The following is a 72,089-nucleotide window of genomic DNA, read 5'->3' as shown; positions in this document are numbered from 1 at the left end:
TTTCGCCATATAATAGCGGTTTTTTCGATGATTGTCTATGCTCAAAAAATCTCGCGTAGATGCTTTCAAGTATTGAAAAAAAAAATCTGACGTTTATCCAGGGTGTACGGTCGTAACATAGTCTACTAATTTATTTTACTTTTTCTTGTCGTTGACATCCCTTTCACCAATTGGGTCGCCGAACGCCTACGAAAGAATGGCTGAGAATATTCACTTACCAGACGACTTCTTAGTAGCTAACCAATCCGAGAAACAGTCTCGGTTCAGGTGGAATACAGGATAACCTTCCTACAGTCTTTAGGGTGGTTAATAAATATTAAAAGATCCTGTCTGAACCCAAGCCAACAATGAGGGTTCCTGGACATCATGTGGGACACACACAACAAGCGGAGGTTTCTGTCGCCGGAGAAGTGTGTAGCACTCCGTCACCATCTGCTAATGCAGGTACAAAAAGGCAGTTGGTCCCTCAGACAGGCACATATCCAATCCCTTCTGGGGCGACTCAACTTCACATCCTACCTCTACGAGGAAGGTTGCATTGCCGACGGCTACAACGCTCCAGTCATCAATATGGCCGAGGTCCCATCCTCGCCAATTGATGACAATCCCACCACAGGCCCAACAGGACATCATGTGGTGGCTGTAGGCGATAGGATCCTCAGAGTTGACACAACGCAGGTACAAAAAGGCAGTTGGTCCCTCAGACAGGCACATATGTGACGCTAAAAAACAAACGTAGCCATCTCCATCACAAGTGAAACTGAGTAAATCAACTTTTTTGTTTTTGTGGTTAATTTGAACCCGTAAGTTAATAATTTCCTAATTTATGATTATATTTTATTTAAAAGATACGATTTAAACAATGCTCAATAATCGCGAATCTTTAACAAACAAGATATTTACGATTTTATGTTGGAGATGGCTATGTTTGTTTTGTATCATCTGGATTTGACCAGGAGATGGACAGTTTTGTTTTGTATTCGATTGGTTTGTTTTGTATTCTAACCAACAGGGTTGTGTTAAAATGGGTGCCGGACGAAATCCCGAATGCTGAAATCCCGAATGCCGACATCCCGAAAGCCAAAATCCCGAATGGCCGCAATCCCGAAGGCCGAAATCCCGAAAAATAAAAAAATATAAACAGTATTAATTTTCAACCAGCGGTTCCCCAATAGGCGGCGCTTTTTCTTGGGTGTGTAATTTAACAAGATAATTAAAATAGTTATATAAAAACTGTTATTAATTATGGAATGAAGCAACAAAATAATTTTCAACCAGCGGCACCCCAAAAGGCGGCGCTTTTTCTCGATTGTATAATTTATCTAGATAATTAAAATAGTAGTATTAAAACTATTATTAATTATGGAATGAAGCAAAAAAATAATTTTCAACCAGCGGTACCCCAATAGGCGGCGCTTTTTCTTGAATGTGTAATTTAACAAGATAATTAAAATAGTTAAGTATATTAAAATCTATTCATAATTATGGAATCAAGCAACAAAATAATTTTCAACCAGCGGCACCCCAAAAGGCGGCGCTTTTTCTCGATTGTATAATTTATCTTGATAATTAAAATAGTAGTATTAAAAACTATTATTAATTATGGAATGAAGCAAAAAAATAATTTTCGGTACCCCAATAGGCGGCGCTTTTTCTTGAATGTGTAATTTAACAAGATAATTAAAATAGTTATAAAAAAACTATTCATGATTATGGAATCAAGCAACAAAATAATTTTCAACCAGCGGCACCCCAAAAGGGGACGCTTTTTCTCGATTGTATAATTTAACAAGATAATCAAAATAGTTATATAAAAACTATTATTAATTATGAAATAATGCAAAAAAATAATTTTCAACCAGCGATACCCCAATAGGCGGTTCTTTTTCTAGAGCGTGTAATTAAACAAGATAATTATTTTCTTACTTCATTCCATAATTAATAATTGTTCTTATATAACTATTTTAATTATCTTGTTAAATTACTTACTCAAGAAAAAGCGCCGCCTATTGGGGTACCGCTGGTTGAAAATTATTTTCTTGCTTCATTTCATAATTAATAATAGTTTTTAATACTACTATTTTAATTATCTAGTTAAAATATACAATCGAGAAAAAGCGCCGCCTTTTGGGGTGCCGCTGGTTGAAAATTATTTTGTTACTTTATTCCATAATTAATAATAGTTTTAAATACTACTATTTTAATTATCTAGTTAAAATATACAATCGAGAAAAAGCGCCGCCTTTTGGGGTGCCGCTGGTTGAAAATTATTTTGTTGCATCATTCCATAATTAATAATAGTTTTTATATAACTATTCTAATTATCTTGTTAAATTACACACTCTAGAAAACGCGCCGCCTATTGGGGTGCCGCTGGTTGAAAATTATTTTCTTGCTTCATTTTATAATTAATAATAGTTTTTATATAACTATTTTAATTATCTTGTTAAATTATACAATCGAGGAAAAGCGCCGCCTATTGGGGTGCCGTTGGTTGAAAATTATTACTGTTTATATTTTTTTTATTTTTCGGGATTTCGGCCTTCGGGATTTCGTCCGGCACCCGAAAAAAACAACAATATAAATGTATAACTTATTTCATATTTTTTACAACTACCACTTAATAATTTGAAAATTATAATTGGGTTTATGAATTTATTTTGAGTTTTATGATATTAGAATTAAATAGGTAACTAAGCAAACATAACAATATTTTTGAATAAAAATATATAAAAAAATATAGATGACTGAACCAGTTTACACGATATTATGCAGCTTTAAAACTGAACTTAAAATATGAACAGCCAAGGCACAGCCCTGAGGTTCTAAGATGCTTACTGTCGTAAAACGTTTGAAAATCAAAATTTACTTACCGTTTTTCAGTCTTCTTTGAACGTTTAATGGTATAATTTGATCTGGTAAACTTTCGTGCATTCTCTGGAGACACTATTTCAAACTTTATTTGGATTATTTTCCATTCTTTGACAATTATTTCGCTTAAAAACTTGAAGAGCACATCTTAATACAGAGAAAACTTTTTGCTGATGGGAACCATATTGATAAAATGCCACGACATGATTGGCCATTCTGAAAAAGTGCTACGTCGTGATTGGCTAAGACGAATGTGACCACGTTTGATATAAAAAGTCAATGGAGATGACTAAGTTTGAAAAAAATCACAACTTTTATTTTGATTTTTTAAGCAGAAAATAAGGAGATAGACATGTCTGAAGTGAATATTATTATATATAAAACAACACAAGCAGTCATACCAACCAAAAATCTCAAAAAAGTCAGTGACTGGAGATGGCCACGTTTGTTTTTTAACGTCACATATCCAATCCCTTCTGGGGCGACTCAACTTCACCTCCTACCTCCACTAGGAACGTTGTATTGCCGATGGCTACAACGCTCCAGTCATCAATACGGCCGAGGTCCCATCCTCGCCAATTGATGATAATCCCACCACAGGCCCAACAGGACATCATGTGGTGGCCCTAGGCCAGGGGCCGGCAAACTCTTCAACCAAAGGAGCCAAATATGAGTGGCACAACGGTTAAAAAATTTTTCGAGAGCCATATCTATATTTAAATGAATTAATTACATTTTATAATTGTTTAGTTATTAAGTGAAGCAGATTTCCTGAATAAAACTAACATAAATATATGTTTTTATTGTTGAAATTAGAAATATATTTTTTACAGAATATGAATAACATACAATTTTCACGCATTCATTAAAACTAATGTGAACAATGACCTTCCTTGTATTTCATTGAAGAGTTTCTATATGTTTGGTATGTAACTTGTAGTTTGTAATTTCAGGCGCGACTCCAAATTCTCATCGGTTATTTGACTTCTCTAAATGCTATTTATATTGTTCATGTTTGAAAATGATTGTTCACATACATATTATGTAGACTCGATTACGAGTTAGGAAAGCTATTATATATATTAAAAATCGTAGTATCTACCATTCTACCTTATGTAGTTTAAAGCACTCCACTTGTGTTGTGAAATTAAATTGCATTTTTCTGTCTCCAAATCCACAATTTTGGTGGCAAGACCTACGAATTTGGAGCTCCATAACTCTTTGTTTGTTAAATACATCAATAAAATTGTATTTCAAAAGTGCTCGCGTCAATATCAAATGGAGAAAAATTTGTCGACTTTTGCAATGGACGGATTTAAAACAACAACAATCATACCTTTTTGCATCAACCATCACGGAGGAAAAATTAGTCTCGCGATAATGTCATTATATAATATTATAATAAGTGTACAATCAATGACAAAAAATAAAAATTGTGAATTTTGCAAAAGTTTTTGTAAAAATTGTGAATTGGAAATTTGGCAAAGAGCCGCACGCCAATAGCCAAAGAGCCGCATATGGCTCGCGAGCCGTGGTTTGCCGACCCCTGCCCTAGGCGATAGGATCCTCAGATTTGACACAACGCAGGTACAAAAAGGCAGTTGGTCCCTCAGGCAGGCACATGTTCAATCCCTTCTGGGGTGATTTAACTTCGCATCTTACCTCCACGAGGAAAGTTGCATTACCGACGGCTACAAAGCTCCAGTCATCAATATTGTCGAGGTCCCATTCTCGCCAATAGGCGACAATCCCACCACAGGCCTAACAGGACATCATGTGGTGGCTCCAGGTGATAGGCTCCTCAGAGTTCAATCACTTTCTGACGACAGACGCAGCCGACACAGGCTAGGGAGCCCAACTGAATGAACACCACCTATCAGGTACGTGGGAACAAGACCAGTTAGCATGGCATGGCATTCCAACAGGAAGGAAATGTTTACAATTCAATCAATCATAGGATCAGATCTGCTTCTGCAGACAGACACCAAAACAGTGGTGGCATACATCAACAACGAGGGCGGCACAAAATCTGTCACCCTCCTAAACCTATGCCTAGAGATACTAGTATTTACCAGTCGAGCCAACATCACGTTTACTGCACAATACTTCCGCAGAAATTACAACTGCGTGGCAGATCATCTCTCCCGCAGATAACTCATTCCCGAATGGCACCCCATCAACACCGCAACCACCCCCCTCTGTTTCAAATATGGGGTGTTCCCGAGGTGGATTTATTCGCAAGCGAAACAGCAAATGTCGTTGCAACGTATGTGTCACGAGACGTTAGAGACATTGGCGCGCTGTTTCACGACGCCTTCAGCCGAGTATGGAACTTCAGACTGGCGTGGATATTTACCCCACCAAACTTACTTTCACGAGTCCTAGCGCACCTGAACTCAGCAAAAGGGAAGTACTTACTAGTGGCACCGAGCTGGAAACAATGCTTTTGGGGAGTGGACTTACGGAAAAGGGTGATAGTACCTCCTTATACAATGCCTCACCTACATAAGACACTAGTAAGTATGGAGGCCAACCGTCCACCTCCAAGGACCCAGGATCTGTCCCTTTAACTATGGATAATTTCGGGTGGGGTGAAATAACATCAAATTGAATGGTGGAAAAAAGGGCACTCCTTACTTCCAGATGGCGGCTTTTGACTCTAAAAACTTATAAACCAGCTTGGAACAAATGGAAGTCAATGACATGGTGTAACATGAACCTTATGGATCATAATAGCCCTCAACCAATGGAATTGGCCAGATATCTAGTCTACTTGCACAACATGGAGGGTTTGTCGTACAACACCATCCTGGTGCATAGGTCAGCCATAGCCACATTTTGCAAACCGATTATCATTGTAGATATCAACATCAACGTGGTATTACAACACAATATGTTACAGGCAATTTCGGTACATAAAACGAAACCTGTCAAACCACCGGTTTGGGATCCAGGACGAGTGGTAGATCATCTTAGGAAAACAACACCGGTGGAGTACAACCTATTCGAAACGTCTCGCAGGACAGCTACCTACTCGGCTGCTTCTCGCATCGGGACGAAGGGTTCATGACCTCACACTACTCAGTAATAGTAGACAATGGATTAGTGGATAAAGGTGACCACATAATTGTATGGCCAATGTTTGGCGCAAAGACAGATACCGCCAAACATCGTCAATCGGAATGGAAGCTAAGCGCTTCCGCGTGTCAAAACATCGACCCAGTATTCTGGTTACGGAAACTCGTCTGCATGTCAAACCCAAGGAGAGAGGAAGGTGGGGATATTTCGGAATTATTTATATCTTCAAGAGGACCACCAAAACCAGCCACTAGGACAGTTATAGGGAATTGGATAAGGTCAGTACTGTTGGAAGCAGGGGTACAAGAACTTCCAGGCAGTGTCCGCTCAGTGGTGGCTTCCTTAAACTGTAAATATACCCAATATATGATATATTAAAGAGAGGTAACTGGCATAGTGAGTCGACATTTCACGACAACTACCAGAGAACGATGGATACACCACCATCAGAAGGAATGACCAACGACAAGAAAAAGGAAAATAAATTAGTAGAATATAACCTCACGCGAAGAAGAAAGAGCAAACCCTATCTCAAGGACTTCAAAGTCAACATGAATAATAAAAGTTTTATTGGTAGGTAAAACTCCTTTCATTATTTTTCAAAGATGATTAACTTGTAAATTATTTTGAAACTTATAGCATATTATTATTGTACCTACTCATAACGTCAATAAAGACCGAACATCGTTCAAAATCAGTGAAGCAATAATAATTATTAACTAGTAGAGCCAGCTGGCGGTCGCCAGTCTGTCTCGCTAGGTCTTGCAGACGGCTTGGATATTAATATAATTGTGAAAGATGCATACACGGAGCCATAGTTTTCCCTTCGGGATCGATTTTCGTTCACCTCAGACAGTTTGACATTTCGCCGATTTGCAAGTCGCCACTGCCAATATAAATTTGGGGTTATATGCGTAGTCTATTCTGGAGTCTAGCCTTCACAATATCGTCTGATACCACTTCAGACTGATAGGCCTAGCAGAACAACTGGCAATCGCCGATTGCTACCACTGATATTTTAATAGAATATATCTAATGTGTTTATATATTGCACTTTTTCATTCATACTTATTTGTTTTCGTTGAACCAAGAAAACATAATACACATATTGGTTAGATTTTTTATAACTCACTAAACCCTGCCTCAACCAAACAATAGTAGTAAACAATGTTATTCTATCTATTCAATATCCAAAATGATGTCTGATTTAATGGCATAATTTTAAATATTTTATAGACAGATGCTTATTATGGCTTGGTTTTCCCAGGGTTTAATTGAATTTTAAAAACTACATTACCCACCTCCACCCATCGCCACTGCAGGATAGTCTTATTTTTCATACATTTAGATTATTGCTTTATAATACGTTTTATTTATTCAATGGGGGAAAATTCCATTAGATTGAAAAAATGGAATTCTCATAATGTCTTTTAAGATACTCGTAATTACCCACCCTGAAGGGGTGAGTCCATATTATGCTTTGCTTTGGAGGAAAAATGGTATTTTATTTTAAAATTCGTAAGTACTTAATAGGTATATACTATTGAATAAATTCCAACATGTAAAATGTATTATTTAACAAATTATCTGGGTAAGGAAATAAAAAAATTTTATTTTTATCATGTAAGTATAAAAATGGAAAAAAGTAGTAGGTACTTAGTTATTGTACCTAATTGTGTCGTAAAAAGGTCATAATTGACTATATTTGACTATAGGTATATTATATTTCACTTAGAAGTGACCAAAGATAAAATTGCAAACCACATGCATAATGTCGTTATGAAAAGAAACATTATTGCAATTTAATTTTTATTGAGTATTAATAGTTACTAATGATGTAAAAGAAGAAGAAAGGAAAGGTTACTGTAATTTTATATACAACTATTATTATAAAATATATAAACATCATTCATTTTTAATTACTTGTATTAAACGTCACTTCAATTTCATTTACCTACCTAAATGTAAAAATAATACACTTATTACTGAATCAGGATAGTATGTGATACTTAGTATAATATTAAGAAGAACGTAATATATATAATATAATGTAGTTTTTTATATATTATTCGTAAGTCTGAAATTATTCAATTTATTGATAGCAGTATTAAAATTGTCTTCATCTTACAATAAATGTCTTGATTGAAATTGATTATTTATGGGTGCTATGAGGCTAGGCACGCGACGCCGACTATCCGCCGAATGTGTGAAGAAACGTACAATGCAACGTTTCCGATCTGACGCTGACGGAAGATCGGTTCGCGGAGGACGGAGCAAACGCCGATGTTGAGAGGCCCGCTGACGAACAACCGATCTTCCGCGTAATGTGCCCGATGACGGCAAATTATATGCAATAAAATGTATTGGCGTTCCGTCGTGTATCCTCCGCGACGGAATTTCCGCGTAGTGTAGCGCTGGCGTAAGATAAAACATGGTTTAGTGAAAACAATACTAAATTTCCATTGTAGATCTCATATCAAGCCGTTAGAATATTTTACAGTAGGTACCTACTTAATATTATTATTATGCTTGATAAATCCGAGACAATAATAATTGATAATACGGTGTTAATTTAGGTTTTTTTTATTTTATCTAATTTAGGTAAGTAGGTAGGTAGGTAGGTATCTATTTATTTTACATTAAAAAAATGTTTCCGCAAGTGGACTTATTTCAAATTATTACCAACATTGTTACTTAGTTTGTGTGTTTTTTTTTTAAACATTTTTATAATCTTTGGTAAGTACGATTACTTTCCTTTTCATTCATAATGTAGTATTCCGGATGTGAAAGAATTTCGTACTATTCCAAGAGATTTGATGAATATTTCTTTTTCGCTAGCAAAACTATCGAAGAAAGCTTCATTCAGGGCTCGGAATGAACCGGAGCGCACTGGAGCGCCGTTCCGGTTCATGAAATGGGCAGAATTATCGCTGTCTCGTGGAAAAAATTACATAATTAAGTATTTGCAATTTTAGCGCGCAAGAGAGATACATATTTGAATAATTCAGTTTTAATTTATTTTTTAAAAAATATCATTTTAGACAATAAAAATGTGTTTGTACTTGTATAACTTTAAATCCTGTTTATTTATGTAGATATGACCAACGACGAAGAAGTTTTTTATTGAACATCTTTGAATTGAACATATTATTAATAAAAAAACCAATAAAATTTTGTCATAGAAGATTTTTATTGAAAAATATATGTTATAATAAAATATACTACAATATTAGAATGATAACATTTATTAAAAACTAATGCATAATAAATTGACCAGAAACTCTAAGCACCTGCAATAGCACAACTAAAATTTACAATAATATATTATAATGATTTTTTTAAAAATATAAGATTGGTAAAAAAACACCGAAATAATTAAAATATATCATTAAACATAACTATATATTTAGAAGAAAAACACCCTATTATTATTATAATGAGAATTATGAATATTTCGAAGATATTTAGCCAAAAACGCGTGAGGGGCCGTTCATATTTTAACGTCACGCTCTAGGGGGGTCTGTCATGATTTTGTGACGAAGGGAAGAGGGAGGGGGGGTTAGAGAAAATGTGACGTCACAGAGTAAACAAAAAAGATAAGGATCTGAAAACACAATATTGGGGATCGGAGATTTAAGGATAAATACTATATATTTTTTTTCTGATTTTTAATGTTTAGATGTAAAAAATATGACTAATATAGACAAGGGAGAAAAAAATTATATGAATAAATATGACGATTAGGGGAGCGGGGGGGGGGGGGGTTAAAAATTGCCAAAATCATGTGACCTCATATGTAAACAGTCCCTTAGAGAAAATTGAATAAGTAACTTTACAAGAGAGAAAAATGGAATAATATTTTATTTTTGCTAACGACATAAAAAGTTGACGTCGAAAATTAAATAAATCCCACAAAGAATTCATCATGTCAAAATGCCCTTTACGTCGTTTGGCTTACAAACCTCGAGGACGACAAAGAAATCCGAAAACTAAGAAGAGTGCAACGTGGATGGAGAATTGCATGTAATTGCATGCCGGAAATTTATTGGGAAGCAAGAATGTCTCTTGTCTCGAGTCGACAAAATCGACAATACGGCTTGACTCATTAAATCTCGATAAAAGCAATAAAAATGAAGCTGTTTACAAAAACGACAAATTGGCTTAACAACCAATAATAACAATAGTTTATATTTGATTATAAAATATTTTATTGGCTAGAAATCTTTTCCCTCAATACGTCCAAGACTACAAGTCCCTATGTTTTCAATGAAAATGAATACGGACGAGTATAATAGAGAATAGACAACTTTTAAAAGAAAAGGCGAAAGATTACTAAAATTGCAATAATGCACACGATTAATTACTTCTAAGGTATCAGTTAGGATCATAATATTTTTATTTGTCACGCCACGTCACGACAACACGCAATATTTATACGGCTTTTTTTTTGATGATGCACCAAAAATTTTTAATGTTAAGTATTGTATCATGAAAATATTTAGCAACTTTTGTACACTGTATCGGTATTTTTCTTTTTATATTATAATCATTTGAAAATCACTGGCAAAAAGCATAATAGATGGGTCTAGGACGATTTGGCGCCGGGACAACTGAACGCCACGCAATTCGAAAATAAATAGACGTTAGGTACTTATAGGTACTTTCAGAATAAAAAAATGATTATATTATGATTTAATAGTTGGTGAAAATTTAAATATGCAGACGTAAATAATGATTTAATCGTGCATATGTGTAAGTTCCAACGAAAATAGAGTTTATTTTATTTTATATAAAGCCTGCATGTTAATTCTCAATCAACAATAAAAAAAAAACATTATGTTAAGAGTAAAATGAATTAAAACTACCAAGTAGTAGATAGAAACTGATTGAAATTCCTCATCTATGTTCTGTATACGTGTCTACGACAGTGCGGCGTCCAATTGTCCTGACGCCCAGTTGTCCTATTACCCAATAGATCAGTGGCGAAGGGTGGAGGTAGGCTGTTAAGATCCGCCATAAATAGTGCACATTAAACTTTTTCAGACATACATATTTGTTTTCATTGAAATAAGACTACAATTTACAGATAATGTTGGTTAGATTTTAAAATTCAATTAAACCCCGAGAAACCAAGCCATAATAGATAATAGCCAAAAAATACATGTATATCTATAAAATATCTTAAATTATGCAATTAAATCATACATAACTTTGAGTATTTTATAGATACAATAATATTTTTTATTTATTATAGTTTGGTTTACGCAGGGCTTAATGAATTAAAAAAATGACCCAACAATATGTGTAACATGTAGTTTTAATCCAACGAAAACAAATAACTAAGATTGAAAAATTGTGCACAATTATGTCGTATTGCCCAAATTAGACCAAATCTATTATGGTTTCGTTTAGGCAGGGCTTGATTGATTTTTAAAAATTAACTAACACCATCTGTAAATTGTAGTCTTAATTCAATAAAAACAAATACATATGACTAACATAGCTTAGTGTGCACCATTTATAGCGAATCTTAACAGCCTACCTCCACCCTTCGCCACTGCAATAGATTAATGAGTCATAATTTTGTCATTTTGAAAATATCCAAATTTTAAATTTTAATTTCTTCAAAAGGCAAAATATGGTAAGTATGTGACTTTCCTCGTTGAAGACATTATTTTGTAGGAAGCATCATTCTTTATAATATTTCCAATATGTCATAAGAATGACCAATATACATAGGTAAGAATAAGGTATGAATGAAGAATGACTGTTGATGAGAGAAATAATTAGGTAATGTTTCAATAAATAATTTTAACTATTAATGACGCTTCAAACAAACAATGATGTGGCTAAGGTACTATGCTATTTGCTTGTGGTTTTCATTTATTTTAATGGCAGTGCATGACATCTTTAATGTTTATACCCTACTTAGAGACACCCTATTATAATGTGGATTTATAAGGTTCATAAAATATTAAGAAATTAGTGAATTGCATTTTCATTTTACACAAGAAAACATCCATTTGAAAAATACAGAACAAAAATATTAAAAAAAAAGAAGATATATATATATATATATATGAATACCGAAACCTTTTGTGTAATTAACATATTTTAACTAATATCATTAAGAGTTCATATACTCTAGTGGAGTCTAATTATTGGTATATATTATAATAATTTTGATAGCATGTAAACATTTTTCAGCCTTCGATACAAATCGGAGCTGGAAATTGAACCGACATATAATCCTGTGAGCCCCATAATTAAAACCATAACGGTGGTATTTGTACCTAATATTTTTATTACCTAGAGCTCGAGAAACAAAAATGGCAGTTTCCAATTTCGTAAATTGTCAATAATAATGTGTTTTTTATTTCTTACATGTAGGTATATCTAAAAAAGGTATTCTTAAATCTTTTTAATATACTAATAAAAAATAACATTATAACTGTGCCGCTTTTGCTTCCAGACAACTTATATTATTCTTAGCTATCGTTCACACAAGCTGCAGCCAGTTATAGACGCATACTTTTTGAGTTATGAATTTAAAATAAAATACGCATTATATACCTACCTACATGTAACTAGTCGGTAGGTAGGAATACTTAGGTCAGTGGTGAAGGGTGGAGGTAGGCTTGGAAATTCGACATAATTAGAGCATACTACACTTTGTCAGTCATACGTATTTGATTGCATTGAACTAAGAATACAAATTGTCGATGGAATTGGTCAGTTTTTTTAATATTCAATTAAAACTCGCTTGGACCAAACCATAATAGTAGAAGTAGGCTATAAAGATCCGACAAAAATAATATACTTACTTACACTTTTTTAGTAATACTTATTCGTTTTAATTAAACTAACAATAGAGATTGCAGATGGTTTTTAAAATTTGATTAATCCTTGCCTAAATTAAAATTCTATAAAATATCTAAAGTTATGTATGATTTAATGGCATAATTTTAGTTATTTTTATATAAGTAAAGTATGTAATCTAATATCTATAATAGTTTGCTTTAGGCAGGGTTTAATTAAAATTTTATTATTAACCAACACCATCTGCCATTTGTGTTCTTAGTTCAATGAAAACAAATAAATATGTCTGAAAAAGTTCAATGTGCACTATTTATGTCGAATCTAAACAGCCTACCTCACCCTTCGCCATTGATAAGTAAATATGTTGGTTTGTTTATTAAGATCTTTGATTTGATGAAACATTATTAAACGCTATTTGATGTTTACATTGGAACCAAACTTTTGGAAAACATACGGGTTATAACAGCTCTGATATAAGCCCCATAAAATTATAATTTGTTCATTTTTATGTTAATCACATTATATTATAATAGTAGAGATGACGTTCAAAATTTGTGAAATCCAGTTTTATTCTAACAATAGCATTGTATTATCCTAGATGCGGATTTGTCCAATTTTGAAAATTACACTTGAATAATGGATTAATAATACTTATATATTAATATAATCAATGTATACTCGCTCTAGTGCGCCTTGCAGGCATTTTATCTTAATATTTAAATATAATCTATTCAGTGTATAATGAATCAAGGCTATCTTCAAAATTTAATTATTATATAATAAGTAATTAAATATTAATAAAATCCTCCACAAATTTGAAGTTACATTAATAGACTATTAAAGTACAAAAATTGTTAGCCATTCGCCCAAACTATTGAGCTGTTGATAAAAAAAAACGTGTCAATTATTCTAGATATAGAATTATATGCGAAGACTCTCACAACTACTCCACTATTAGTGATAGAAATGTCAATTCATATTAAATTATATTTACATGTCGTTTTATGAATATAACCCTAGCCTGAAATATATTTATGTACGCACATGATTCATTATTATTCTGATCTTCCCATTATACTTACGTACTATTATTATGTATTGTAATATCTGTACATCAGAACCAGAGAAGATTGAGTCAGATGTTACCAACAGTACAGATTTTGTACCTTAATTATGATATTTGCCAGACCTAATTCACATTTTGAGTTTATTCATAATAAAAAACTCGAAATTATTAATAGAACAATGAAGGCATTAATTATCATTAATGGTAGTACAAGTTTTTAATTGTATTTTACCGAAAGTGTCAGTTTGACTCTCAGGTAGGTACATAATAATATAATATAGCTAATATTACAATAATATATTGAGCATGCCACACCAGACAAAAAATGTTCTTTCATTCTGTTGCTGTTTCATTAAACATTTGGTACTAAATGATTCAGTATTGGAATTGGCCTCACAATGTCTCTTAAAGTTTCGGAGTAGTGGAGAATTGTCCATATCATATAGACATAAAAGAGTATTGTTACCAGACGATCCACGTAGTAGAGACTGAAAAAATAATAAAGAATTGATCAAAATTTTGTCAAAAAAATATAGGTGGCTGAAATAGTATGTTGCACGAGTTTTCCTAATGGCAAGGTTTCTGAGATTTTTCAAGTTATATATTTTAATGAAAATGTCTTGCATTATAAAATATTGTGTTCAATCGTGAATAAAACTAATACATTGGTTAGTAAACTAATTCTTTGTATTATTAGTGTGTCACGTACGTAAGGACTTGGAATGTCCTAGTTATATCTATCCAGCGATTCCCGCATTCCACCGCCGGCATAAGTGAAGGTACTGAGAAATCGACCAGCAATATTTCTGCTGAAGTATGCTTTTCCAAATAATCATTTCCCATTCTGACTATGTGACCAAAGAAGTAAGTGCCTACCTACAGATCTCTCAGGAAATGTATTTTAGTCATTTCTACGTATATTTCATCCATAATGGTGTTATTCGTTATATTTGTCTTGACGATAATGGAATCCTTGGTATTCACTTTCTACACTACATCTCAATGGCAGTTCTAAATCTTTAATAGTATCGTACCTAAGTCATTTATTGCCCAGGCCAAAAAAAAAATCCCCCATTACGTATATTTTGTTGTATAATCGCTCTTAATACACTGGCGATCGAAGGTGCACATTTATTAATTATTTTTAATTTGCCTAACTAACGTCTAACCAAAACTACTGAAACAGTTTTATAAAATGGTGGTTATGAACACTAAATTGACGTGTTCTCTACGTTGGACAATAATTGTTAGTATTTATTAATTATACTAGATTTAACGAATCTCCAGCTTTGTGTCCTAACCAGGATTACGTCAGGGTAGATGCAGCTCTCGCATACCCATTGTTTTACTACTGACGTCTAGTCTAGAGTCTCAATCGCTAATTTTAATATATAAAACCATAATCTTACATGTTGTTTATTACTCGAGCCTTCGGAAGGGAAGTTAGTGGTTCCTTGAGGCAGTACACTCTTCCGCCCAGTATGCACCGATCAATATATTCTGCTTCGTGGACAGTGGAGAAGTTCATGGCAAACATTTCCTTTTCTTCCGGACGAAGGGATCCATATAAGTCTTGAAAATTATTATTCTCGAAATTCCATTCTCTTGTTGTGAAAAATTGCAACACTTCGAGGCCATCCGATATTCTACTCTGGATACGAACCATGCTGAAAGTAAAAAAAAAATATTTTAATATCAAATAATTTGGACCAAAGCAGCGTGGTTGAATCGGATGCTATTTACAAATAATAATGCTTCACGGATTGAAATATGGCGGCATTGTGTACAGCCGTAGCTATTTTGACGAGATGCCAAGTTGTTGTAGGTGTTGATGTGACTGATTAATCCTTAAAGTGTCCCTAGATTAATTATATATCTGCGGCCCAAGCCAAATTAATTTCATGTTTTTTTTTGTTTAAAACAATGCTTGATATCACTATATACTATAGACTATGCATAGAGTATAGAGTAATGCTGTTGTTTTTAATTTATGACATTCTAGAAAAGAATATATACCGTGACGGTTAAATTTCGATTGTTGGTATGTATGCAGTTCGCCCTATCATATTTATTCTTGAGCTAGTGTACCGGAAATAGATGGCCGTATAGCAGTAAGATCGCGTTATAATTTATACTAACAAATTTACAGATTAAAATCATTCAAAACACATCTAATATAAAAGTAAATAATATTAACTATACCTGCTCGTCATTATTATACCGTGTGGAATAAACACTACATAATTATTATTATTGTGTTTAATTTTAATTTATATAATATTTTTTCTCGAACAGCCTGACCACTGCCAAAGCCGTGTTTACTCGTCAAAACATGTATGTCGCATTAGGCCGTGTATGGGTCAACTCTTGCGTTGTAAACGTCAAAGCTTCTGAATAAACTGTTTGTGCATATTTTCAAAAAAAAAATATCATTTTAGTGTGAACATATTCACGATAAACTCGAGAAACATTTGCATTTGAAAGAAAGATTTGTTAAGTTTTCACAGATATTTATCATTCTGATCCTATTTAATATTTTTAAGGGATTTATTTTATTCCAAAAATAGATAACCTACAAGTGTCCAATGATGTATGTCCTAATAAAAATTGGTTGGCAGTGTTAAGGTTAATACCTACCATAAAACTGCACCATAAAATCATAAATAATTACTTATACAAAATATTTTGTTTAGTGTTTTGTAATATATCTACGTAAAACTTACTTCACGGTGACATGCTCACGAATACCACGATTTCAATGCTATACGGCTATATATTTCCGGTACAAAAAAAGCTCACGGCGAACTGCATACATACAATTTTCCGGAGACGTAAAGGAAAACATAGTTATTTTTCAGGCGCCTACCCTTTGCACTCTTTTATATATATATTTATTTCAATTTAAGAATTCGTTAATCAATTTGAAGTATAAACATATTATATAATTGAGTATAATTAGATAGAGCAAAAGCAAAGGCAATATTATACGTGAGACTGTTATTTATTTAAAACATATTTTGTAGGTAATAATTATTGTAAATTCATTTTCAGCACTGTTGTATTATGTCCATGTCAAATACATGGTAAATCAGAGCATGGTTATTCGGCTGAACATTCAAAATAACGATATTTCGATGCATTGAACTGTTATCTGTGTAGGTATTCACGATTTCTGTTTTTTAACAAGATACAAATTTATTGTTGTTGTATTCATGACATAATAATACGTTTGCATTATATTATGAACGTCAATGTTAAGGTTTCGGTACAAGGTGACCAGGCTACGTGTTAGGAAACAGTCAACGTAAAATTAAATTATCAGTTTAGAAGAAATTCATTCAATTCGAATTCAAAAAATATATTATGCAAATTTAATAATTATTGATGGAATTTGAGGCTATTAATTTCAACGTCGATAACCCTCATTTTACCACGATTTTATTAGCTCGAATTCTTGTTTGTCCAGTACTATTTTTTTCTTGTGTGTCCAGTACATATTTTTTCTTGTTTGTCCAAGATTCGTATTGGACGATTGAATATTTTTAATTATCTTCCCGACTAGCCAGACATTTGAAACTTTTAGAATATATCAGAACACGACAATAATGCATTATTTTAATACTTTTAGCCATTTTTAAGCAGAATTGAATTCATTTTCACAAAATTATTATTGTTGGTTGCTAAGGGGTCATAACAACTAAATTATTAATATATACGTGCGTTACTATGGAAATCAATATGAAATGTCAAAATGACATTTCTGTATTCTATATTTATTTAGTATTTCTATCAAGTACAATAAAAAGTTTTTATTAATACATAGAATTGTCAAGTTTATATGATTCAACAGAAAATTTAAAAACGTGGTAAGATTAAGACTTATATAAAAAGTTCTTTTTATCTTGTAATTTGATGATTCTAATTCTGTAATAAAATATCAAACCCTGCTCCGTTTGTTAGTTAAAGTTCTATAATTATTTTATGACTAATTTAAAACATTATTCATTTTAAATTTTATTGAAAGGTATTTAAGGGTTACGTTTTCGTTAACCGCTTTTTATAATTATTGTTTACTAATAATTATGTTTGCAAAATTAAAATATTCTTTTAGCAGTCCTAAATGTGTATGATGTTTTTTACGTTTTTGAAACTAATTTATTGATTAACTGATTATTTGAGTTAGGTATTCGATTTTTTTTTTGTGTTCAAATGATTGCGGATGCTGACAGTTGATACCATTAATAGTGCAAGATTGCTACAAATGAATCTGCAATGTGAAACGATTTACAAATAGTTTTATCATTAGAGATAGTGTTAATTTGCTGATTAATTCAAATAACTATATGTAGACCTCGTCTAGAGAAGATTTCATAAAACGTTTTTAGTTAATATCTATTTTCAGATGACGTAAGTTTTTAGACTGCGGCTTCTATATCGATACATACACGTCACCGCGATCGTTTCTGGAACTAAAACCGTCGCATAACCGCTAGCACGCTGAAAGCTGGTGGTGTAATACTTAAATCGCAAACAGCACCATGACATACATGTCAATATATTGATGGTGCACATTAGCTTATCGTGTAACGTTTTTAGAGGTCTTAATATTTCGTGGTTTCTTAAATATATACTAAATTCGCTTAATTCAAAGTCGTTGGCCAATATTTTTTAGCGTTATATTATTTTTAATACTACAACAAGCCATAGGGGCAAATGATAGTAGTGTAGCTAAACAGTAGTGTAATCAGTAATAAGTCAAACAATTACAAACACCCCAGATTTTGAAAAAATCATATAAATATACATATTGTGACCTCACCAGGAATCGAATATTAATTCGTTTATCAATAATAATAATTGTGTGCGAAAAGAAAGAGGACATACTTAAGTCTGAATATTAAAAAAATATTACGGCAAATTAGCCACACAACAACATGCGAGTCTGATAATACATTCTGATGATTAATACATTTCACACAAAAACATTACATGCATCCTGAAAAGTTGAGATTTCATTTTTGAAGTTATACTTCTTTTGGCGCGTTTGGAAAAACAGATCAGAGTGTATTTTTGGCGTGTGACGCCGATGTAACGCCTTTTACGTGTGACGGAAGTTGCGCGCGCCGATGCAACACAATTTATTATTATGATTATTCATTAAGATTTGAGGCTATATTTATGTTCATAAAACTTTATTTATATTGGGGTGTATATTTATTTTTCATTGTAAAGATTGTGTATCAAGATTTGAGGCTATATTTATGTATTATTTATGAGTAACATTATATATCAATAAATAAATAAATTTTGCCAATGTTGAGTTGGTAAATAATTCAAACAATTGTATGTTGTAAATTTAGAATATTTAGACACTTCATACACAAAAATACATATTTTTACAGTTTAGGATATTTGTCCCATATCCCATGTCAATTTATTTATTACCGGTTTATAATAATTGAAGACAATAATAATTATTATGTTTCATCACATAAACGAATATCACGTTTCAGTTAAACCATTAAATAGGATATGTTTTACTTTTGATTTGTAATAAATTATTATTGTTAACGAAAATAGTTGTACAGTCATCTGTTTAAGCAAAGATGGTCGAAATTCCGGTTTGCTAAATTTTTTAAACACAGATTTTGAGATTTTTTTCTTCCAAAGTAGGTACAATCTGCAATAATATTATTTATTCGCATACATAATATTATTGCTGACGGTACCTATATCGATAAAATACCCTTAAGACCGAAATGAATATAATCATAATAACACGCCAATAAAATTTGATTTCTTATTAATTCATCATGGGCACTTCTGAATCGATTATAGCCGCTGTATGGCAAAGATGAGTTTTTTGTTTTGTTACGCCAAAGAAGTATAACTTCTAACGCACTTACATAAGTACACACACCGATTTTTTTAAATGTATCTCTTTTTTATTTTCATATCGGCACATCAATTATTTTTGCCTTAATGTCACAGTCACACGTTGTCACAAGTTGTATTTATTTTAAGCTATTGTAGTTCATGACAGTCACCGCCAGTGTGAGAACTCCAGAATGAGAGTCCAGTTAAAATTTATACTACGTAATATATTTTTAATGCGATGCATGTGTTCAAACCCATTGATACAATTATACGACTTTGGTCTAAGTTTACGGAAAATATTAGATGATATGCTCTACTTACAAACGTTTTTGTCGGAAAATCAACATGAGGAAATCAATGAAGTAAGCTGGAATTAGATGGAAGAAAAATACGCAGAGCTGGTGGACGTAGATGTTCTTTCTGATGTTGCCGTCAGGGTACCACAGCGGGCTCTCGAAGGGATATTTCCGGACAGAGGCTCTTCCCATTTCCAGCACTTCCTTCCACTTAATGTCCTTAGAGTCGGAGGTGGTCAAGTTGTATACGGGAATTTCTGGAGGCCTAGATTTTTATACATATAAATATATTATATATAAACTGTTTTTGGATTACGGGCACATATTAAAAAAAATAAAAATCTCAATTATAATTAGCTCTTAGAAATTTTTAGGCGTAAATATAACTCAATTCAAATTTATATATAATATATACATAATGAATCAGATGAAATACCACAATATTCTAGTTAATAAAATTTATTTTTGTAAACTTTTGTATCACGTGTACCTATACTGTATGTTAAGTTTGTGAAATAATTTACTATAATCTTCTCGATTTGAACGTTTGTTTATTATTATAAACATATACATACATAGTTCTCTCACATGAATTGCAAATAATATGTATTTGGAAATGTTTTAAAAATTGCTAGGTACCTACTGTGAGACAACAAAGATATTTTAATAACATGCAAAATTAGGTACATAGACACGACAGCAATTAAAAATATATTACCTATGCAAATATTTTATTACCATTCATGTATCCAACAATAACATTTATTGTAATAACGATTACACGACATTTATTTAATGTCTTTTATGAATACTTTAATTTGGGCTTTAGATACGAGTATAACGACAAAAAAATAATATAATTTCTGAGCAAAAATTTAAAAAACCACCAATACCTAATCAAAAACTCAAGGTGTCATATCGACCGCATTTTGCGGATGATAACACTTAAGTCAAAAGAAGTTCTTTATATTAAAGACCGAATCTATATTTTATTATACTTTCGTCGTTTAATTTAAATTTTATTATATTTAAATAATAGTCTTCTTTTTCTTTTCTTTCTTTAGAGAAAAAAAAAAGAAATAATATAAAAATTTATAAAATTTGATTGATTACCTATGTGGTTGTAATAATATTATAATAATTAGCTACGGGAAGTGGCACAACAGCTGCAAACTGCGGTCGATATCGACCAGAAAAAAATAAACGTATGCCAGCAAGGACAATATAATTGTATGATCATTATAATATACTAGATAGACTACGACACAGATACTTCCATGCATACTCGTATTTGCGCAAAATGATACGAGTACATAGTAATCACCGAGAAGTTCGTTTATTTATAACATCAATATTTTTTTTTAAAATATTTATAATAATAATTAATGTAGTAAACGTTTACAATAAAATTAGCTATGTGATATAATTGACATAAATATTTAACATATAAGTTATAAATCATATATTATTTTCAATGAAGTAGAATCACAATATTATGTCGTATGTTTTGATACACGCCAATGGCCATAACAGTATGTTTCGTTCACCAAATTATCTAGTTACTAAATTCATACTGATCTGTAATAAATAAAATAATTCTTGATAATTGAGTTGTAAAAATAAATGGTCGTATCTAAAATTCTTGTGTCTTCAAAGGTGATAGATAATAATATTATATCTCAATATGTAAAACAATGTTGCTAAATAATTGAGTTAAAAATACTCATTAATTTTAAAGTGGCAAACTAGCTTAAATCTTATTTATTAATATTATTTCGATTAACATAACGCTGTCTGAAAGCACCAGTGGGATGGTTAACGATATTACGTTTATTTTGTGTTTTCAGCAGTTTACCATAATGGTTTTTTATAACATTATTGACAGTGTGTTACCTCAGTTATTCCACTGTTGCTTTGAAGCCACATTATATTTTTAATACATACAACATTGATATTTTATTTTAAATGGGGTACTTACTTTTTATAATTCAAAAAACTCAGTGATTCATTATGTAATAGGGACAGCTTGCAGCGATCGATTGTGCATACTTATCTAAAAATCGTATTTTTTACCTTTCTCACTGTTACTTTCGGGTAGCGATACATAACATAATAATAATAACAATACAATAAAAAACAACCATCTTCTATATAATAATTATTATATCCGCGCTAGTCACATACATAACATTTGTATACCTACTCTATTACAAGTTTAAAGTAACTAATTTTATACAAAAATACGAACTATGCATTTAAATCAATATGAGTAGAGAGACCAAGTGTTGTTATTCTCACATGTTTTAGATATATACACTATATACTACAATATGTATTAGAAAGAGATCCAGACTTCAAATGATCTTTACACATGCATAGAATTAATATCCAAGAACTAGGCTTTCTCGATAGTAAGAGGTAAGACAGTGACAATTTTTTTTCGACGATAACATAAAATGCCAGTGAGTATTGTCGACAGTGATTCTATGCATGTGTAAAGTCATTATAGTACAACGCAATATGGGGATGCATGTTGGGTATAACGCGCAAGGTTCCAAATAAATAAATGGGTATGAGAACAAACAAAAGTATTGCTCAAAGGACTGATCATTGGTGGACAAATCTCATTATTCAGTAAGTAGGTACCAGTAGTGGTTTACCACAAAGCGAATTAGGCGGTCGCTTCGTTAGATACGCAATGGAGATTTATTGAACAAGAAAAAAATAAGCATAATATCCACGTATCTGAAACCGCTACTGGTAAGTACCTAAGAGCTACAAGCTAAAGTATGGGGAAATGCAATACCAAGGACTGAGCAGAATGGATACAGCAAGAAGAGGAGTGACTGAGATGTTGGTAATGTGAAACAATCATGATGATCCATATACTTACATTACTTCCATGGTGCCGACTTTGTACGTCAATACGATGAGTGCATTGATGGCAAAATCTACAGGGATAACTTCTGCATGGTATTCTCCATTGCAGTGCATACTGCGGATAACCCCTTTACCAGCGCCCACCATCAGGCCAACTGGTCCATTGAGATTGTCCACCCATCCTCTGACAGGTTCTTCCCACGATGGGGTGACTATAACAATATAAACATACGGTTTTTACATACTATCTAATATACTGCCAGAGTAAATATCAATACGCTGATTAGCTCTATTTATCAGGCAATAGTTGCCTACTTACTCATATTTTATTACATATTAGCGATCACCCGCGACTTCATCCGCGTGAAACAATATAAATAAAAATATATTAATGTAATTTATTCGCAATGATTGAGTCTAGGCGCGCAACACTCTATCTACAACTACATCTATCTCACTTTGCTGATATCTGACCACTTTACCTAGGTACGCGTGGTTCAATACTATTATTAGCTTCGAGTAATCATACACAACCACCAAAGGGTTTGGTTAAGTATGTCTCTATTATTATAATTGGCTCTACAATCCTATGTAGATCTGGTTCGCCTCATAAAGAGTTTTCTTTACAGATTTTTGTTTTACGAGAAATGGATGTTAGTCACACGTTCAACCTATTAGGTCCATACTCTGGCTCCAAACACACATTGAAAAAAGACATGTGAATGTTCACCAGACCCTTATGTACTTGTGTATGTACATATCATGTATATATAATTAGGCGAGATTTATTGTTAATGAAAAGATTAATCTCGACAGTACGCTTTCACATTCCAACGTTGCACGGTTTCACAGATATCATGGAAATAATCAAAACGCACATTAAAAGGCAAATATTTCGAAATCAAAGACATACACTTTGTTACGAGTATTACAAATACTTATAGGTTTTGTATTTTCTTTAGCTAGCTCATTGGCTAATGTAGTAATGTTTGATATTATGTAACTGTATTGATAGCTACCTAGATATGAAATAACAATATAATGAAGCCATATTTTTGAAATTTAAGAAGTTTATCGACGTCTAAAGCTGATATCTCCAGCAAAGTCCATTTGCTGCAAGAGTGTAGGAGTATTCAAGCTACAGTGGTTTGGTGGGTGAGGAAAACATCATGAAAAATTTCGGGCATAACAAAGAGAAAATAAGAAAATGTCTATGAGTGACAGGAAAAACGAACGGTTATAAAATGTAATCTTAAATTAGTACCTACTCGTACATACTTTCAAGACAAGTTAATATTAAAAAAATCGGTGTGTGTACTTATGTACGCGCGTTAGAAGTTATACTTCTTTGGCGTAACAAAACAAAATAAGCCGTTATCTGAGTCAATTAATATTAGATATAATAAAGCTGAATACTTTTAAGAAGATTCTCTTATCCACGTAACATCCGCAGGTGGATCCAATGTACAAGGTGTTGGTGATTTGGTACAATTGGCTGAGGATAAAGAGAAGTAGTGCAATTCGTTCGCCAACGTCACCAAAAGAAAAATATTATGGGAGAGTGGCGAAGATATCTAAACATCAAAATCACAAAAAATCTCAATTTGTTGATGAAACTTTCTTTGGCGACTTTTTTATTTAGGTATTTTTTTTGCAGAAAATCCTGCATTCGCTACTGATAAACGGTAATATAAAATTAATTTGATAGATTAGGGTAGGTAAGTAATTACATCACTGTATTAAGTAGTTCCCCAGCAGTCAGTAAATTATTACAGATTGCATTCATACATAATTGTAACAAGTTACACTAAAGACTGTGTGGAGTTTGCCATTAATGTTTCAAAAGCGAGATATAACTACATAAGTTATGCAAAGAAACACATTATTAAATCCATTCGTTCCTAGCTATTTTAAATTAATCACACATTTCGCAACAGCAACTGCAACCACCCAATAATATTAACCGCAGAACTAGGCATACACAATGAGATAGATATATTTTCATTCACTCCTGCCCACTCAATTCGAAAATGAAATAATTACATACTTATTCGAACGCCGTGCAATTAGCATAAAAAGTGCATAAAACAGTACAAATACGCGTAATTAGTTGTTAGTAAAGAGAAAAATTACTGACCATTGAAATACCTACATAAATTTATTATACAATGAAAAAGAATACTTGGTACTTAAATGTATCTAATTCATTCCAAATTATAAATATATATAAGTATAGAAATATTATCTCAGATTCGACTTTACGACTTGCGATACATTTTGGACACGGTCGTGATAAGCGAAATTTCGCGATTAACGGGAGATTTCAAAAACAAAACAATTAAAATATGAAAACGCCTTTTTAATAAACTATACAGAACTAATTAGGTACTTAGTACATAGCCCCCACAAGGGGGTGGCTGGCAGGGCTCTACCCTCGTGGGGCCCGGCGTGGCGAGTTAACCAGATAAGCGAGATAAACACATATCACAAATTTGCTCCAATAGTAAAAAAAGTCGCCTGCTATTGCCCTTCAATAATATTTTTACACAATTTCTGTACAATGTTTAATTGTGTATGGATATTCGACAACTCCATAATAATTCAAATGGATGTAAGTATTAAGATATACAAAAAAAAAACACTAAATATACACATTAGTTTTACTGCGTACAACGCTACTGTAGAGCGTCACACTGCCTTTATCCTTAGAAATAGGTAGGGGGCCCGCTTCAGGCTGTGGGGGCCATGACTTAGTATATATATAGTTATCATAGATTATCTGTAACGCACGAGAGAAAACATATAAAAATCTATAAGAGAGAGTGCAGCAGGGAGAAGACATTAAACATACACGTATAAACGCAAATTTTAAATTTGAAAAATCTGAGATATCGTTTATTTTAATCGGGTTGTGAAAGAAAATAAATGATAACCTCAAAATAGTTGAACGGATGTTTACAGTGCGCTAATAGCATAACGAGCGATTAGAGTATCGAGACATTAGTGTGTTATCTAAGGGATAGAGTGCTGTAACCCAATGTGTCTTAACCTTTTTACATCCGCGGACCACAAAAACATCAAAAAATGTTTTGCGGACCATCAACATTGGAATAAAATAATAAATATTTATATTTACACTATTTTTGAAACAATTGTCCAAATGTAATACAACCCCACTTCATATGTTGGGTTTCTAGGTAACTATTTTTGATCTGCAGAAAAGTTTTGCAACCCACCCAAAAACCTTCGCGGACCACCGGTTAAGAAACTATGCTGTAACCTACTGTAACCTTAGGTGAGATATACTATTAATCAAATAAATGGAAACATTATGGATGAAGAAGAACCAGTAATTAAGCGTCGCCACTTGATAAATAGACGAGTTCAGTGATGACATGCTAGATAGTCAGGAAACTTTACAAAAATTCCGCCAGGGTGATGCAGTAGCTCATAGACACTTAATTGAGTCATACATACAGTAAGACAGAACAGTAAACATCGTAAACGTATGAGAATGTTGGTGGTACTGCCACCTGGTAATATTTACTAGTAACAAAATAAATGTCATACATAAAATATATAAAGTAGTGTAATTTTGCAATAAACTGATGAAAATTTGATTCATTTTGTTCCGCGTTGCAAAAAAGAATCTACATAGCTTACAATGCTTGGCCTGTCTAAAGTTATTCTGTAAACATTGTCGATAACTGTCGAATAATCTGATTGTACGCGCGTGATTCCACTCATTGTGACGATTCCTGGCTCGTGGCACATCTCAAAGCATTGAAGTTAATCCCTCCAAACCAAAACCCGCCCCGCACCACACTCGGTCTTAATCGAGCGTATCACGGGACCCTACAGTGGCGATGTGAAGCATCTATTTCAATTTTTCCTGTCTGGGAGAAAATACCCAAGATTGAGATTGTTACGCTCAAAGTGAGTTCTGACTGAGTTTAAAGAATTTACTCTAATGCAAGGTGCAAGGGAGAGAAAAGCACATAGAAATTACGAAAAATAAAATGAATTTAAGGTATATCTCAAAACAGGTGCTGGACATAATATTATTAATAATCGATCGCAATGTAACAAATTCACATCGCGTCATGAATTTAACAAAGTCTACTCAGATGAACTTATAGTCGAAAATGTGGTCGATAATTTAAAGGCTTTCTAACTAGAAATGTTTTCATTTTATATTTCGATACCAAAATGACATCAAAAGAAAACCGCCTATCAATTGCGCATCGATTTATGTATTCCAAAAAGGGATAACTTTTTTTGAAGGAGAATAAAATATTTACTTCGACTTTTTGGCATATGCATTTTTTATAATACGAAATAATTGCGGGCCGGGCGAAAGTTTCTGAAGATCATTTTTAGTTATTTTGTTCGCTTTATAATATGTAGGTACTCAGAATTATAATAAGTCATACGTTTTTTAATTAACTATCTACGTTCTACATGGATACATTCTATATGATTCTGAAGTAGGATCAGGACATCTCGATTAACAATAAAAATTTCAATGTTTGTTGATGCTTAGTCATTCACGATAAGATAGTCTTAATATTTATTACAGACAAACTATTACAAATCATCCTATTTATCACCGTTATAAAATATATGCAACAGTTACATACTTTTAATATTTTAATATTATGTATAGGTAAATCATTCTACAGTGGCACCATAGGCGATTCGCGCATGCATTGAATTGCTTGCGACAATGCCTGTTTCAATGCTAGCGAACAATACCACTACAACTGCAAGCCGCATTGGCCGTACCCATAGTGCCACTGTAAAACGATTTACCTATACATATGTATACGATATTAGCAATAAAGAAGTACAATGTTTTTTTATAAACAGTCTTGTGAAATACGAAAAAGCAAATTAAATAGATTTATATCGCAAGTTTCGTAAATTGTTATATCTACCGATTTATAGGTAGATAAACTATTCATTTTAATTAGTTCAACATAATACACCATTTCAAATGAAAATCATAATAAGGATTTGTTAAGTCTATTGCTAATCATTTAAGAATCAACAAAACTTGAGGAGGATCCCAGGATTATAATACCTATTGGGGAAACGCAAGAGGATTACTTGTAGGCCAAATTATATTAATTTAGATCCACTTAAGGTGCATGGACAAAGAAAAGAAAAGAAGAAATAGCAGCATAGACGTCACTCACCTATACTTGGGCGTGCAATACACATTCGCATGTTCTTGTACTCGTCCCTGATGAGGCACTCAGCCAGCCTCTTGGAGTAGGTGTAGGTGTTAGGGTGGACCTTCAGCAGGAGTGGAGTGATCTTCTCCATCGCTTCGTCATCCATCCATTCGATCGCCCTCATCAGATCTGCAGGTTTATCTGGCCAGTCCAAAACCTTTACGAAAATTACGGAAAACAATAATTATAATTGAGTGATTTTGACACATTTTGATTTTGAGTGACAATGACCACATTAAAAACGTTTTTAATGTGGTCATTGAACTGAAAATATTATAAATCAAATGCAAATGTCGGCCCGCTGTTGATTTTTTTGTTTTGGTTACTTATACGTACTGATATTAGAGAATGTACGCGTTTTTTCATCTAAATAATAATTAAACTGATACGAGGCTTTTTTATCTCGTTATAGACAGAAAATTAATTTAACAGCACAACTGCATTAATGTATATACTAAAATCTGCAATATAACACGACTTGCAACTAATTTAATCATAACATTAAATGAGCAGCTTCACTTTCATAATATTATGGTGGTGGCTAAATCTACATAATATATTATGTAGGTATAAAAAATACGAACATTTTATTATACTCTATATTAGACTTATTCGTATATAGTTTGTATATTTCTTCACAAATATCATTCATCCATTTGGCTACGTTTATTTGTCATAGCGTTGTCAAGTTTGTAGTGTTGATATGGCGATGCCAAATCGTCCTTTCATTCGATATTTCTTTGCAATTACAAGGATATATTTACGAAGGATTGATATTTTTTTTGCATGTATCGTAACCATGTCATATTAAAGTACTTAAATATTGATTCAATAAGCAAATATGTGTTTACGTGGTAGAAATCTATTATAATGGTTTTGAAACCTTTTTTGCAATTATTGATTATTTTCCTACTCATTGATATATTGTGGTGACAAGCTCGTATCTATCACCAGACTATGATTATTATAATTTTATATAAAATACAATGTTTGTGCATTACCTTTTCAGGGAGGATTTCATAATCGGCGTAACAGAATGCTGTAGATAAGTGGACGAATGCCTTCAGTTTAGTCATGTTTCTGCAGATTTTTATTACTCTCCAAGTTCCTGTGGTGTTCATGTCAATGGCGTCTTTCAACTTGGCCTCCAGTCGCAACGTGGCGGCGCAGTGGTAAACAATGTCGACTTCTTTGTACAGCATTTGAAGAGTTGCTTCATCAAGACCGAGATTGTCTTGCAAAACATCTCCATTCAAGGCGACTATCTTTTTTATGGCGTTTGGTTGCTGTTCTCTCAGTCTGCCAAACATCTAGAAATTATTATAAATAGTATTAGGTACAAAACTTCAACTAGCGAATCCTGACACCTTACGAAGGTTCAGAAACAGATGTTTGCGACGGATACTGGGTGTGCGGTGGTGTGTCTTTAGAGGTAAAGAAGAGATAAAAGAGCGGATTAAACAGCCTTCTATCACGCTGAGAGTGAAGAGGCGTATTCTTCAAGCCAATTAGTGGAAGGTCACTAAATACTATTTACATAGTGTATACTGAAATGACTCAAGAAAGTTTAAAAGTACGAGTATGAAGTAACATTATATTATAGTAAAAAGTTTCAAGGGTCAAGTTGTCATTATTTTGTTTGTTCTTTTCTCATCGTACGTACAATGATTTCTTTTATTGATTTAACTGTCAATCCATTGTGAAAATGCATTGTATTATTAATTTAATTTAATAAAATGCAAGTTTTTATAGAAAATTTTCCACTTTTATTAATAATATTTGGACCGGCTTCGTCCGCCTAAATTGAAAATGTCCTTCAGAGGCAGACGAAACTGGTCCAGATATAATTATTAATAAAAGTGGAAAAGTACTATAAAATTTGCATTTTATTAAATTAAATTAATATTATATATTACAATGGGTTAATAATCATGAGAAGACTTAGGAAGACAGGCAAGCGACAAGGATTCTTGGAGGCGCTGTGTGGTGTCTATATGCTTCAACTAAAGATCGGACATGTTTAAAGAAGAATAAGTAAAAAACCACCTACATATTAGGAAAATCTTTCAGTCATCAGACTCTCGCTAATAAGCTACCCACAAAATTATTGAGTTATGTAAATTGCTACATTTTTAAATTTGACAAGAAGGAGTTAATTAAAAATAATTGAGAAGGTTGGGATCAAAGAAATTTGAGTACGTACACAATTAAAGTTGTATAGATTGCCTTCAAAGATTTTTCTGAGAGAATTTTTTATAAATATATAATCTTTTATACGAAGCAGTTAAATGTCCTTTTCGACAAAACATCATAAACAAACAAAAAGTACGTGCTTACTTATTTAAGAAATTTCGATTGACTTTTGTTTTCAGTCCACTATTGGTTATCTAAGCAAACGCAGTGGATACCTTGACATAGTTCCCGTGGTTTAATTTACCTGTACATATTATAAATAATATCTATTTATTATTTTCAAAATTTTAATAACAATGCGCGAAAATAGATTAAAAGTAATTACGGGGTTTCGGTAGATATTTTGTTGCTTAAACCCAAATGTATTTTAAAGAGGTCATTAATAATATACTCAAAAGTCTGTAATAATAATTGTTCATCGTGCATTATTTTTGCATGATTTATCGTAGTATTTATAATTAAAAATATTGATTATAAATTGAAATAAACCATTTACTCGGGTCCATTTAATTGTAATACATTTCCACAAGTACAACAATAAATTTTTTATCAATAACACATACAGTAATGGAGAGATTATGAAGTTAATATATCTAGAAGATTTCAATAGTCGGTGAAATTAAATGGTAGGTAAGTTAAAACAAAATGGACATACAAGAAGACATGGATTTATTAAACTTCCCTCAACAAATGTGGAATAGAATTTCTGGTACCTAGCGATGGTTGAAAAGAGACCGAAACCAAACATATTTGTAATCACGGCCTCCACATCCTGTAGCGGGTCCCCAGGCCAGGATCTTTAGCGGCCCCCTTACCCATCGCTAAGGTTAAATGCAGTGTGATGCTCAACAGTAGCGTTTTCCAAATAGTATTCGATGTTAAATTAAGGGTATTCAGTATATTTTTAGTGGTTTTTTAATACATCTAAATACATGAATAAATTTATTATGAAGTGTTCAAGTATCAACACTAAACAGTAAATTTATTCCCATTAGAACGAATTTGTGATGTGCGTTTATCTCATTTATCCGGTCAACCCGCCACGCTACACCCTCCTTGATCCTGGGCCCCAAGGCTAGCGCCCTGTCAGTCCCCCTCTTGTAATTCCATGATTGTAATAACTATAATTCCTCGTATAACTAGTTAGAAACATGGTGATGATATTGTCTATGAGCTGGGTCGTTATATGTCCATTTTATTTTTTCAGATGCTACATTCACCAGTAGGTCAAAAAACGTAAACGCGAAATCAAATGAAAAATCAGGTAAATAGACATTCTGAAATGTTGTTTGCTGCCCGTGGGCTGTCGTTTGTATACCACTGACTCATAGAAACTTGAATGCCTAAGTGATAACTTACCGGTAAGCCCCACATCATGTCAATTCTTTCCTTTACTGACTTTCCTCTTTTCGGCCGAACGACTGCGAATATTTTATCAATGTCCGGGAACGAGTACAAGAGCTTTTCCATCAGAACTTTTCCCATTAGACCAGAAGCTCCTGTAATGAAGATCTTCTTGCCACTATAGAAATCTGCTATCGGAGAATCCATCTTAGGTGGTTTCAAAATCTGTAATAAAAAAATAAATATTTATATAATTTAAAATATTAAAACTATGTACTTCCCGTAATCCTAAATATGAGGGTTACATGTAAATTGTTCGTAAAACATTTCACCGTGATACAGATCGCCGTGAGCTTTCTTATCGAAAAGAGATGACCGTATTCTATACGGTCTCCAATTTTATTTGATTCACTATCCACATTAACTCAATTTTCATAGCTGATTTTGGAAATATTCATGAATTGAATATTCATGAACCTAACCTAACATAACCTAACAAATAATCCAGTATAGCGGCTATTTCCTAAAATTTGGTTACCGCTGGCTTCCTGTAAAGTGTAAACCGACAAGAACCGTGTTTTATTTAGACATGAGTTTTATACCAAAAGAGGTTGGACAGTCTTTATAATATACGACCATATACCTATTTCCGATACAACATTTCACGGTGAAGTGTGATACGGCGAACTGCACACATACAAGTGTCCGGACACGTAATATATGCTCGAGTGGGTAGAGGTACTTGTTATCTATTTGGGATAATAGGTGTTCCTTTAATATGGATGGATAATAAATTAATGACATAGTTTGCAGCATGGGCGCACACAGATACATGATTTGTCTGGGAGAGATATAACATTTTTTTTATTGATTGCTAAGGCTGTGTAAGGGGGTGGTTTATGAAAGTCCATCAGGTGCCACTGTCTTATAAATTTTTTCCGCATATTAGTTATAGCTTCTCGTTACCTCAACTGCGAAATAAAGCATTTTTTCAGATACTGTCTCCATACCAAGACACTGCGCACTTCTAGTATTAAATATATGTCCTGAAGGTATAACTAAGAGTGTTTATCTACGAGTTATTTCGTGTTGTCGGATCCACAAAAAATGGTGATCTAAGGCAGGGCTCGAAATGGATCAGAGCGCACCGGAGCGCCGTTCCTGTTCGTGAAATCGGTAAGACTATTGCTCCGTCTCGTGGATAAAATAATTTGACCGTCTGAATTAGATAATCCATATAAATAGAAAATCAAACACTTATTTTTATGAAATACATATAAAATTTGATAAATACGTAAATATTTTCAGAAAAATGTTGAGCGCTCCGGTTCGTAAACTTTTCCATTTCGAGTGCTGATCTAAGGTTAAACCAAAACTATGTTTCTTGTATGCTGTAACCCATGTAATTGTTTCCGAAAAAAACATGGGGGCCAATGCTGTCAAGAGAATTGGAACTACTGGGTGAGGATCTAATATTTTTCAAAGTGCATTTTTTGATTATAATTATATATCATAAAATTAAAAATACATATCTTTGATCTGATTTAGTTTTTCTGCAGTGGTAGATAATATATTGATAATAAAGTGTAATGAGTAATTCGGGAATTTGAAATCGTCTTAAGCCATGCCGTTTATATTGACTAGAAAGAAATAAATATTATTGCATGGTAGTAAATAAGAAAACAGCAGTCGTATTAAAAAATTCAATGGTAAGAAAACATTCTAATATTATATAACGGTTAATTATACACCATTCTATTGTCTAGCCTGGTTAAAATCATGATCACATGCTTAATTTACCCACTGCTTCACTTTAATTGCCCTATCGCAATTAAGCTCGAAGTCTTTACTATTATTGTGCTTTGAACAAAATAAAATTGCTTCCTCGAGAATTTAATATGCAGTAATGAACTTTGTTGAAATAACATTGCTAAATTACTCGTGCAATACATATAATATATCTATATTTTAACTTAGGTATATTGCAAATAAAAATGATAAAAAAAATAATAACATCTTATAAATCGAATATTATTATACTTATTATGTTTCTTTCTTGACCATCTAACAACCTTCTCTACAGCATGACATGGGTTCACCTGGAAATCAGCGCTCACTGAAAAACCCATGGCATACTTGATTTGGCACATCCGTTTGGAGGGACCTCTCCAACTTTCAACCTGACCAAAGTCTTCCTCTCTGCGGGCTGTATGACAAAACATGGAGTCCGATGCAGGCAAATGATTGCATCATTTGAACGTTTGGCTATCCGCGAGACACAACACCACATTTATTTTTAAATACATCGAGTCTTATTTTTCATTACCTAATCGTTCAAATTCCAAAGACATATTATTATATTATATACGAGTTATTTTTTGACATTTTTCTTGATTAGGTTTCTGTAATCTACTACTATCATCGTTTGTATATTTATAAAATATCAAATTCAGCACCGTTTATTACAGTTAAATATAATAGAATTATAAGTTGAGTACGCAAATTCAGTTATATACATTAGCCGCATTTTTTTATATTTTACTACCAACTTTCAATATGATTTTTTTTATTAATATTAATGATATTAATTTTTAGTTGTTTAATATGTTTGCAAAAAGAAAATATTATATTTGAAATCCTAAACGTAGGTACATGATTTTTTGCGATTATTCAGAAATGGCGAAATATGGAGGTGATCGACTATCAAACTAACAGTGTCACAAATTGGTGTAAGTATTTGAAATTATATTTTCGTCTTCTATATTAAAAATTCATATTATTTTCCTAAAATACTTTAGTTACTAATATCGGTGTCATTTAGTATATTTTGTATCCCGAAATTCTATACGATTTCTTAATCCCGAAATTGGGGATTGACAATGTTCGAATCCAGTGAATAGTTTATATACAGTTTTATTATAAAATACGTATTTTTAAAACGCTATAAATATATATTATTTACGATAAATAAATAAATAAATTTTCCAACTTTTGTAGTATTACGGGATCGGAAAAATATGCATATAATTATAAAATTTTAATCGACCTTGTAAGCGTTACTTACTGTGAAATTTGAAGTGTTTGTTTTGTTGTTGGAATAATTTTGGTATCTAGATACTCTCAATGAGATCATAATTGAATTACAACAGGATTTACATGTTTTTTACATTTTCACATCTCACATTCTATGGTGCAATCGGTCAAAATCCATCCCGCGATCGACGTGTTGGACATGTCTGTTGTAACTGTAGTCCCTACGATGGCCTTAAAGCATGAGCGTAGTGTATTACCATTTTTATATTACGTAAACTGAGGTATTTTTAAGGTAAGTGCCATTATAATATTGAATTGCAGACACGTGAAGTACCTAAATAATAAAATACGCATATGATGCAACAATATGACCGGTTGTATGTAATAAGCAATGACCGTAAAATTTATTGTATATAATACAATTTATTTACCAACATAAGTAGATTCGTATCTTATCATGTTAAATTCTTTAAAATGAGTAGAGCTTTGAAAAAATTTATTTCCATTCCGACCCAAAAATCTTTGAAAGTTCGTAATATACACATACGAGTAAATTATTATCGATAAATTTAAAAAAAAACACAAATGTGATTGAAAAAAAAATGTATGAAAATTATTGGGCTAATTTTCAAGGATATATTATTACTATCTACATAATGTATACGGTGAAGCCACGGGATGCTAGCATGACCCGGAATGACGCAAGAAGACTGGCGAGTTGCAGGGATTCACGGAGGCGCCGTGTTGTGTCCATGTGCTCAAATTAATGGGCGGACATGTCCGAAGAAAAGGTAAAAGATAAAGATATTATTCTACATTTACGAACGTCGGCAATACGTTCGGCCATTTTGTCCATGTCCATAGAGCTACAGTGCTGCACTCAAACCAGTCTCTGAGGTTCTTGAGTCAGGATGTATTTCTTCTAGCAGGGTATCACACACCAGAGATCTTCTATTTAATGATAATATGCAGAAGTTTACATCTCTCGGGAGGCCACATGATGTGACCAAAGTATCTATGTACGCATTTAATAATGTTTAATCAAGATCAAGTTAGTGTTAGAACCTATTCACCTGGCATTATTTGTAAGTTTAATTAAAATAAAAATGGGAAAGAATTTCACCTTGCAATAGTAAGGTTAGTCCAGGTAAGTTGAAGAATATTTTCTGACGTCTAAAACAATTATATTATGTGCAATGTTTCCGTCGATGCATACTTTATATCCGCTGAACCAGTGTAATCTTTGGCGAGAATACCATATTATTAACTCTACTCCAGTTTTAAAAATTTTCGAATTTTATAATAAATATAGATGGAAAATTTATTTCCAAATTGCAGTCCATAATGTATTGACATATTGAAACCGAGTGTCGCTATGGACCGAGATAATATGTCTGCAAAATGCGAATTATAATTAAGAAACATTTATAATTTTTCATGCAGGGTTTGAAGAAGTTTTATCAATAGAGTTTTTAATTATTGTTAACAAATTATTATCATTTTAATTGTTTCGGTTTGTAGGATACAGTGTACGTACCTAGTAGATAACAATTCATTTTATGTGTGTTATTTTTAGCATGACCACAACATTTACAATTATTTGATTGTGACTAGGGATTGCAATACTGGTATTTCAAAACCGGTATCCAAATATTTTTTAATACCGAAATACCGGTATTCAAAATCAGACAATACCGATATATTCAGTATTGAATATTGAAACAGAATGTATTAATTAAGATAAAAGGTTTAACAGAACTGTATTTTTTATCGGCTTACGCGATGTCTAGTTTTCTTCCGTTGCACTGCAATAACACGTACAGATTTGCGAAATACTTTTACATTATGGGTTCCTTAATGCAATAAATTTAATTAATGCCAATGTTTTGCCAGTCGTCATTTGTATTTTTAGATGAAGGTATTTGAAATCGCGGTAAAATACTATTCATTTGTATAATCATTAGTAACCTCAGCCCATCACATCTACGTTGGCCGCGCGGCTTAAGCATTGGACTATCACGCCATAGGTCTCAGGTTCAAATCCTGGGTCTTGGCAAGTGCACATATTGTTTTTCAATTTGTGTGTGAGTCAGGGTATGGACCTAATAGGTTGAGAAAGTGGCTGACATCCATTTCTCGTAAAAAACAACATCTGTTACTACTCTGTGGAGGCCCACATGATCCTATTAGGATCGGGCATGGTCGGAAAAAAACCTTAGCCGTAGTGTCAAATATTTCATGATTTCTGTGCCTAATTTTTCTATGTTTATCTAAAAATAGTATATACAATAATGGAGAAATAGAATTTTGTTGGACATAAAAGTGAGCAACAATGTGGTTTCACTTATTACGGGGTAAAAGTAAAGATATCACTAAGTGTGAAAAGCTGCAATAAACTAATAAAACAGGTGGAATTACCAATGGGTCACATACATATTACAGAAGAAAACTTCATAATACAAATTGATTGAAAGATCATTCGAAGAAGAAAGTGCCAATGGTTAAACTACAAGGTATCTGTAAACATCAGCAACTCATATCTTACTTTTACCAAGGTATTTTTAATTTTTTTGCTATAAATTAGTAATATTTTAAAGAGATATTATGTTTTTAAATATATTAGTAGATACTGTTTTTTTCATATGTTTCACGAATATCGGTATTAATACCGGTATTCAATAGGAAATACCGAAATACCCGGTATTGGTATTTTTATTCGGAATTGCAATCCCTAATTGTGGCCTCACGGTGCATTTAGTTTCATTTATTCTAATGTGCGCATCAAATACTTTTTGAACAGAACGTTGATTTTTTTAAATGATATCAGTCGATTTAATTGTATAAACTAATTATCATACTCACTGCTTTCAGAATCTATTTTTGCGAGAATGCATGGTAGTTTATTACACATAAAACTTATTATATGCTGAAAAATTACATTATTTTTTAAATTAAGCTTGAAAAAAAATGAATTAAATATTATTATAATATTTTATAGTTCTAGCAAATAACTATCAAGTATTGTCACCATACCAAAGCTCAATTTGATAGAAATAAAAAGAAATAAAAGTTATACTCAATTAAATTTTTAAGATAAATCTGCTATATTTGGTTACTAATTTAAGAAATTGTTACTTAAAAATATCACTGGTAAATATATACATCCAAGAAAACTTGTTAAGCTACATTGTAATGGTAAAAAAATACCATAAAATAATATGTGGTAATAAGATGAATTTCGTTTCACGAAAGTAAATTTAACAGATTTTTTTTAATTGAAAGTTTATCTTTAAATGTAAAATTTATACATAATTCTTTTTAATGTTTTGAGATAGGTATGGATTATAATTAAAGTGAGTACGCCTTTTATCAGAGGCGCATAGCGGACACATATAAAGCTTGAGACATTTTAATTAATCAATGTGTACCTAAATTAAAAGTTTAACTTTGACTTTATATAAAAAAATGTTCTATTTTTAATGTTTTTAGATAGCTATCAAAAAATATCTCAAATTGCAAGCTTCGTTTTTTCACTAGGTGCCTCTGGTCGGCGGGTATTCATTCTCCTAAATTGATAGTACATAATATTATATTATTGAAGTTACATTAAAATATTTACTTTTATTTAATCATAATTAATTATAAAATTTTCTTTGAGTATTATCTTTAAGAAAAAGTATTTACCAAGACTAAAATTAATTAACATTATATTCATTTAATAATTGTAAATAAAAAATATATTAAATTTATATATCTATTTACCTATGTATCATAATATAATATAACCCTTGTAAATAATTTTATGTAGGTACCTCCTACTCGTATATTTGTTTGCTAAAACTTTCTGCAGTGATAATTAGTGGGATTAACTTTGTATATGAAAAAATATCTTTCAAATTTGTTAAAAAAGTGTTTACACCAGGGTTGGCAAACCTTTTTACATACGCGTGCCAAAATTTTCCAAATAATATTTTTCGACAGTCAGACGTGTCAAGCAGTTTTTCATGGTGAAAAAATATATTTTTTTTAAAGTTTTCGAAAATAATAGTTTTTAAGAATTTCATTAAAAAGGTTTAAAAATTAAAATCGAGTTCTAGATATTCTATCTATCACCGTATTTCTAGTCGAAGGCATATCTTTTAATCTTTGAATGTTTTTTTCCTTCTTTTCAAAATTCTCAAAGAGATCGTGTAAACCACTCTTCTTTCATATTGTATTATCCATCACTGAACAGTTTCTTATTTTTAGAAATCATGTTTGGGGCAAAGTAACAAGCAGTGAATATATTTAAACGACAGCCGATAATTAATTTCAGAAGGTTTGTTGATTGAATATTTTTATTTTTATTTGCCCGATCCTAAGGACCGACCTATGCAATTGTATAATTTGCATTAAACGTAATGATTATTCGTGAAAATTTGCCCGCTATTTTTTCTACAATGCGATTTGTCATTTAAACATGAGTTTCGTCGTTTCCGTTTTCACATCCATTGGTAAACACAATATGAAAAATCGAAGAAAATACGCATGGCTATGTCGTCAATATTTTTAATGTTGTATATATAAGTAAGTATAGTATATATTTATTTGTTAAACTTTTTTATATAAAAAACATTTTTTTAATAGGTATAAAAAACAGGGTTTTTTCAACCTTTAACCGAACACAAAACTGTGTTATTAATTAGTCAATAAAAAAATTACAAACCGTAAAGAGCAAAGGCGAACAAGTCTGCTAATTAGAATCATTGTTGTAATTATTTAAGCTGTCACATTGAATAAATGATTGTTTTTATTACTTGAGGTACTGAGTACTAGACGAGCACAAGATATATATATATATATATATATAATTAAAATAATTACAAGATAAAAAGAACTTTTTATATACAACGTTTTTAAATTTTCTGTTGAATCATATAAACTTGACTTGACTAGCTTAAACGATCAAAAAAAATTGTACTTGATAGAAATAATACTGAAATGTCATTTTGACATTTCATATTGATGTCCATAGTAACGCACGCATATATATTTATAATTTAGTTGCTAGGACCCCAGCAACCAATAATAGTGGATTGGATTACGGATTTCTTCCGAAATAACTTTTCATACAAAACAGAATTAACTGAAAATGAATTCAATTCTACTTAAAGATGGCTAAAAGTATTAAAAAACGCATTGGCATCGTGTTCTGATATATTCGAAAAGTTTCAAATGTCTAGCCAGTCGGGAAATTAGTTAAAAATCGATTGCAAGATTTGTACCGGATAAACAACCACCGGACAAATAAGAATACGACCTAATAAAAACGTTGTAAAATGAGTTTAGAACAGTTTTAAAATCACCGCTTACTTATTGGTTATTTTATTACAATAATTCAAATATGAAACATAGTACAACGGTCGTATAAGATACATCCATTTAAGTAGGTATATATATCCCATGGATGTGGTGTTTTAAATGTTGTTATTATTTTCATAGTAACTGAATATAATTTGTATGTTTTGACTTGGCTTGCCTTCCATATTGATACAACCTGGATAAATAGAAATATCAATGATAATTTTGCCCTTGGAATAGCAATAAAAGATAATTTACAGTTACACAACAGTGAAAGCAGTTATGTAGAATTTACAATAAAATATTAAATTTATTTACTTAAATTCGTCACCGCTGTACTTGTATTAGTTCAATTTTGAGCACGTCAAGTTAGAGTGACGAAGGGTGAAGGTAGGCTGCTAAGATTCGACATAAATACTGCACACTAAACTTTGTCAGTCATACTTATTTGTTTTCATTGAACTAAGAATACAATTTGCAGATAGTCCTGGTTAGTTTTTAAAAATTAGGGATGCTGTTGGTTAGTTTTTTTTAATTAATTAAGCCTTGCCTTACTATACGATAATCGATAAAAAATATTCTTCTCTCTATAAAATATTTTAAATGATGTATAGTTTAATGGCATAATTTTAGGTATATTATAGATAAACGAATATTTTTGACTATTATTTAGGTACTATGGCTTGGATTAGTTTTAGGCTTTGATTGAATTAAACATTTAACAAGCACTGTAGTCTTATTTCAATGAACACAAATACGTTTGACTGACTAAATTTAGTGTGCATTATTTATGTCCGATCTTAAGAGTCTACCTCCACCCTTCGTCACTGCTCAGTTATTCTTCTCTCTATAAAATATTTTAAATGATGTATAGTTTAATGGCATAATTGTAGGTATATTATAGATAAACGAATATTTTTGACTATTATTTAGGTACTATGGCTTGGATTAGTTTTAGGCTTTGATTGAATTAAACATTTAACAAGCACTGTAGTCTTATTTCAATGAACACAAATACGTTTGACTGACTAAATTTAGTGTGCATTATTTATGTCCGATCTTAAGAGTCTACCTCCACCCTTCGTCACTGCTCAGTTATTTTTTTTTTAATGCAAATACACTAGTATAAGTTAATTGTCGTACTCGCATCTGAGCGGAGCATAATGACATCCATAGAGCAAAGGTAACATTAAAAACAAACAAAAAGCCCTTGAATTAAATCAAAAACACATTGAAAAAACCATGCATTTTTTGTACACTATAGGCCGTTGTTTCTCAAACTATGATAGATATGCATATCTTTGGTGATACGCGAAGGGTATCAAGAGGTACCAACACGGATTTTATGTTGTTTATGGTTTATATATAAAAAAAATTAATATTAATTTGTATTAATTATGGTATGTACCAATATCAAGGTCCTCATCGGAAAGCATATTTAAAAATAAGAGATTATTCTAATAGTCGTGGATTAGATTATAGGAACAACTTATAACGGTTTTTTATGATAGGTACTTATTAACATAAAACCAATGACATACGAAAATATACAATAAAATTAATAAGTGTAGTATCATAATAATTATACATGGTGCGCAAACAGGGTCGAGAGCTTTTCTTTTACATTTTTCACGGATACATTTTTGAAATTATGTTGCTTTTCGAAAAACTTTGCCTAGTAACACTTTCTTATTTTACTTTATCGATTTCTCAAGAATGTTATACTCATCATTCAATCAAGCTTTACTCAAATCCAGTCAGTGCTCCGGGCCTCCACGTCCCACGCTACAGATGCCAATTGCCTACTTAATATATTATGTAAACAACGATTGGCTATTCCAAGTCAAGCTTAAGACGGCAAGCGGCTATAATTTCCCGATAATCCTAATATGTAGTGCTTCGTTCACACGAGTTTGGTCGTTGTGCAATCTGCAGTACACACCGATAACTGTATACGTATTTAGTCTGCGCGACTTGCAATCACTTTCATTGATTAAACTTGTTCGCTTCGAGCGGGCATATTATTATTATAATACACTTGCGTAATTTAATACAAGATTTTAATACCAGAATTTCATACTTTCAAACCAGCTGACTATAATAATTATAATATGTAGGTACTTTTATTACAAATGCGGTCACATTACATCTGTGCATGACATGCAATTTTATTCATCTTTGCGATACATGACCCATTACCATATATAACGTGGGTCATCAAATGTGCGTACGTACTTATTATTATTACGATAATCTAGAGTTTCTCAATATTTTACCATTACATAGGTACGTTAGGTATACACCTGTTTTGAACAGTTTTATCACATATGACATATCTTTGCTCTCCTAATACTTTTATTACACTAGCAGAATCTACGTCTCACGATGGTCATCGTGAACAGTGAACATAAAAATAATACATACCTCTACACCTTGTCATCGCCAGTTGCTGGGGATTAGATAAGAGAATTTCCACTAAACCCACTTTCAAAAAACGCCGGTATTAGGTACCTATGTAGGGCTCGGAAGCGCTGACTATGATGTCAGTACTTTCTAACGAAGTGATCGCATCATCTGTTTATGAAAAATCGTCATTGGTTTCAAAAGTTGTCATGAACCACCGCCATCTTTAGATCAATAAAGCCTGAGCATAAATTTTTGCGCAAGCAACGAGTGTTCCACTGCCATACTATTTATTGATAACGTACTTGCAAGCAGAGTTTGGTATTCTATAATGACTGAAGAGTATATAATATAAATAAGTTATTAGTTATTGTCGTTTAGAATCGACTGTCACATTGACAAACGTCCTAGTGTATTATGATATTATTATATACACTAGAAGAAATTTACTTACTTTGATCGTCACTTCCAATTATTAATAACACATAACCACTAAATCAGATGGACTCCAAGGTCTCCAAGATACGTTAAAATAATATGAAACTAAGAATACTCCGACAAGTGAACACGACAGACGCGTCAGTATGAGCACTCTGCAGACAATGACAGGTCATCCATAGACAATGAGAGCGGCGAAAAGTAGGACCAGTCGTGTAATATATCGGCTTCCTTCTTCAGTGGGCTATGAATGAACGCATTCGTTCTTTCATTTTCCGCCCTCTATAATGTGCCATGGAACGTCACTGTCTTCAACGACAAAGTTAAATCCAGAGAACACAAACATAATGGGGAATGTGTTGCCTTTTGGGTGAGAATTAGTTAATTTATTTATTAAAAAATATTTTTGTTTCGTATTATTACTGTATGTTAACATAAATTATTTAAGTCAAACGACCTTAATTATAAACGTAAACGTCAAACTGACAGTATTGGCAGGGTATGTCACACGTGGACGTACTCAGAAACGAACGCCTTTAAGCTAATTTGGTACCTTACTCGTCGAATTCTATCTGGCTAACTATTATGCCAAAGATTATTTTATAAATTTCATAATTACATTTTAGATCAGGTCAGACGGCCTGCGTCGTCGACTCTGCTGGTGTAATTTGTGCTTAAAGCCAAAGCCACAGATGATGCAAACGACAAATAAATGAAAGGCTTCTACTAACTATCGGCCAGTGCAAAAGATGCATCCACGCTTTCATATTTGGCTCAGTGCCAACACTTTGAGAGGAACACAGTACACATAATTGTCCAACCATAGGTGATATTATGACAGCGATTCGCAAAATAAGAAAAAAGGGCCAACTTGTCACATTATCGAAGGAAAGATTGAACGTACACGTAGCAGAGGAAGATGTATTTCTTGAATAAAAAAACCTCCGTCGTTTATTTATGTGTACAAGTCTATAGAAACATCTATTAATATAAATTATAACTAACGAACTCAGACGATAATTAAGTATTCGTCACTCGGAAATTATATTATTCAGTCGATATCAAACCTTCCAATCAAGCAGTTGAAAATTAACCACCCAATTAAATAGTCTTTCTACATTATTGTGTTTGTCCTAAGATAAAACAAATATATTATAAAATATATAGTCGAGTCAGGGTAAGGACCTAATAGGTTGAGCAAGTGGCTGACATCTATTACTCGCAAAAAAACAAAATTTGTTAATACAAACCTCTACTCTGTGGAGGCCCATATGATCCTATTAGGATCGGACATGATCGGAAAAAATATATATACACATCCTCAAAATATAATACAGTGTACAGGTGCAGGTACACCATTAACAACAGTTCTGGCTTTCAATTAATTACGAATCACATATCATCAAAAATTAAAATTAATAATTAAACAATTACAAATGTTAACAAAGCAAGTCTATCGAATTGTTCCGAGTATCAAAATACAAAATCAAAGTTTATTTTTCCCACAATTGCTGAGTTCCAATATGGGATAGCATAAAAAGAAAAGAATATACAAAATCTCCACATTAGTAGACCTCACTTAAACTATGAATTACATATAGGTGAAAAAATCTACAGGTTATTTAATTTATGTGAACATAATTATTGATACAACCGCTAAGTCAAATCTTTTACGACATTGGCCTTGTTTTTTCAACGCTTTTCTTATTATACAATTTACATCATGTTAATATGTCTAGCTGTCTACTACAACTTGACCTTAGCTTAAGCATTGCGACATATTTGGCTGCATTTTGTTAAAGATAACATTGCCGATCGCTGTTTAAAATAATCATACAGTCACAACATAATAATATTTACGACTATATAAATAAGTTGACAGACATAGTTTTATAGGCATTGTATTATTACAATCCACGGTGTAGTAGAGTCGGAGCATATCAGAAAGGTTCTCCTGCACTTTTCCTGATTTTTTGAAGTTATACTTATTTTGGGGCATTTGGGAAAACAGATCAGAGTGTATTTTTGGCGTGTGACAAAGTTGCGCGCGCCGATGCAACACATAATTTATTATTGGCGTGTGACGAAGTTGCGCATGCCGATGTAACACATAATTTATTATTTTGGTCTCAAGGGTACATGCGCATGCGCATTCTGTGATTTAGTTAGTCGTTCAATACAACCAAGTAAAGAGTACGTGTTGTAAACATAACCAATATTGTGTCATAAAAATATATATGTTTATAAACAAATTTTTGGAGACTAACATTCTACACTGTTAATTTATATTCATAAAACTTTATTTATATTGGAGTGTATATTTATTTTTCATTGTAAAGATTGTGTATCAAGATTTGAGGCTATATTTATGTAAGTAGGTATTATTTATGAGTAAAATTATAAATCAATAAATAAATAAATTTTGTGAATGTTGAGTTGGTTATAATTTTAATTCATCATGGGCGCTTCTGAATCGATTATAACCGCTGTATGGCAAAGATGAGTTTTGGTCCAATATAATAATTAAATTACAATTATCATGTGTTATATGAGACACAGATGAATCGCTTACGTTTTCATCAACCTAATCCACTGTAATATTAATAGATGCAGGTAACGGCTTATTTTGTTTTGTTACGCCAAAGAAGTAAAACTTCTAACGCGCGTACAAAATTTCCTCGCTGTTATTTTTAACTTGAATTTAACTGACAATTGAAAACCAGTTTAATGGGTGTAAAATGCAATTGAAGCGATTAGTCCGTTAATAACTATTATGGGAAAACGTATTTACCATCTCGTAGCTTAAATATATTTGTATATCAATAATTATTATCGTTGTCATTCTTATTACGATTTTTTAAGTTATTAAAGTCAACGTCAGGTATGCAGTCCCAAAAACTTATAATTTTACTAGGTATTTTGTTAATATTTGGATCCGTTTTTAAATAACTCTTAGTACGTACCTCACCTACATAACAGAATAATTAATGGACACTGAAATACCTAACGGGTGTGGAGTAACAGGCAACCGATCTCGAGTGTGGAAGAATATGGGATAAACCAAGGAACTCAGAAATAATGGGAACTGAAATACATAACGGGTAAGGCGATAGCAGGTAACCCACTCGAGTAAGGAAGAATCCGGGTTAAACTTACACACGTGTCAAGAATACGTTTTACGTCGAATACTGAAAACTGCTCTCGGCTTATGCATTTACGCTCATTTAATGTTGGTGTATTACACACACTATTACACGTGCATAATGCGTGCTTAATTTCGGTAAGACACTCACACATTGAAAACCCTGCATCAATATGCGGCGTATTGAATATAGCCTATCGGTATTCTATTTATTATCACTGTTCTGTGGGACGAACGTAACGTTTTAAGGATTCTTCGTTCTGATAACTGCTCTCGGGTTATGCACTGGCGCTCATTCAATATTTGTGTATTTAAAGGTTGAAACACACACTATAGCACGTCTATCATCTGTATTTCATTTTAGTAGGGCATTCACACATTCAAAACCCTGCTTCAAAATATAGTGTGTTTGGGTGCAGCTTATCTGAATTCTATTTGTTACTCTGTTCTGTGGTATTTATCTATTTTTGACAGATGAATAAGTTGAAATAATTCTAATTAGTAACCAGTTTGTTGTACGAGCATTTAAAAATACTAAGCCATTTAAAAAAAAATGCGACAAATCTTGTTATTGATTATTATCATTATTATCTATTTTGATTAGATATAATAACTATGAGCGGCATGCACAATCTAAGATTTTGATCCTAAGGATAAGTCGCCGAAAAGCATGACTTAACTATAGACAATCCTGAGTATAGAGTTAAGGAATCCTTAACCATACACTACTTTTGTTATGAAAACGCCCCCTTCTGTATTACCATTTACCACTGACAGCTGCTGTCAAACTAAATTCGCATGTCTATAAAACAGTCCATACACTCAAATACATTTAACAATGTATCTCAATATGGATATTGACAGTGTTAATTCGTTTGGCATGTACTTGGAGAATATTATTTCACTTTTATACGCCAGCCCGCAGAAATACAAAATGCCAGGTGAAGAATGACACTTGACGCTAGTGTTACCATGTTAAAAAAATATCTTGCGGTGCCTATGGAATCACGTATAATGACTTATAACGGAAACATAAGAGTATTATAATTAAATATTAATATGTATTTATAGTTATTGCATTTATAAAATGCAGTTGTCATATTTTTGTCATCGTTTAACAATTATAAAATAATTTACCTAAACTATTGGAAAGAGAATTTTTAAATATGGTATTATTTTCAATAGAAATGATCTTAACTAAGGACAATGTTTCTGCATAGTGTTTTCTGTTAAGGAAATTTTAGTTATGACAAATGTTTCTACATTCCGCTCTATGTCACTACGGCTCTGTGTACATTTGACAGTGATTTGCAACCAGAGTTGAATAAATTTTACAAATTTGTCATTTTATTTCTTTCTATTTTCATTTAGCCTCAACCGAAGTAGTAATAAAGTCATACGAGGATTTCTTTAATTTAAGTGACTGTCAATTTCATTATAACCGGGAAAGTTCTTTCTGGGACACACTCAGCTGAATTTTTAGTAAACGTCTATCGTACGTCCTTATACGGTCAGTTGCGGGTATAGGTACATGGAGACCTAAAGCTAAAGCACTGACTGATTTTGAGTTTTTATTCACATTTTGAACCCCACACTAATAATACAATAAACTAATAAAAATACCAAAATAATTATTATAAAGAATGATACCCAATAATATTCATTTTTACGTGTACACGTACGTGTCTGTTTGATCGGTCAGTTTAATGTTGGTTACAATGATTTCGAAAATTTCGATTATGTTTTGAGTAATATTTTTTTATATATTGTACTAAGTTATTTGTGTGAAATAAAAATTTAATGATTGCTTATATGATTTATATGAACTGTTTCGAGGCCCCCCTTTTAAATTTATGATGAATCGATTACGTCATCTGCGTCAAAGAAAATCGCGTCTGTATACGGCATAATATTATGTAGGTTCGTTTTAAAGTATAATATATATATAAATATACCTACATAAATTATATATGTAGAATAGATATGAGTTTTACTACTGAGAAGGATCCAATTTGATTTAAAATAAAAGAGTGATGTCAAACAACAGCTTTAAAGTAAATAAACCCGTCATCTACCATCTGTAATCGTTCCCATTTTTTTATATTTCATTTTCATGAGATTGAGATGTAATGGAAGTATAGCAAGTTCATCGAAGATATTGACTCAAAACCGAAAACCAAAATGCTGACAACAGTAGGTCAGAAAAAGTATCTTCGTGCACATGATAATTTTTGAATTCTATTAAATTTTCTTCTACTGTTAATGTTCGGTGTGTACTGTAATATCTCGCGAAATGATTGATGACCCACTCCGACATTAATTTACAACGTTTTTCTTAGCTCATATTCTTATTTGTCCGGTACAAATCTTGCAATCGATTTTTAACTAACTTCCCGACTAGCTAGACATTTGAAACTATTCGAATATATCAGAACACGATGCCAATATATTTTTTTAATACTTTTATCCATCTTTAAGTAGAATTGAATTCATTTTCAGTTAATTCTGTTTTGTATGAAAAGTTATTTTGACACCATTATTGGTTGCTAGTCTGGGCTAGTCTTCTAATATATTATACGTGCGTTACTATGGAAATCAATGTGACATGTCAAGTACATTTTTTTTTATCGTTTAACCTAGTCAAGTCAAGTTTATATGGTTCAACAGAATTTAAAAACGTTGTAAGTATATAAAAAGTTCTTTTTATCTCGTTATTATTAATAATCAAGTGAGAAAGGTTTTCAACTGTCTTCCGTCTTCAACTTCTCTGATCCACAGTTCTAACTTGTCTTGTATGCGAGCGATGCCTCTCGTAAATAGAGTGTATTACACGATACAGATTCAGATTTCTTCTTTCGCGACCACGTGGAATCTCTCGCGGGATACTAAAGTGTGTCGCGGCTAGGGTTGCCAAATTTATCTGTGACGATTCCGGGACAAATAGCTCACTATTATAGAAACTTATTTATTACTAATTAATATATACATACATAGATATATTACGTAATAATAAAAAATATATTTTTTAAATCTTATAATAACAAATTTGACGTTATATTTTTATGAGTTTTTTCAATAATATTTTTTCTCACTTTTTGCTGCAATCATCAATTCTTTCGCAAGTGAGTCTGTATTTAAAAAGTTTACGCACGATTCACTATTAAGTCGTTTTTGCAGTTACGCCTTTACTAAGTCGATTTTCATGTTATTTCCTCCTGGCCTTCGTCCACACACTGTTCATATGACTAAATACTTTTTTTGGGTAAGCATTATTCGCAGAGATGGAAAAATAAAAGACACAATTTTCATCAGCTCGACAGATTTTTCATGCTTTTTGGAATACTCTGCCCATTGTTTGTCATCGTTTTGCTCTTTGTTCAGAGCAGTAAAAACCAATCGAAGATCTGTATATTCATTACATATTATATAACGCACCGATGTCAATAATTATGATTTGTAATATATTTGGGAAAACAGATAATTATTGCTCCCATGTCAATTCAAAACATTCTTTATTTTAATGTACGTTGGAAGAACGTTCAACGGATTTACACGATGTCAATTTAAATTTCTCTAAATTTCTGGGACAGTTTAGCATTCATCCGAGATCAAGGACATCGATTCCAATTCCGGGAAAATCCCGGCCAATCCGGGATGGTTGGCAACCCTAGTCACGGCACATAGTTTGGCAGATACTAATATGAAACCACGCCGATTAAACACTACAATAATTAAATTTATCTCCCAAACATGGCCATACTTATTTCTTTGTAAGTATATTTATTCAGGTTTTTGTGTAACATGGATATTATTGTTGTTTTAATTTAATAAAACGCATTTTTTTTTGTAGTAGATACTTATTCCACTTTTAATCAATATATTAGGACCGGTTTTGTCCGCCTCAGAGGGACATTTTCAACTGAAAATGTTGAAACTGTTGAAAATGTCTCTCTGAGGTGGCGAAACCGGTCCTAATTTATTTATTAAAAGTTGAATAAGTACTATAAACAAAAAATGCGTTTTATTAAATTAAAACAACAATACAATGCATTTCCACCATGAATTGACAGTTAACAAAATAAAAGAAATTAACATGGATATTTTTGTAAAAAAAAAAACTTTTTAAATATTTTTATACAACGTTCATTAATTGTTAACGGATAAATGTATCTTGGTCTGGACGAGGCTTTATAAATATAAGTAGGTAGTGTGTACATACCTACCAGTAACGCAGTATTCAATTACGTCAATGAGTTGATAAATTTTGTAAGTAATACTTCAAACTTTAAAATTACATCACGCTACAAATTACTGGTTGGGTTAGCATTGGATATTACGAAATTACAAATAAATGAATATTAATTGCATACACCTGTTAAATACATTTCTTTATTCGCTTTGGGTATTTTATACCAAGAAAAGTTTTGCCCAGCGTGTGTATTTTAATCGAAATCATCGAAACTCAAGGTTGCCATTAAAGTTATTGTCACATTTGCATATTATTATATAATAATATATATTGGCAACATTTAAAATTTTCATTATCAAAGCGACACAAGCACTACTTTTCCAAATTTTGACGAATTTATGTAAACATATTCATGCGAATTTACCGGAAAAACATGTTTAGTGATTTTAAATTCTCATTATGACTTCAACCACGATGGCGGATGTCATTTAATCTATGCATTAAATCTATGGACTATGTCGTTAACTGATCCGTAAAAGTAAGAAGACCCACAGAAAATACAACCACGTATGACTGTAGCTAGCACGTGTTGCGTAGAACATTCCTCGTATCTTACTGTTTTTCGCATACGTTTATTTCGCTACATCAAACGCTATTATTACTGTCGAACACAGAACTGATTAATAAATAGAATTCAGATAGGCTATACCCCAATACACTACATTTTGAAGCAGGATTTTGAATGTGTGAGTGTCCTATGAAAATGAATCACACATTATAGACGTGCAATAGTGTGTGGTGCAAACTTTAAACCAATATTGAATGAGCGTCAGTGCACATAGCAGTTGTCAGAACGAAGGATAAGCTAAAAATGATGTATTATTGACACGTGTTTAAGTTTATCCCATATTATTCCACACTCGAGATCGGTTGACTGTTACTCCATACCCGTTAAGTATTTCAGTTCCCATTAATTCTGTGTTCTCTGCTGTGGAAGTAGTTTCCAGTTACGGCCAAGCAAGAAGCTTTCGCCTGAAAAAAAATGCGGTGTATGGAGAACGGAATAATAATTGTGATCTCTATATTCATCACTTTCAACTCCTGACTCTTCTGTTTCGGCAGAGTTTTAGTAAATGTGTACAAAATACCCACACTTAATGTCACTAAAGATAAATGACTGCAGAACAAGTCAAGATTCTTTTTTATTTTTTTAAAGTCATTTTTCAACCACCAATGTGCATGGTTGTTACATCCGTCCCTTGCGGTTTTGTCCCAGGCAAATAGAAATATGCCACTAAAAATATTTTCATTCAGACACGTTTAAAGGACCATGAAAAGTGACTGCATATTATATAGGTACATGGCGGATGGAGATGGAGATGGAATAACTCCATAATCATCTCTCACACACACCGAGCGCCCAGAAACTCCTAAATCTAATTGTGGAGGTGCACAACTATTCTGGATCTGTGACCTGTCGTAACTACTAGTAGGTACGCTCACTTACCAGTGAATACTCAGAAGTGGTTACAACGTAATATGGTATACCTAAAACTGTATGATATCGTATGGCATGTTAAAAACATATTAATATAGCGTAAAGCCACCATAAATTTGTGCATATCTTCAAAATCAATATATTTTTTTTTAATCCTGGCACCATTCCACTGGGTTCGGAGTTGGTTGAGTTTTCCTTGAAAGCGTCTAATTATTTACACATCCAGTGGTTTATAGGCTTGTTGATATTGTATACGCGATCGTTATTTATGGTAGGGGGTTGAAAATTGGCAGGAATATTTATAGCGGTCAACTGCTTTATTAACAAAAAAAGTTCCCTCATATTCGAATAGCGCAGTCGGTCCAGTTTAAAATTTTCGTGTTTACAAACACTCTCTTGATTTGGGTTGTAATTACTGTATAGGTACTAATAGTCAATATATCAAGTAAATGCTAATGAATCAGATAATTCTGCTTAATATAAAATCATCACTTTTTTATATAACATTTCGATTTATAAAATTATTGAGAACATTTTAATTAGCGACCAGCGAAAACAACAAAGCAAAAACATTACGTACACATACAGTACAAAACAAATTTGTCAATACCGGTTTGTTTTATTTACTTTGAATACTTTTCATCTTGTCTGTAAATAATGACTCTATGTGGCAATACGAAATAAATAAGGAGGTGCTCGTGCGGAATATAATATATAATTCACAATTGTATGTCAAACGATAAAACTATTGGTCGCCTAACCCTATTTATATATCTAAGAAAACTACTTCTACGAATAAAAATTTGCCTAAACCTTTTACCGATCCACAAAATAATGATAGTGAAATATTCATGCCAAAGTTGAAATTTGTATGAATTAAAAAAATATCTTCATAGCATTTATTTAAGATACATACGATATTTATTTGAAAACAATATTGCTCCACTTACCTTTAGACTAATAATAACAGACTTATGCATACCGCCTATACACGTGCATGGATTTACTTGCAGCAAAGGTGTGTATTTTAAACTATCGCGATAATAACATAAAAGTGATTACCGTCTCGCCAATCTCATTCCTCGAGAGTAAGCGAGACGCGATGTTGTCATTTTATAGTAGGTATATACTATTTGACAGGTTGGGAAAATCGATTAACCTCAAAATGAGTCTGCGCGGCGTAGTTCCTTTTTTTACCGGCAGGCGCAGGCGCAGACGAACCAATCCAACTGTTGCGTGAACATTCAGAAGCTTCCGAACTATTTTGATTCATGTATACAATTTTGCAACTTGCATGACGTGGGTCCCAGGTTTGAATCCTGGGTCTGGGACTACTACACTTTTCAATGTGTAGGTATTTGGAGATGGACCTAATAGGTTAGCTAATTTCTCGTAAAAACAAAAACTGTTAATACAAACATTCTGTGGAGGCCCATATGATCGTGTCAGGATCGAACATGGTCCAAAAAAAACATTGCTAGTTGGAATTTATGATTTTCATTTATTTTTTCAAAATCAGTCAGTGCCTCGAGACTCCAAGTCCCTAAACCCGTCACTGGCAAAAACCATGATATATAAATACATATCGATTTGTAGTGACTATAGTAGTGTTTAAAAAAAAAGATTTAACAACGACAAATACGAAACATCTTTGTACCGGAACTAAAGCATTTTACATTGTAACATTAAAAGTGTATGCTACGAGTATATAACTGCATGTGAAAGGACTGATCGCGTCAAGCGTAGTACACCTTACGGTCATTATTTAGAATGTTAAAATAAATGATCATAAAATCGCATTTGAAAAACGACTGAAACGTCAACTGAAGGTGATTGATATTAACATTAACATGATATTAAGTGATGATATTAACAATATATTAACGATGCCACCTACTTCTAATGCAGTAACTTACAATATATTATCATTAATCCATTCTGTAACGCAGCAACTTACAACATATAATGATTTACTCATTGAACCACGCTTTAAAGATTCCATAAACGCTGTCACATACGAGTACTAAGTTCATAAGGCTAGTAAGTAGCTATAGTTCCAGTTATTTCTGAGTAACAATAAAATATTATATTTTAAATACTGCGTGAGTTCATTGTTAAATAAACAATAGGCAAGCAGTTTTAATTTTTTCTATATAGGTATGATTATAGTTGAGACGATTATTTCCGAAAATCGATATGTACACATATTATGGTCAAAATCTAACAAAATACATATTATAATATATAATGTATAACAATATGTAGATTTCTTCTACAAACAAAGTTATATTTCACGGTCATGGAATATTTTTAACAATTTTAATTTATATTACAAATTTAAGTAGGTATAAGATATTTTTTTAGAAGAAAATTTTTGGAAGGGAGATAAGTATAAATAATTACAAGATAAAAAGAACTTTTTATATACCACGTTTTTAAATTTTCTGTTAAATCATAATATAAACTTGACAATTCTATGTAATAATAAATACTTTTTGTTATACTTGATAGAAATACTGAATAAATATAGAATACTGAAATGTCATTTTAACATTTCATATTGATTTCCATAGTAACGCAAGTATATATTAGCAATATAGTTGCTAGGACCCCCATAGCAACCAATAGTAGTGTTTTACTTTTTACGATTTTTTTCCGAAATAACTTTCCATACAAAACAGAATTAAGTAACTGAAAATGAATTCAATTCTGCTGAAAGATGGCTAAAAGTAATAAAATAATGCATTGATGTCGTGTTTTGATATATTCTAAAAGTTTCAATTGTCTAGCTAATCGGGAAGTTCTTAATCAAATCTTGGACAAACAAGAAAAAATTTGTACTGGACAAACAAGAATACGAGCTAATAAAAACGTGGTAAAATGCTGTCGTCTTGGGACGGGGTAGACTTTTCACGTTGATTTCAAACATAGTTTGTTTGGTTAAGCCGCGAAACAAAGACTGTTACTTGAATTTGGGAATACCCAGATCTATAACTAATTTCCCGCCAAAACAACTCGGAAAAATGTTTAAAATGGCAGAAACTGTAAAAATAAGAAATGCATGCCGATATGTCCGATTTAATATATTGCGTATTTTTATTGTAATAGACGATTAATTATTAATTAATTATAATGGACAGAACATTGTTCTAATTTTAAAATATGAGCAATACAATAGGAAAAAAAATGATTATGGTACACCTACGTATCATTTGTTTGAAAATAGATGTCTCAATTAATAAATTACTCGTATCTACTACTTTACTGGTAGTGCTAATAACGCTAATATGTAAGAAATTTACAAACAGGCGTAAATTTATTAAATTATATGATTATATTTTATTGAGCTAACAAAAAAAAAATCACTGGTAAAGTAGATTTTCAGTATGTAGGTAGATAATTAACCTTTTTTATACTTTACGTAAAAACCTTTCGAGAAAATTACACGTGTTTGTATCTGTACTATGAGATTGAACTCGGTGACCGCCTTGATATTGAATTTTATTAGACTCTATTAATTGACCGACTAGCATACTTAAAAAAGTACTAGTTCAACCCCAAAGAAGATTTTTTCAATTGCCCCTCTTCGCGTGGCGGTTTGACGGATTCATAAATGGTTATAAATCTATTTTGTTTTATTTGTTCATCATCATCATCACCTGGGGTTGATACACTGTTGGATGAAGACCTCCCCTAGCTCTCTTCACTCATCCCAGTCCCTAGTTCATTGCTGCTACGTACATCCACCGAACTTTATGAATCTGTCTATCCAGCAGGTTTTAGGTATATATATATAATATATAGGTCATAATATGTATAGATTAGATACAATAGAAATTCATAAAAAAACAGGATATACGAGATTGGAATCATGGTTGGAATTTTTAATTACGGGATTATAATTCTTAATCAAAAACGTACACATTTTTTATGCTTGAGTAGGTACATTACGCTACTCGCTTACGCAATAAAAATAAAAAACATAACACATAATAAATAACAATAATAAAAACAAACGAAAAATATAAAATGACAGAATGACAGATGTAATGTACTTTTTATTGAATTTTAACTGTGGGATAGGTACCAGTAAAGTTTGGTTGGTAAGACTATATATAAACTCTCCAGCTCATAATAAACTACATATTATAACACCAAAAATATCGACGTATCTTTAAAGACGTTTTTACAGTGACGTCCCATGTGGGTAGGCAGGTCGTGCCGCAAATTATACCTTAATGGTAGCAAACGAAGGAACAAATATAAATATTACATCTTTTGAGATCAGTGGCGGTTTTCTAAGAAGCTGCTGCTGGTGAACAAGTAGAGAGAAGCAGCAAAAGAACGAGTAGCATGGAAGCAGATAATTTAAGATGCCAAACCTTGATTTGATTTGTAGCACCGTCGAATAATGAGAAGAAATTTCTTAAAATTATTTTACATACCTACCATATTTTTAATTGAATAATGTTTTAATATTTAAAATGAAGGTAAGTACGTATAATGGAATTTATAATAAGTATTAAGTATATAGCATTGCACCCCTTACATATTGTGTTAATCTCTACGCCACTGATAACTTTTTGAGAAATCGGAAGCATCAGTTGTTTATTCTCCCAAGGGGTAAGGTGTAAGACTAATCTGCCATTGATAATGACAGTTTGGAGGGCGATTCCTATGTTATAATCGACATATTTCACCTAAGAAATCATGCATTTAGATGTGAGTAATTTTGTCTACTTTTATTAAACTCTGTGGCGTCCTCGCTGTTACTATTTTTGCAGTAAGTATATTGTTTTTTATTCACTGTATTAACACTGTAAACCTGTTTTAATTGAACTACAAATATCACAGTAGGTACATGTCAAAATAAGTAAATTAAAAATATAGTAATAATATAGTATCTATCTACTCACCTATATATAGTAATTACATATTTTTAAAATATAGGTTAGGTTACGTTTACGAAGTCGGTAGATACCTATGTACTTCGATGTGACTTGATTTTAATAAAAAAAAATACATAGCTCTAAGTATCTACAATATTATTTGTAGGTAATTAAAACAATTATGGTGTAAGATTATAATTTAATGTTAACTATTATTATAATTTAATAAAGTGAATTGTTAGAAGACGATGTAAAAATGTATAGAATTAATCATTATTTATAGGTATGGTAGTACCTATACACCGGGTATTTATTTACAATTAAACAATCGGTTATTAATTCGCATTGCTGATAACAAAGCGAATTAAAATGTATCACGGCAAGTAAATATTATAAGTCGGTAGTTAAAATGTCACGTGAAATACCATTTTTTTCACTCGTTGAAGGTATAGAGAAAAAAATGGGTTTTGTACATACCGCTGCGTTGAAGTCTCAAATGATAATGTTTATCCGTTGGTTACGGAGTGCTCGCACAATCAAGGCACGGAACTACGTCGTTTTGGACCGGGTAAAAACAAACGCGGACAAGTGCGCTGCACTGAGAACGGACTGTGATGACTGGATACGTCGACACAGCTCGATGGCGCACCGCGGAATGTTTTATGAAATCGGTTTCACTCGACCGATGGTCTTAAAGTGGGATAAGTACTAAGTACCTACCACTTTTTTTCTCTTTCACTCGGCTTGCGTCACAATCCACAACATGACCGAGTGATTACTTTGATAGTAACCGTACGCTGAGCGCACTTTATATCCAGCCCGACAATGTTACTTCTTCAACCAGTGACGTCCCGAGGCAAAGTGCCGCCCTTAAGCCGGCTTAAAATGCCGTGTCCTTTCATTTTTAGTCTCAAATTATTGTATATGAAAATTTGTTAGGTAAATGGCTACTTCCATTTTTTTTACTACGGCTACCTTAAATATATAAAATGCAACAAAAATCTTTAAAAAAATGATATACCTACCTACATAATGTCATCGTTATCTACTGAGGATTAAAACATTTCAAAAAAATCTATTCTCAAACTGCTGTGGTATTAAGTTCTAAAGCGCAGCCAAATTTGAAGACACCCTTGAGTATAGGTATATTTTAAAACTATGATGTCGGTACTTTCTAACGAAGCGACCGCATTGTCTGCTTTATGGAAAACAGCCGTTAATTTCAAAAGTCATTCAAAAGACAAAGTTGAATTGGAAATGGGTTGCCTTTCTGTTGAAGCCGTAATTAAGATTTAATTTTCAAGTGCGGAGAAATAATATAGGATACACTTAAAAACACGTGTTAAAGAATATGATATTTTCAATTCTTTTGCATGTACCATAATAATATGGTACAGTCCAACAAGAACTTCTTGGCTACGTGTTAAAACTGTGAACTAACAAGCTCCTCCCATTTTTAACCGCACTTCCATTATAAACTAACAAGCTCCCCCCATTTAGTCGATGATAGCGCCTTTGGCTTGTGCCTAAATCTTCCTGTTGGTATAATATATAATTATGTTGATCCGATCAAATTTAATCAATTGATTTAATCAAACAATATTCACGTAAATATATATAAGTAACTTTAAAGCTTAACGGCAGTTGTGTATTATCTAATAATACTGGAACAAATACATAAACACTCAGGTTTTGAGACACACATAGTTATATACATTATCGCCTCAGTGGGAATTGAACTCGGAGATACCAGATGAGAAGTCAGTGCCTTACGTAGATATTATACTAAGAGAGCATATCATTTGATGAGGATTTGGGTTAGCAAATCAGTTTTCCATTAACTTTTCTTATAAACATTAAATTTAAAAATACTGATTTTCATTTTGTAAGATTCTGCATCATATGAAAATGTTTTTCTATAATAATCGTCATTATAGTAATGAGGTTTTCTCTATTGATTCAGGTGAAAGAGATTGAAAAATTAGGTGCATGTTGAGCATGACATGGAAAGACCAATAGATAATAAGGCAGACAAGAGTAGGTACGCGATGTGATAAAATTCCCCAAACTGATAAAATGGCAATGTTTAAATGTAAAAAAAAACAAATTCAATAATACCGTGGCATTCAAGGGCACTAAACGAAGAACTCGTGAAGTTGATTTTCCCCGATGAAAATGGGTACATATATGACAGTGAAGAACTAGGGACCGAGAAGAGCAGAAGGATCTAGGGCATCCCTTAATGCAGCAGTGGATTGCCATAGGGTAATAATGAAAATGATATTTTCACAACTTAGAATACAACACGTTGACATATCGATATGGATATTAGGATTTTCAAATTGCGTTGAGGTAAGTATTTATTTACAGTTTGTTGTTTTAGTCACGTAGTTATACATATGTATTCTTCAACTTTTTTGGGGCTACATCGTAAAAGTGTTCTCCACTGGTACCTGGGCTTCATCTACTTCAATATCCAGGTGTTTCTAGTCCTCATACATCCAGTCAATACATTTATTTTTGGTCTGCCTCCAGATCATTTTCTTTGAGGTATCTACCCATCTGGTCAGAATATTTGGTACCTAGTTAACAAACCGATAAACAAATTTTTATTTCACATTAATCGTAATATATTTGCAACAGTTCGGTGTCTAAAATGGTGATTGCTTACATATCCTGGATATCGCCATCCAACCACTGCAACTAATATCTACAATCGCCTACAACCAAACGATTTCGCTAGAAAACTTTACGAACTGACTTCATATTTACAAGTCCATATGATCGGATTCGGCATGACGTCTTGATTATATGTTGGATTCACCAAATTATTCGTAGAATTGCAGATGCGTTGTAGGTATGCATAACAATATATTTTTATTCCAAATTTCATTCTTTCAGACATTTAATATCGTTGGATAAAAAGAGTATAATCATTGGTGTGGTAGGGTGGCAGCACTTCTATAGATAGTTTTCATGTCAGGTAACGTAAACATAGACCATTATGTCGCTGTCATTTTTTTTAACTTGAAATCAATCGAAAATCTGGAAGCGATTAGTCAATTCAATACCTAAGTGAATATAGGATAATCTATTGATGTTTTAGCATCCCGTCGCTTTGATTTTTTGTCTATATTCGTTGTCATTTTCATTAGTATCTACCTACGTATTTGTTGATATATTAAAACATGTGCTTCAAAAGGTGATGAAAATCACAAGATCGTACAAACTGCGATTTGATACCATTTTTTATCAATAGAACACAAAGTATACTATACCTACATATATATTATATTAGACACATACAAAATAAATATAAGATACAAAGAACTTTTTATAAAGGAACAACGTTTTTAAATTTCCTGTTGAATTATATAAACTTGACTTGACTAGCTTAAACGATCAAAAAAATTTGTACTTGATAGAAATAATACTGAAATGTCATTTTGACATGTCATAACGATTTCCATAGGAACGCACGTATATATTATTAATTTAGTTGCTAGGACCACAGACCCCTAGCAACCAATAATGGTGTCGAAATAACTTTTCATACAAAACAGAATTAACTGAAAATGAATTCAATTCTACTTAAAGATTGCTAAAAGTATTTAAAAATGCATTGGCATCGTATTCTGATATATTCTAAAAGTTTCAAATGTCTAGCTAGTCGGGAAGTTAGTTAAACATCGATTGCAAGATTTGTACCGGACAAAGAATCACCGGACAAATAAAAATACGAGCTAAGAAAAACGTTGTAAAATATTTGCTTCTCTCTTCTGTGCGTACAATTATTTCAGGTTTCTCGAAGATTACTTTGGAACAGTTCTTTGACTCATTTCATCCCAGTCCAGTCTCACGTGTTAGCTAACTAGGATGTTACCCGAAAGTGTTATTTTTATAGATAAGGTAGTCTGATTGTTGTGTATATATCAAATATTAAATATTTACCTTTATTCGGCGTTTTGGCTATTCCAATAACACCTAAGCACTACATATAGTATATTTTAAATTTATGTCTATTTAACTTGTTATAACTCAAAACTACTGGACCAGTAGGTACCTACTGTGAAACTTTCGTAGCTTATACACTTATAGACTAAGTACTTATTCAAATTTAACAAACTTTCATCTCAACATCTTAAAAGATCTCAGAGTTACAGGATCTAACTTCTCGCAACAATAATTATTTATCACAAGTAGGCAAAGTGTTCAGATATCAGCGATAAAGTGGTCAGGTACCTAATAGAGGAACACGCCCCTATGTGCCTCTCCGTGATCTATCGTGGAGTTTTACTTGGAACTAATATTAAAATTGAATTACGAGTATGTAAAGTTATCAGATATTAGCAGTGAAGTATTGGTTTGAGGTTCGAGTAGAAGGGAATGCGCTTCAAAACAGCCGTTGTCTACTTCGTTGATTTGGAAAAAAATAATCGAATCAGTTTATTTCTTCATTCTGGATCTGTCTATTTTTTAATTCCGTATTTCACGCAGACAAAATTGCTAGTTATCGCTAATAGCAACTAAAAAGATTTATAAAAACCTTAATAATTTCAAGTAAAAAATATCTCATAGTTAGATAGCAAATTTATTTAAATGCTATTTCGTCGGGTAGTTTTCTTTTTTTTTCGGCCTTAAACTGAACCCTGTGTAAGTCTTAACCTCATATAATATCCGCCTTTATTCAATACTTTGTATGAAAAACTGAATTTATTCGGTCCTAGACTTGTAATATTTTAGATGTGTATTGCAAGATTTACAAGGCCATACATTGTTGATGTTACACAGTAATTAGAACACGGAAATGCCTAGACCGGTGTATTTAGAAGCCATAAAGGTATTTCATCGTAATTATCTATTGGTTACCTATTTATTTTATAGCAGCAAACCTATTATTTATGATTTTATCTGGATAAGTACCTAGTTAAATATTAACAACTACGTTTATCTTATGGACATTTTTCAATTTCTTTAAGAATACATTATATTGCTGAATGGTATTAAATATCAAGCATTTTCTTATTTCGCTCCTGTTGAGGCCGCCTAAGATAAAAAAATAACAATTGAATTATAATTTTATAAATATATCCATGCATACGAACAATTTATTATATTTATTTTTTACAAAATGTACACACTTGGTTTAATTGCATTGAGTATCCTGACCCGGATGATTTGGTTGTTGGACAAAATAAGCGGACGTTTGTATATGTACAGTGGTTGCATGTAAATTGTACGTAAAACATTTCACCGTGACACACTTCGCCGTGAGCTTTCTATCGGAAAGAGACCACCGTATGCTATACGGACTGCAATTTAATTAAATTCAATTTGAACATTAATTCAATTTTGATAGCTGATTTTGGAAAAATTCATGAATAATTCAAAAATGAAAACCTATACTAACCTAACCTAACAAATAATCCAGTATATCGGCTATTTTCAAAAAATTGTTTGTTGCTGGCTTCCTGTAAAGTGTAAACCGACAAAAACCGTGTTTTATTTAAACATGAATTTTATTTCAGTACTATACGACCCAAAGAGGTTGGACAGCCTTTAATATACGACCATATATTTCCAAAACAACATTTCACGGTGAAGTGTAATACGGCAAACTGTATACGTACAAGTTTCCGTACACGGTGTATAGTATCATCAAAAAAATGATTCTGAATGTGTAGTTCCAGTGCTCATGTATGCATGTGAAACACAAAATTCTCTATATATGAGAAATATAAACAAAGTAACGAAACTTGGCATGAAGAGGTGCATCTGAGGCACAAATAAGAAAAGCACAAGACATATCAATATAATTTGAAAACATCTTATGCATTTATACATACTAGAAAACATATTTTTGACACCCGATGGGACTTGACCCTGTAAGATTTTTTCTAGTGTGTACCTATATGCATAGGATGTTTTCAAATTATGTACGTTCATTATATAGAATGTTATATTTTCAAGTCTTGTGTCTTACTCGACGAATAAAATAAATAATTTATTAAATATATCAATAGATAAAAATAAAAGACTTTTACGTATGAAAATCGCCGTACCGCAGTTCACCATGAGCTGTTACATCAGATACAGATGGTCGTTTAGCATTTATATTAAATTCATGTGAATAGAAAGGTAAGTGAATTTGAAACATAATCATATCGTATATATTTATATAAAATTCCGAATAATTCAAAAGTAGGTATACAAGTTGGTGCTGCTAGGTATCAAGTCGTACCAATAAAATATCTGATAATAATAATAACAGCGTTTGTATTAGATATTTAATACCAATCAATATTAAATTAATGTTCTTAATGAATCTAATAAAATTGGAACATTACTATCTACATGCTCCACGAACAATGCTTCATTTTTTATCTTAATACTATACGATTATCTGTTTCCAGTACAGTAACTTACGATGAACTGTGATACGGTGAACTGCGTACGTACAATGTACATGTACCTGAGTTGGACACGACGCTCGGCGACTAGACAACTTTACTGCTGGACAAACGCAGTGGCACTAATCGACAACAGCGTCGTCCTACAATTTGCTGGATCTGATCAGATGGGATTTTGTTATATTATGAATTAAAAGTTATAAGGTTGAAGTTAAAAATACAATTTATGTGATCACTGCATTTATTATCTACTTACTAACTTACTTACTAACACCATGTTACAAATTTGAAGGTAGAGTAGAGGTAGAGAAACCGAAAAAATCGACCTTATCAAGACGGAAATACATGGTAGAGAAGAGGCAGTGCTCAAGATTAGTGAAGTGAGCTAGAGGATACCTCCATACAGCAGTGGATCGACTTCCTGATGATGATATATTTACAGCTTATGATACGATACGTTCACACATCTATAGTAAGATCATATTATTATAATACACACAATACTAGTTGCTCGGTACTGCTCCATGCAGAAGCAAATATGGTGTGATATGGGACTGGCTATTTCATTGAGAAACCCTAAATTAATAGGTTTAATGGAAATTTTAAATTTGTTTTATTAGTAAGTACGTACCTGCATAAAATGGAATATAATATTATTAAAAACTAATTAGAGCTTGTCCACACGTAAACTTGTTGGAGGCATTGTTTTTATATCTTTCATCGGGAATAAACTAAATGAATCAATCTCAAATATAATTATATATATAATAAATATATAAAAAAATATAAAATTGGATCATAAGTGAGCTAAGAGAATCACAGTTTTCATAATGTCTACAATTATTATCAAAATCACCTGAGTGCCCCAATATTTTAAGGAACCGTCAACTATGTGTACGTCATTCATCTAATTAGAAACTAATGACGGCTACACCACATGCATTAAAGATTTTGACAATTTGTAATCAAGTCAATAATACGAGTAAATCTGGCGTTACAGAAAATATTATATATTATGAAGGTATACCTATGTAAACATGTGAAAATACCCATTACAAATTATATACCTATGATTCAGTAGGTTTGCACAATTATTCGGAATATTTCACTGTGTCGCTAATTTTACTAATATGTACTTAGTAATTTCTGTCTGCATTTTGTAACACTTTGGTTATTTGTTATTTGGTTATTGGTAAATAAGTCGTCATAGTATGGCCTCCAAGAGAGAGCGCGCAACGCGCCGTCAAAAGATACTTGTAACATGACTGTAAGGTAAGAGTTAAAATACTTTTACATACAAAAAGTACCTTTTTATGACTAAATCAAAAAAGGATTGCCCAGTCAAGAAGTTACCAGCGAATCACTCAGTTTGAAAGCATAAATCACAGAAATTCATTGTTATATATGAAAAAAATGTAATTTTAATTTATTTAAAAACGGTATGATATATTATAAAACAATAATACCCAACCTTTTTGTCTCTGAGAGATACATCGATAGTCAAAATTTTTGGAAGGGCTCATTCCAAGCTATGTAAAAAAAAAACAATTTCACTGCTTTTATTATATATGTGGTAATTGAGTACAATTTTTGACTGACTAATCATTTTAGCATAGATACATGCTTTTGCCTTGACCTCCCGGGCGGATTCGTTACGAAAAATTGCACAGGCGTAACGAAAAATAATGTCACAAAAGTAGCGCGGCCGCTAGAGACTCCAATCGGCCGCGCCCTGCAATTTATTTTGATAATTCTATTAAAAACTCAAGTAATAACAAATTTCAAGCTGTTCTATAATTTTTCTTTAAAACGTACTTGTAGAGAGACAAGTCGTTTATTTTTTTAGTATTGCTAATGTGCATGAACAGTTTTTATTAGGTATGTAAGGTAAGTTCTCTTCGTCAAAGATGGTTTTCCGATATTCCTTCTGAGAATAATGTACTCTTACAATTAATAATTTAAAAAAATATATTTCAACCTTCAACACCGTTTTAGGACATTTTTTATAATAAATGTAGAGTTTTCACGTCATAACTTTGCACTCCACAATATATTTTATTAAATATAGCACCTATTTATTTATTACTTCATATATTAATGCAAGCGAATATCATTTGGTATAATTTAATACGAGGTAATCAGTCGAAGACGCGTATCAGTACAGTAAAAAATTGCAAAGTTATAAAGAGTATACTCTATGAATAAGTAAATAGTCGTAAGTATATAATTCGTTAGTAACAGAGATTGGCATTTGTTTTCTTTAGAATTTGGATAATCAGCATTCGGAAAATCAGTAGGCAAAGCATGTATCCATGTTAAATAATTTTAGCCGTCAAGGTTTAAGTAACCATCATCTGAGGGGCCCAGGGGGGGCGGTGCCACCCCGCGAGGCGCAAAGCGCCGAGTTTATATACTTGAATTTTGTGTACAATATATCTAAATTATACTATGTTGAGTCAACATATAATTTAGATATGTTGACAGTAGCTATTTTATTCCCATTTTATTGGGTATGGAATATGTCTATATATTTAAGCTCTCGATTTAAAAAAAAAATATATATTGTATATACTCATAGCTAACATAATATTGACGAGAATTGTTTAAAGCCGGAGTTCCCAGAGAAAAAATCGTCGCCCGTTACTGATCGCTTCGTAGTTTCATGTTTGATATATTTTGACATTTCCAGGACAATAGACTCTAACTTGTAACCATATAGTTAATGTTTGTACTTTCCTCGTCACGTGATATTTTCATTGCATACGTCTCAGAATACTCAATAAGTAACTTACTTTCAAAAATACCCAGATTCCTCTTCTCTCCTGCCCTGTACTCCGATTCATATATTAAAATCGCCCTGATTAGGTACAGTTTTGTTAAGCCCTATTATAGTTTCTTTGAGAGAACTCTTGATCTGAAATTATTGTTTTTGTAGACCATGATATGGTTGATATTGTATTGGGTAGTGATCGTTACGTACATACAGACTGAATTCAAAAGACTAAATCATTATGTATGATGTTACGATTCTTGTAATACAGTGATTCCCAACATTTTTAGTTAGCAGAGCCCTTGAAGTAGTTTATAAAATCTTATCTAATACCTATATTAACTCATTCGCTGCTGACTAGATACTGATTTTTAATTACCATCTTTAAAATGCACGTTAATTACATCGATCGGCCGCCTGGTCATTACGTGCCAGGTGCGTCTTCAGCGTCCAAAGTATTAAGGTATAGCGAGGTAAACGACAAAAAATATGTGTAAATCCCATAAATAGACTAAGCATTCTGCAGTTCACCATGTACGATCCTAAGAAGATTATAAATAGGCAAAAAACCAAACACAACATGTGAATTTTCCAGACTCGAGATTCGAACTCGCAACCAACGATATTATAAGCCTGATGTTTTACTAATCAATATAAAATAATTATGATATATTATTTAATACATAAATTATCTAAAAAATAAATTATACGTTATCCAAAATTCATGGGTCCGATAATAATACACACTTCATAATAAAAATACAACAATACATCAATACTTTGCTGTATTGTAATATTGGCATGCAGATTTAAACGCTTTGACAAAAACAAAGGTAATAGTGCATAGTAGGCGGTGATGCATATTACTAGTAACTTTTATTTTAATCTAATTAATTAATTTTACTTCATTTTTATTCTTTTGTTCTTTATTTCTACAAAATTTCCCATTTAAAAAAAATCGCATTGAAAATACATAATATGCAGATACTTCAATAATTATTAGTAATTAAAATACGATTTCAAGTTAGTTAGTTAGTTTCAAGTCTCGTTAAACATTTTTTTACAAAATGTTTTCACAATCCGCGGACCCCCGGTTAGAAATCACTGTTCTATACTATACAAATAAAAGTCGATTTATTCTGTGTTTGTTAAAATTTTTGCGTTACTATGAAATAATAACCGTGAAACAAAATTTAATGTCTGTTCATTGAATAATTCCGGAAAATATCTATCATCTATTTTTTAGCGGTATGGCTATATAATCAATAATTATTATATTTCGGTTATTGTTTGCAATACGGTTTATTTTGTTTGCGCCTCGATAATTATGACAAAACAATATTTATTGCCTACAAAAAAGAAAAATTATTAATATACCTAAGCATTGTTTCAAATCTTTGACGAAATAGATCTAAATTTGACAGATTTTTTGAATTATAGATTCACATAAAACAAAAGAAAATGTTTACGCAGCGCTATTTTATTTCAAGAATAAAATTTCCGCAATTATGGCACAATGAATACTATAATTTATTTTTGTTGTGTAAAAAAATAATATTTTATAAACATATTATTACCAATAATTTCAAGATAAAAAGTAGAGATAAAAGTTTTAAATTTTCTGTTGAATTATTGTACTCAATATGCTCAAACTTGTACTTGATATGAAGTCAATAAAAAACAAACAAACAAATATAGAATACTGAAATGTCATTTTGACATTTCATTTTGATTTTCATAGTAACGCACGTATATAATAATAATTTAGTTGCTAGGACCACCCCCTTAGCAACCAATAATAGTCTTTTACTTTTTACGGATTTTTCTGAAATAACTTTCAATACAAAACAAAATGAATTCAATTCTGCTTAAACATGGTTAAAAGTATTAAAAGAATGCATTGGCATCGTGTTCTGATATATTATAAAAGTTTCAAATGTCAAGCTAGTCGGAAAGTTAGTTAAAAATCGATTGCAAGATTTGTACTGGACAAACAACCAACGGACAAACAAGAATACGAGCTAATAAAAACGTTGTAAAATACCGATAGCCCGTGATAGGCGCGAACGTACAAAAATGTTTTGTGGGGATTCATTTTGAAAAAATATCAATATATTTTTGATCAATTTTAAAGTAGTTGGAGGGGGATACAAATCTAATAGATGCCACTGACTTCCATATGTATTATTAGATTACAGTCGCTTCAACTGCGGAGTACCATGATTCGCTACCGTAAAGCAGCACCGTCAGAATGCAAACATCGAATAGGCGGCATTTGGTTTTGACCGAGTACAATCGTGAGTCCCAGACATTCCGCATATCAATAATTGTGTTTACCTACGAGTAATTGCGAGCTGTCGCATTCAAAAATAGTTATCGAATGCGCGTAGCTTAACGGTCATAATTATTAGCATCGTTAGTGTTCGTTTATATCATGTCTGTTATCGTGTTCGGAAATTTGTACGTATTCAGTTCGCCGTATCACACTTCACTGTGAAATGTATTGGAAATATATGGTCGTGTATTAAAGACAGTCCAACCTCTTTGGATCGTACAGTACTCAGATAAAATTCATGTCTAAATAAACCACGGTTCTTGTCGGCTTACATATCGCTAGCGGAAAACTAATTTTGAAAATAGTTGATATAGGTACTGGCTTATTTGTTAGGTTAGGTCAAGCTTGGTAAGGTTAGGTTAGGTTAGTTAAGGTTTCATTCTTGAATTCATGAATTTTGAAGAGCTTCTCAAACGAAGTTAATATTGACCGTTTTTAGTGGTTTGAATCAAGGTACTAATAATAAGTACCTACTTACCTAGATTCATAGCCGGTGTTCTTATCTCATTGGCTGGAATGCAATAAATGCAAGTTTGTATTATTTTTTTATTTTATTTTCTAAAACTTAGGTATGTTTCTGAGGTGTTTCCAAATTATGTATGGCTTTGGCAGCGCTTTTCAGCGTACTGTAATTCGTGTAGGGCGGTAACACAGTGATTCAACCCAGGCACTAATGAAACAGATGGATTTATTAGTTCGCGCGTCTCTGCAATGTCTGGTAGGTACTTTAAATGACGAAAATAAAGAAAATAACAAAACAAAATAAGCCGTTACCTGAGTATATTAATATTACAGTGGATTAGGTTGATGAAAACGTACGCGATTCATCTCATGTAGCACATGATAATTATAACTTAATTGTTGTATTAGACCAAAACTCATCTTTGCCATACAGCGGTTATAATCGATTCAGAAGTGCCCACGATGAATTAATAACAAATATAATTTTAATATATTTTTGAATTATTTACCATCTCAACATTCACAAAATTTATTTATTTATTGATATATAATTTTACTCATAAATAATACCTACATAAATTATATATTATATATTGTATTATATATTATATATTGTATTGCTTGGCCTTTATCTGATACACTATAAATACGGACATAATATTGAATTATATCGATTAAAACAAATCAAAGTTACCTTCAAAACACAATATGTTTTCATCCTGAAGCATTTCTGAAACCATACCCACCCAAATTGTTCTGCATTGCCTCACCAACATCAGGTTCCGAACATTTAACAGTTTCTGAAATGACGTAAGTCCGCACTTAACGACCCACGTGCGCCGCGTCGCGTAGGTCAAAATTGAGGTTTTATGGTATTTTCAAAGCATAAGCCTGGACATTTCCTAAACGTTGTAGATAATCTATTTATATTATTTTGAAGCCTGATTATCCTTTATATTTATTTTTAACAATTGATGACTGCATAAAGTATTTTTAATACATACAATAGTATTCTTTTAAACCTCTCGATCTTTATAATATAGTTAAGATTTTTTAGATATATTAATTTTTAAAGGTATTTATAAAATCATTAGTGAAATTAATATTAACATTATACAGTGAAATATTTACTTATAATCTCTGTGATCCCAAATTTGACAAGAATTAGGCATTTTATTATTCAACACGATTAACACATTTGAAGATAAATGAAGTAGGGAGTAAGATCATGTTAACACGCGTGTTTGAAGATATATCGAACCGAAAAAAAATCGTTTCAGCAACAGCTGAATTATTCTTTATTAATTATTTCTCAGTTTTAGATATAGATTTCAGAATACTTACTTTGAAAACAACCAAATTTCGCAACAATCGCTGATAATATTGTTGTATAAAAGAATATAAAAGTCGATTTGATCGAATGTGATTGACATAACCTCACATGCATTTTTTCGAGAAATTTAAATGCATTGTATTTGAATAATATTAATGTCTTACCTAATTCCTTTATATTTTATTGACACATAATCATCATTTTCATCGCTCTTGAATACATTCTTGATATATTTTTGATGAAAACACGCTTGTCAAACCTACAATAATACACGCCGAAACGTCAAGCCGACAATTATGGCATTGTCGCTAGCGAAATATTGTGAGCTTTTTCGGTCATAATGGTAAGCGAAAAGGGCGTATCTCAGAGATTCCACTAAACCGCTTAGGAAATTGAGATACTGCTATTGCGCTTAGGATTTCATTGTGATTTTGAGATACGCCATATTTAATTAGCTTATTTTACCTATTTAAAAATGAGATGCGGCTATATCGCTTAGGAAAATAGATGTGGCACCCCCTGAATGTTCATAAGGCAACAAAAACCAGAAAACGAAAAAAAATGAGATACCGCTCTTTCGCTTAGGACGGCAGTATAAAAGTCTTTATCTGGAGGAAGATTCAACATTCTTGGAGTATGTATATTTTAATGTATTACATTACTCCATAAAATGCCTGCTACTTATTCACCTATTTAACAATGTTAAATTATTCTGAGTTTACTCTATGTCATATGTTCATATTATGCAAATCTCTACGTTCATTATAATATATGTATATTATATATAACAAATTTATATTATTTAAGTGCTTAATCTGTATATATGTTATTATATAGCAACAGCAATTGATAAACGTACCTACGTATTGATACAAAGAGAATTCTTTTCTCCTTGGTTAGAAACTTTTTAGACACTATAATAGGTTAGTCTTATGAAACTAGTTTTTTTTTATCTTACGCACGTTTCCCCTGCCGGATAAATCACCTGCCGATTCATTTATAAGTTGTGAAGCACAAAGCGTGTACTAGTATCCAAATAATAATATTTTACAATCATATTACTATATAGTACTATAGTAGATTGATAATACACATCTACAAGGCTGCTGAAAATAAAAAAAAATACAATTAGCTACATAGCATAGTATTGACACAGCGTCATATAAAGAAGTGTAATTTTTCTAAAATGTATTCACTATAAATAATGAAGAAATTGAGGCCCAAACAATTAATGCAATATCAAGCTAGTTTCGGATTAATAAACTATAAAGATGTTTTGATACTGTGATTGATATCTGAAAAAAAAAATGCTGCAAGATGCAAAATCTAAGGAGTTCGTGTAAGAAAATCAGATATTAAAGATGGTGTCCAGAAATTTGTACGTATGCAGTTTGCCGTATCACACTTAACCGTGAAATGTTGTATCGGAAATATATGGCAGTATATTAAAGACCGTCCAACCTCTTTGGGTCGTATAGTACTGACATCAAATTCATGTCTAAATAAAAGACGGTTTTATTCATGAATTTTGCCAAAATCAGTTATGAAAATTGATCAAATAAAAATAAGAAGAAAATCGGTACAGTTCGGTTATGAGGAATACAGCGGCAAACACATTTTGAAAATACCCGATATACTGGATTATTTGTTAGTTTGGGTTAGTTTAGGTAAGGTTAGGTTGGGTTAGGTTAGGTTAGGTTTTGTTAGGTTAACCCAACAAATAATCCAATATATCGGCTATTTTCAAAACGTGTTTGCCGCTGTATTCCTCATAACCGAACTGTACCAGAAAATCTAATAAAAATGGAGACCGATAAAAAAACTCACGGCAAACTGTGCCACGGTGAAATGTTTTACGTACAATTTACATGTAACCATTAAAAACAGCTACATGTCGTGAAGCTACTGAATTATTACCGATTTAGTACTGATCATTTTTCATACTTACAACATCGAAGTTTACTAACGGAATTGAGGAAAAGAACGACATTAATAATGCTTTATAAGTAGGTGTGTCCATTATTATGAACTCAATTATTCAGATGTTGAATAATAAATTATTGACCTACAATTAGGACACAAGTTTTATTAGATATCCTTGAATAATAAATTTTACACTAAGATAAATTTAAGTCGATGTGTATATAGATAACTATTACCACTAAATAAATAATTAATTCTGACCC

The 72,089-nt window shown here is 32.1% G+C and overlaps 1 protein-coding gene across 1 annotated transcript; it reads right to left on the bottom strand.

Annotated features, from left to right (window-relative positions):
• Window positions 1-12,041: 12,041 nt before the first annotated feature.
• LOC147079650 (putative fatty acyl-CoA reductase CG5065) lies at window positions 12,042-57,211 on the bottom strand. The gene is made up of 8 exons (XM_085942840.1): window positions 57,071-57,211; window positions 31,677-31,886; window positions 29,126-29,434; window positions 28,086-28,281; window positions 22,901-23,099; window positions 20,033-20,272; window positions 15,244-15,501; window positions 12,042-14,322 (listed from the first exon to the last, which is right to left on the bottom strand). Exons 2-8 carry the CDS (start codon window positions 31,866-31,868, stop codon window positions 14,187-14,189), a joined length of 1,530 nt encoding a protein of 509 aa, XP_085798966.1. The 5' UTR covers window positions 31,869-31,886; window positions 57,071-57,211; the 3' UTR covers window positions 12,042-14,186.
• Window positions 57,212-72,089: the final 14,878 nt, after the last annotated feature.

Source organism: Rhyacophila brunnea, unplaced genomic scaffold, assembly GCF_057557595.1.
Source record: "Rhyacophila brunnea isolate RB1 unplaced genomic scaffold, BYU_Rbru_1.0 scaffold_1, whole genome shotgun sequence".
Taxonomy (NCBI): Eukaryota; Metazoa; Arthropoda; class Insecta; order Trichoptera; family Rhyacophilidae; genus Rhyacophila; species Rhyacophila brunnea.
The sequence above is the reverse complement of the archived record's forward strand: the minus strand, read 5'-3'. Positions and strand labels throughout refer to the sequence as shown.

What these genes read in the sequence shown, in the direction of transcription:
- LOC147079650 (XM_085942840.1), bottom strand. Translation starts at nt 31,868, where the DNA reads ATGGATTCTCCGATAGCAGATTTCTATAGTGGCAAGAAGATCTTCATT. An exon ending in ATGAAATCCTCCCTGAAAAG is followed by an intron (nt 28,282 to 29,125) that starts GTAATGCACAAA and finishes ATTTTCGTAAAG; the next exon opens with GTTTTGGACTGGCCAGATAA. An exon ending in GCTCGAGTAATAAACAACAT is followed by an intron (nt 14,323 to 15,243) that starts GTAAGATTATGG and finishes TTATTTTTTCAG; the next exon opens with TCTCTACTACGTGGATCGTC.